This window comes from Podarcis vaucheri (genome assembly GCF_965113315.1).
Source record: "Podarcis vaucheri genome assembly, chromosome: 3".
NCBI classification, from domain to species: Eukaryota; Metazoa; Chordata; class Lepidosauria; order Squamata; family Lacertidae; genus Podarcis; species Podarcis vaucheri.
This window is the reverse complement of record NC_138761.1, coordinates 32378281-32450369: the sequence shown is the minus strand read 5'-3', so window position 1 is coordinate 32450369 and position 72089 is coordinate 32378281. Positions and strand designations below refer to the sequence as shown.

The 72089-nt window shown below is 43.3% G+C and overlaps 2 protein-coding genes across 2 annotated transcripts in view; one reads left to right on the top strand and one right to left on the bottom strand.

The window, feature by feature from the left end:
- The window catches only part of LOC309529418 (calpain-2 catalytic subunit), a 37394-nt gene extending 25613 nt beyond the window's left edge, over positions 1–11781 (bottom strand). Inside the window, exons 1-3 of the mRNA XM_082217553.1 lie at positions 11286–11781; positions 5850–5919; positions 663–781 (exon numbers count right to left, since the gene is read on the bottom strand). Of these exons, the coding sequence (XP_082073679.1) occupies positions 663–781; positions 5850–5919; positions 11286–11522 (426 nt within the window). The 5' untranslated portion in view covers positions 11523–11781. The remainder of the gene's footprint in view (positions 1–662; positions 782–5849; positions 5920–11285) is intronic.
- Positions 11782–27800: 16019 nt separating this feature from the next.
- Positions 27801–69155, top strand: LOC309529234 (calpain-8-like). Its single transcript, XM_082217033.1, has 21 exons — positions 27801–28111; positions 33559–33628; positions 34560–34678; positions 35058–35191; positions 37216–37384; positions 38215–38298; positions 39600–39685; positions 42584–42658; positions 43681–43841; positions 46408–46583; positions 47359–47370; positions 50463–50674; positions 51992–52028; positions 52436–52501; positions 54080–54137; positions 54806–54870; positions 59370–59438; positions 60689–60767; positions 64143–64259; positions 65326–65384; positions 68965–69155. Exons 1-21 carry the CDS (start codon positions 27875–27877, stop codon positions 68986–68988), a joined length of 2109 nt encoding a protein of 702 aa, XP_082073159.1. The 5' UTR covers positions 27801–27874; the 3' UTR covers positions 68989–69155.
- The last annotated feature ends 2934 nt before the right edge of the window (positions 69156–72089 follow it).

Genomic DNA, 72089 nt, shown 5'->3' with positions numbered 1-72089 from the left:
GGTGATGGCAGCTAAGTTATGGGATGCCTCTGCAGAGTGTACTGCCTGGTGCCAGCTCGCTTCACCAAACATTTCACTTAAGTTTTGAGAAAGAGCTTTTTGAAGCTCTAAAAGCTTGCCACCTTATCTGCAGTGTAAGAGCAGGTTAAGTATCTTCTAACAAAATATATAACCAATACCAGCCCCTTTCCTCAACCTGGTGCATTCCAGATCTTGTTGGACTATAACTCCCATCATCCATGATCACTGGCCAAGTTTGCTGGGGAGTCAGACCCCAACATTAACCTGAGGGCACTGGGCTGAGGAAGGGTGACTGATACCACTATTCATCCCAGAAAAATCCCTATAGCTCAGGTGTACAAAAAGGTACTTGCATCAGGAGAGCATTACCTCCAGACAAGCATGCAGCTTTAAAGTTGTTTTAGGCAAAAGAATCAATCACTGCCTTGAGCAACATCCAAAGGGTAATTGTACAATGTGCACATTCTTCCGGGAGGGGTGGATCAGGTCGGTTCACACCTGATTCTGCAGAAACCAAATTCCTGAAGCTTCCCTACCCTCCACTGCATGCATACCAGGGTATCAGTTGATCAGGCAAATACAGTGCTAATAAAGCAGCGTAACCCTTCCAGGCAAAAGGCAGAAATCAGTATCTGTGGTACCTGGAAGTGGAATATTCCTGCATATCGGTCTTTGAAGCTTTGATCGCTGGGCACAACTCTAGCCAAAACCTCTTCATTCAATGTGAGAGAAGCAATGGCTGCCAGGAGCCAACAGTCTCCTGTGAAAGCAAAACAAAAGTTATTTCCCATTAGTCTCCATGCTCTTAAATAAATAAAGAGGGGTGGGGGGAGAAGAAGAAATAAGGCACTTTAAGTCCTATTGTTCTTACCAGGAGAGATTAACATAAGAGCAGGACAGAGTACTGTACTTCTATACTCTAATTATGGTGGCGGGGGGGGGGGGGAGCCTGTATTGTGCTGCTGTGGTAATGTGAGGAGGGCAATTTTTAATTACCTGCTCCCCTTAAAATCAACTGGGGAGTTGATCTGCAACAGCTCCAGCTGTCAAGTTGCACCACCAACAGAGACATGGGCATGGTCTTGGAAGACACAGCCGAAGTGTGTTCTTTCCTGTGCTGTCCTATCCTGCTCAAAACTACATCTCATTCTAGCAATTCTGCTGGCACATCTTTGGTGGTGTTGCGCCAGCATATCTGGGGTGTTCCATTAGGGTATCTGCCATGGCAGTAGGTAATCTGCCATTCTGCCATCCCATTCTGCCCTGCAAGTCACCTAATGAGACCTGCGGGTATAAGGCGGTATGCAAATTTTAATAATAATAATAATAATAATAATAATAATAATAATAATAATAGTAATAGTAATAATAATCCACAAAAATTGGGCTGAATTACACCCAGTGATATTTGGCATAGAATAGTTGGGAAGCCTTCCTTAAAAAAATGGGAACAGTAATAAGCTTTTCCCAAGACGGATGAATACAGAATTACCAGCATGTTTGGACTTTCACATGTTTTTAAAAAGCTGATTTCAGTCTCTGCAGAATCTTGCTTTGAGAATTCTGGATTAATCTGATCCATCTAAATGATATTAACAAACAAGGTCCTCCCCAACATGTGTGGAAATTCACTGATGCCCTTCTGTTCCAGCAGACTTTTCCATCTTTCATAGTTTTGCCACCTGTGAGTCAGAGAAGCTCTGTAGACTGGCTCTGCCTTCCAGAATCGGATGGTTAGCTGCTAACCAGTGCTGCTGGATGAGAGCCAATGTACACTCGCCTCCTCACCTTTGGTGCCTCCAGCAGCACTGCAGTTTACCAAACACACAAACAAAACACAAATTACTGAATAAAGAAGTCAATGGCGGGGAGGGGGGAAATAACTTCAGCATTTTCAAACTGAATAAACAGAACTCTACTGTCAAGATCAACTGTCTGTGATGACTGTTCAATGCTAATGAACTCCACTGGTGCATCAAAACACCTTGAGATCTCTTATCATCCAAAGGCTAGACAGGTCCTAAGAATCTGAAGTAGCAGCTCACAAGAAAATTCCAACGTTTGTCCACCATTACCAAGAAGCAAGTACGAAAAGTAAGGACTCCCTGGACACCAATGTTGAGCAGTAACTAAATAGCAAAGTATCAGTTAAACTCACATAGCAGAGGTACTGCACCTATGTCCATAGTAGTACGCATTGCCATGAGCCAATAAAGATCTTGGTTTTGCAACTGTAGAGTGGCTGTGCTTGCATCATGCACTCCTTCTCTTTAGTAACTGATCATCAACAGTGATGCTTGGCAAATAAAAAGGTAAAGGTAAAGTACCCCTGGATGGTTAGGTCCAGTCAAAGGCGACTATGGGGTTGCGGCGCTCATCTCACTTTCAGGCCAAGGGAGCTGGCGTTTGTCCATAGACAGCTTTGCGGGTCATGCGGCCAGCATGACTAAACCGCTTCTGGCACAATGGAACACCGTGACAAAAGCCAGAACACATGGAAATGCCGTTTACCTTCCTGCCACAGCAGTACCTATTTATCTACTTGCACTGGCGTTCTTTCAAACTGCTAGGCTGGCAGGAGCTGGGACAGAGCAATGGGAGCTCACTCCGTTGTGGTGATTCAAACCGTCAACCTTCCGATCAGCAAGCCCAAGAGACTCAGTGGTTTAGACCACAGCACCACCCATGTCCCTGCTTGGGCAAGTACTTAGCAGCAGACATACAGAAAATGACAATTACAAAAACAGGCTGAGATCCTTTGAACAAAGAGGCGCCTCTCATGGAAACCCAAGATAGTTACCCAGAAAGAGTTGCAACTTCTATTTAAGGCTCATTCTTGTGGCATTTTTGGATTCCCCATAATACTACATGGTGGGAAAGTGCTTCATTTTTAACAAAGCTGATATGGATCCCAAACAAGAGGTGAACCAGACATACCAGAAACCAGAATGAACTGATAGATACAGATCTGAACCGAATCTTGTGGAAAGTGCTTTAATTAGCGCACAGATTCTGACAAGTGTGTCCCCCTATATAAGCTATTGTATCTTCTTTAAAAAGTTGATGGTTTTGCCTCTGTTCTCCTGCATGCTGCTTTGGCACAAGAATTTCCTTCCCTTCTATAGTGGTTTCACTTACTGTGAGATTTCCAGAAGAGAATCTTCTGGTTACGGTAAAAAAAAAAAGTAGATACATGAGAAATGGGCAGCAGAAGATGCACTTGAAAAAGAATACATAATCAGCAGAAGCAATTGGGAAAGCTCAACTGCTTCAATCTGTGCACATATTAAACTGTTCCACCTCAAAGCCCACAGCAGGATAGGGTGAACATGAATATATGTATTGCAAGCAGTGATGATGGTGCTGTCAACAGCACCTCCCCCGCTGAAAATATTAGAACTGTACACCACCCTAGTGAGTAAAATGGGAGATCCTCACAGCACAACAACACAGTATTGTAGAAAAATGCATACATGAATTTTTACAATGTAAATGTGGTTTTAATTTCTGGGGAAGATATATCTGCTACTGAAATCAGAGGGGAAACACTAGCCTATTTATAGGTCATTGCTGTGATACTATAGCAACATCCTTTGAAAAAAAAACCCAACCCCATAAATATTGAGCATGCTTCCTCTATGCAAAAACCATTCTGCTAAAATGACTCACTGTGCGCAGCGAGCTTTGCAGTAATATGCAACTATGAAACAATACAAGATACACATAAACATAAAAAATACTAGAACCTGAGAAAACTCATCTAAAAATTCTTAAGAGATTCATTAATTAATTCAAAGGAAGGGCTTTTTTAAACCCACAAAGCTTTATAAATTTTACAGTGCAGTAAGTTTGCTAGAGTCTGTAATGTTCAGTGGCCCAATTTCCACATCACATTAAGTCACAGTTAAAAACAAACTATTGTTTTATGTGTAAGCAAACCACGCTGGTGTATGCTGCTGAAAACCTTTCACTCTGCTCCAGCTATGCCACTGGGTAACATGTCTGGCTTGTTGTGACATCCAAATCTGGACTCGTGAATCTTTTCCTGTGTATGGATGTCACGACAAACTGCACTTTCTTGCTTTTTGGCAGCACACATATAGCAGTAATGTGCATACTGCAAACTCAGACTAAACCACACAGTTTGCTTCAAACTAAGGTTTAATGTTTGCTTTAAACTATGGTTTAATGTGATGTGCAAACCAGGCCATTATGCTACATTCTTCTTAGAGCCAGTGTGGTGTAGTGGTTAAGAGCGGTAGTCACATAATCTGGGAAACCGGGTTTGCTTCCCCTCTCCTCCACATGCAGCTGCTGGGTGACCTTGGGCCAGTCACACTTCTCTGAAGTCTCTCAGCCCCACTCACCTCACAGAGTGTTTGTTGTGGGGGAGGAAGGGAAAGGAGAATGTTAGCCGCTTTGAGACTCCTGAAGGGGAGTGAAAGGCGGGATATCAAATCCAAACTCTTCTTCTTCTTAGTTAAAAAAAGCTTCATTTTTAGAAGGGGGAAAGGTATTCTAAGTGTTAAATGACTGATTGCTACACCTAACTTTCTCTCCATGTCACAATGCCAGAGTGCCTTCCATCAGCTTGGCTGGTGGCCCAGCTACGCCCCTATCTAGACAGGGATAGCCTAACTATTGTTGTCTATGCTCTGGTAACTTCAAGGTTAGATTACTGTAATGTGTTATACATTGGGCTGCCTCTGAAGACGGTTCGGAAACTTCAGCTGGTGCAGAATTCAGTGGCCAGGTTGCTCACCGGAGCAAGACGGTTTGTGCATATTACACCAATCCTGGTCCGACTGCACTGGCTACCAGTTAGTTTCCGGGTCCAATTCAAAGTGCTGGCTTTGACCTATAAAGCCTTAAGCAGCTCAGAATTCGCCAACCAGTGCCAAGTGTACACTACTTTGATAATGGAAGGTTAGAGGACTGTTGCAGACTGGTGAATGACACAGTTTCTTCACACGAATCTGCTTAATCCCTGAAGTTTCTAAGTGGTGTACATAAAAATTACAAAAAGTGGATAAAATCAATTAAAGTTAATAATAATAGAGACAGAAAACTTCCTTAAAATGCTTGTTGGAATAGTAAGGTCTCGCTGTGACTACTTGAGGTGCGTGACAACATGAAATCCAGAACAAAGGTGCAGTATGGCTCTGCGTCCAAGAAAAATGCAACATTAAATAGGGTTTAATGTGTAGTTTGTGACACCGCAAGGGCAAAAAGAAAGGCAACCTTACAAAAGAACATCGTAGTTTGCAGCTATGAAGTAAGGCCAATGTCATGGTTTTATTTGTTCCTGGATGCAGCCTGTTGAAATCAATGCATACCTGCCCTGAAGCACAAACAACATTCTTTTCTTGGAATGAAGTGCAATTTGCATGAAGGATGAAAAAAAGGAGTCTCTTATCTGGAAGTTAAAGTCAAATGCCACAAGCCAGCGTTATCTCATGGATATGGAGCGCACACAACACTCTGGAGGGAAATTGATTCAGGAAGAGGCAAAACTGTGTTGGAACTGAAGGGTGCTAAAATCAGAATTCTGATGCAATGATAAAAGAACCCAAGGTGGAGTAAGATGATGTGGTAGTCTGATCTTTGTCTAATCACACGACAAAGAGAAAATATGATGATTTACATGGTTGAGAGGAAGCTACATTTCCCTCCAAAAGGTGAAGAGAAAAATAGCCTGGTTTAGTTTGAGGCCGACATGATGATAAGCAGGTTTATACATTTTTAAAATAAAGTAAATAGATCTAAAACAAGGCAGACATCATGTTAAGAGTGCTTCAGCAGGAAGTTAAGCATGGTCTCCATCTTACCTAAAGCTCCTTGGCAGATATCAGTTCTGGTAGCACCTCCAACAATAAACTGAGGATTGGAACACAACTCCTGGCAAAGCAAGTAGTAAGAAGAAACATGTAAGAAAATAAATTTATTTAAAGTTATGGACATTCCAGGCTGATCTCCAATGGCAACCCTGGTATCTGTACATGAATGTGTGGAGTGTTGGGATTATGTTTCCCACCAGCTGCAATTCTGCACATGGTTAGGCTGGCTAAATCTCTTTGAAGTCACTGGGGTCTAAGCAGACCAGCTATGTACATGACTATAATCCAAAAGAGGCACTAAGTCAGCAAAGGCTGGGTCTTAATGAAAAGCCAAAACTTCTAAAATATTTGATGTGGGCCGCCCAATTATGCTAAAAAAATGGGTAAACTTATGGAATGTAAATTTGAAATTTACAGCCAGCTATAATATCAGAGAGAACATGATGAAAATGGCTCATCGGTGGTACCTTACTCCTTCCAGATTATCAAGAATGTATAAAAATTTGGCAAATGCTTGAAAAATATTTACTTTCATTATTATCATTTCGTGTGCGGGTGTGGGTATGTGGGTGAGTGTTTTTGTATGCAATGTTTGGGAGGAAATAAGATGGCAAATAACAAACAACAAACTAAATATTTATGTATGTAATTTTTATTTCTTAATTATATTTAGTGGTAGTATGGGTGTATTGTTTTTTGTAACATAAAATCATTCAATAAAAATTATTAAAAAAAATAAAAAATAAAATATTTGTTCTAGACAATGTTCTATCCACTTCAGAATCTCGGAGGCAGGCATCCAAAAAGAAGTTCTTAGTGGCAATTTGTGCTATAACCCTAACCCATGGTCTCCCAAACTTGGGTCTCTGTCTGTTTTGAACTACAACTCCCATCATCCGTAGCTAGCAGGACCAATGGTCAGGGATGATGGAAACTGTAGTCCAAAAACAGCCGGAGACCCAAGTTTGGGAAAACCTGCCCTAACCCATTTCTCTAGTTCAAAATTGTGGGCAACTTTTGATGCACTCAGAGACAGAAACAGCACAGGAGATATTTCTTACTTTTTGATCTGATAACTGCTGGGAGCCAAAGTGGGGCGAGTAAGTTCACATTGGGACTTGCTTTGGAGTAAAAACCTATAGGGTTGTGCTGTGCTGATACTTTCTGTGGTTTCCCTCTCTACATGGATGTTAATATATTCCTTACTTCTGGTTTAATATGACTGATGCTATTTTTCTGTCAATTTTGTTAACGGTTAAACTCAAGGAGATTTTCTTCTGGATTTACCAAGCTGAAATCTGAGATTTTCTGCCCTTATGCAAAGCATGCAGCCATGGAAACGTCATCCTTGAATATACAGAGGCCTCCACTTTCCTCAGCTGACTTCTCCTTCTTCAAAGAGCATAATGCTAAGACTTATGAAGGTCTGGTTGGCTCTTACCCTCAAGGAAAAATATTTATTTTCATGTGTTCCTGGTGCTGCTTAAAAGCTGCTGGACATGTTGAGCAAGAAAATCCCCTTTATTCAAAAGAAAACCACATAGCCTCTGAAACACAGAGGGGTCTTTCTTCACAGTACGTTTTGGTACAGAGCAGTTTGCAACTATACACACCTTCACCAGATGACATTACCTAAAGCAGGGTTTCCTAAACTTGAGTCTCCAGCTGTTGTGAGACTACAACTCCCACCATCCCCAAGCTAGCAGGACCTGTGGTCAGGGATGATGGGATTTGTACTCCAAAAACAGCTGGAGACCCAAGTTTGGGAAAGCGGCAGCTAATATCCATTTGTTCATACACACAGATGGGCATGTTTTCAAATTAGTGCTGAATGGTGTTCTCTGTTCCCCTCCCCTCAATTAGTGCTTCCACAGACCCTAGTCTTTTTTAAAAATAAAAAACCCTAGTTTTCCAAAAGGGAGGGGATGGAGACTGGTGTGTTGATATACTGATATACAGAGGATATACTGAAATACAGAGAATATATATCAGTATATAGAGGTGGCTACTGCACCACTTCCAATTTTACCTACTTCATCCATAAATAAGTTAAACATGGTGATGGGGAGTGGCACACCCCTGCAACGTCGCTAGACCTGCCCCAATAGAAGATGACCTGAGAAAAAAACGCTCTCAGCATAAAAAAGGTGTTGTGCCAAGAATGCGCTTGAGAAGTACATTCTTGGCACAAAACAGATTGTAACTGTTCCAGCAGAATGTACTTTAGACTGCCAAGTAGTGTGGGGCAGGGATGAAACAGAGTGATGCCATGTGTACAGCAACCCCCCAAAAGAGCCTGAATGCACATCATCACGCAGTGTGCGCGCGCCACATATTACAAGCAAAATTTGCTCTTTCAGCATTGTAAATAAAGGATGCAAGCATGTAAATAATTGCATCCAAATCGGACTCTGAAAAGTACAGGCAAGTCAGATGCATCAATAAATGCATCTATGGAAGTGAGTGGCTGCCAAGATAAGAAGAGGACAGGCAAGGAAATGAAGGGTAGAGAGGTGACTTAAACACAGAGTTGGAAGCCATTAAACCCAGCCTCTTGCTGCAAATCCACTCATGCAGCATCCCTGATCAGTGGGCATCCAGGTACTGCTTACAAACTTTTAATGAAGGACTATCCTCCACCTTTTGAAGCCTAGTATATGACCTATAAAAGGAAAGCAGGAGGAAGTGAAACAACAGGTGAGGGCACACCATCTATTGTCCCTCCTGAAAACATAAAACAGGAATATTTCACAATGTAGGGGTAGGGTGTGGTGCACAGGGTGGGTACAGTGCATGAATAGGACTGCTGAATGAGCATAAGAACGTAAGTAGAGCCTGCTGGATCAGGCCAAAGGCCCATCAAGGCTAGCATCCCGTTCCCACAGTAGCCAACTAGATGCCTGCAAGAAACCTGCAAGCAGGAAATGAACACAAAAGTACTCTCCCCTCCTGCAGTTTCCAGCACCTGGTATTCAGAAGCATTGCTTGCCATCACGGCTAGTTGACAATGTAAACCTACTTCGCAAGGTTACTGCTAAATGAGAATCCAGGATTTGCGTACACTTGGGATGTTCACCAAAAGCAGCCTCCCCAGTCAGTGGTTGTCTCTGCTTCAGCCATAACATTTAGAAGACCTCATCACAATGATCAATACCATGGGTAGGCAAACTAAGGCCCGGATCAGGCCAAATCGCCTTCTAAATCCGGCGTGTTTTTACATGAGTAGAATGCGTGCTTTTATTTAAAGTGCATCTCTGGGTTATTTGTGGGGAGTAGGAATTCATTATTATTTTTTTCCAAAATATAGTCCGGTCCCCCACAAGGTCTGAGGGACAGTGGACCGGCCCCCTGCTGAAAAAGTTTGCTGACCCCTATACTATTGATGAGTCTGACCAAACTGCGGGAGGCAGTGGAAGACAGGAGTGCCTGGCGTGCTCTGGTCCATGAGGTCACGAAGAGTCGGACACGACTAAACGACTAAACAACAAATACTATGGATAATGACTGCATACAGGCATCCTATGGAGCTGCAGAGACTCTCAACATGAACAATGTGGCATCCCCATGGCAAGTGAAAGATGTACGGTATTTTGGCCTTATGAACAGGAGTATGATTATGAGTGTGGTTCATGAAGCATAGGGCGAAAAAGGTAAGCATGAAAGCATGCATGATTTGAGTAAAGATGGAACTTTGGTGTTCTAACTACTATTTATCCATTTCACCTCAGTGCCTTGGTATTTTCAGACTTGGCATACTTTCTAAATGCCTACAACCTTTCTAGCCCACATGAGATATAGGGCTCATGGCCTGCTTGGAGGTGTTATTCCCATAGGCAACTGGTTGGTCACTGTAACCACAGGATACTGGATTAGCTGGGCCTTTGGTCTGATCCAGGAGGGCTCTTACGTTCACACGAAACAAAGATAGTGAGTGAGCTTAAACAATCAAAACTAGATTTTTTAATCCTCCATATTAGTCTCTCAGAAATCCTCTTATTTATCACTGTGTTTGGATTGATGGGCGCTTCCTCTTACAAAATATGGGAACTTCTTTCCCTGTAGAAAGCGACAAGTGCATTTTGATATTGCCTCTGTGCCTTAAACACACTAGCTGCAGTGTGTAGATGAATCCCCATGGAAGAAAGTGGTACTTACTTCTGAGTAAACATGCCTAGCATTCCACTAGCTTACAGGAAATTATATTGTATCTGAAGAAGTGTGCATGCACACGAAAGCTTATACCCAGAATAAACTTAGTTGGTCTCTAAGGTGCTACTGGACAATTTCTAATTTTTTTTTGACTGTGTCAGATCAACACGGCTATCTACCTGAATCAGGAAATTATATATTAGCTCTGTAACATCCTACGGGAACTAGTATTCCTATCAGGCATTAGTTTGTATAGAAGCAAACGGACATGCTGCCAATCTCAGTCCCACCCTACTCTGCCTTCCTATACAAAGGAAACATTTTTTCTAACTTACTCATAACTTCTGCTGCATACACAACAAGCACACCATCCTACGCTGCGTCAACTAAACCACAATGATCACCACCTCCCATGCTCCCTACAACCAACCCAAATTAGAATCCCTACTTCTAGTATAAAAAATGCATTGAAATGATAAGCACAAGCAAACCCTGTTGGCACTCTAGTAAATACCCTAACTGGATGCTTACCCGATTGGCAAAAGGATGATTACGAGATTTGGAGTGATCCTGAGTATCAGAAGTTTATCTTTTCTTTTCCTCTCTTCCACTGTGATGGGCCACAGCCACAGCCAAGAAAGCCAGATTCCCCACAATTCAGGCAGGGGTGGGCTGATTCCAAGAGTACAGTGGTACCTCGGGTTAAGTACTTAATTCGTTCCGGAGGTCTGTTCTTAACTTGAAACTGTTCTTAACCCGAAGTACCACTTTAGCTAATGGGGCCTCCTGCTGCCGCCGCGCTGCCAGAGCCCGATTTCTGTTCTTATCCTGAAGCAAAGTTCTTAACCTGAAGCACTATTTCTGGCTTAGTAGAGTGTGTAACCTGAAGTGTATGTAACCTGAAGCTTATGTAACCCGAGGTACCACTGTATTTGCAATGCAAGGGATCCCATAGGATCTTTAATTTAGGAATCCAGGCCTTCTGAAGAGAAAGTTCCACCCCCAGTCCCAGTTGCTAGTTACACTCAAACTCCCAAAGAACTAAATTCAGGTTCAATTCCCCGCCCCCGTTTCCACCTCTCTTATTCTCTCTCCCCAAACCGAATGGAGAATCCCGTTCTCAAAACCGCCTCGTAACGACTACCCTCTTTAAGTCTTTGTTATGGACTGAGTTGAATGGGATCCAAAATGCAGCAGTCTGATTGGTCCTAGACCAACACTTCGCCCTCATCCCACCACGGGTCCCGCGTGAACACGCGAGCACGTCTGAACGCCTACCGTCGGCCTCTTCCACACGATGCCCCTTGTTTTGTAGGAGTTCGGCCCCAGCTCCTTGTAGCCCAGGGAAGAGGCGGCCGCGGGGAAGGAGGGGTCCTGGAAGAGCTTCCCCGCCTCGAGGCACTCGTCGCGCAGCGCATGGAAGTCCTGGTTTAAGTACTTCACGGCCTTGGCATTGGAGCCTAAGCCTCGGGCGACCTCCCTGTCTTTTGCTAATTTAGCTGCGAGGCCAGACATGATGGCTGTTCCCTTTTGTTGCCGCCGCCGCCGCCGCCGCCGCCAACTCCGGAGCTGGACATAAAAATGCGAATCTCCTCCACGCCAATGACGGCGGCGAAGCGGGCTGCCGATGATTCATGCAACGAGAGGAAAACTCTCATCACTGCGCTCGGGGTGTGGCCGGGTCGGCCTTCGAGATCCAGGCGGTGCAAGCGGGCCTGTCGCCCACCAGTTCTCGCTCCAGCTCGGCCGAGGGCCGCTGTAGGCGAAAGGGGCAGCATTTCCCGCGCTTTTTTATTACTATTGCAAAGAGAAGAGCAAATGTCCTGCCCGGGGGGGGGGGAGGGGACTGACGCCTTTCCACACACAAAGCTGTTTTGCCAAATTGTCACACGCGCCGTTATAAAGGCACGCGCCTTATGGACTTTTAGCATTTCACCGATGAATATGGAAAGACTCTCACAGCAGCCTTATTCTCACATTCTCCCCATCTCTTTGAGGCTGCGCGCCTCGAGAGGAAACGAATGCCAAGCAAGCAAGCAACGCCTCCCGCCCCGCAACTTCCCTCTGCCTCTCCTACCCTCGCCAATTGCTGGATCCTTGCGAAAATTACTATGACTGAATAATTGCCTAGGAAATCCTGAAACCTGAAGCGTGCTTGCTTGACAGTTAGGTCCATTGGGGAAGGCAAAGCAAGTAGTTCTGACTTCAACAGAGAGAGAAAGTTTGGAATGGAATTCTTCTCATTCTGAAGTTTTAACTCATGGGACCAAGTTTGCCCTTCAGGCGGAAATCCAGTTTTCCCCTTCTGTGTTCATACAGAAACATGATGTGCTGCCACTGGTCTTTAATTATTTATTTCCCCAGTATTTGGCACGCCAGATTTCAGGACTGAGACCTCCCAAGACAACTCACAGAAACAAGACAATTCCACTGCGATTACAATTTAAAAAAACACAAACAATTTAAAAACTGTGTAGAACAGCTTCACCATTCCACTCTATTTCTTTGTTAATTTATCTTAACACTGCAAACCTATCAGAAGTAAATCCCACTAGGAGGATTTGCTGAAACAAATTTGGAAATTGGGATGCAGAAAGGGGAGGTATGGGGAAGTCGGTGAAGTAAGGTTTAAGAAAAAAGGATTTGAAATTATACATGTTTGTTTATGTGTTTGTTTGTCTGTATTGTGCATTGTTTGTGTTTATATAAATTGTGAAAAACCAATAAAAATTTTATTAAAAAAAAACAGAAGTAAATCCCACTAAGTTCAATGGGACTTACTCCCACTATGTGGCGAGTACAAACAAGAGCCTCATAACGCCTCCAGAGGGCTATTGAGGTCAACATGGCACTGGATATTTACTGGGTATTTACTGGATAATGCAGAAGACTCTTGTTTAAAGAGGGTTATCAAATCTTACTGGACCTCTGGATCCAGGATTCTTGGGCAGGAATGATATACAGTACTTTAAATGCATGGTGTTTATGCGGGCTCAGTCTTTGAAGAGGGACTTCATCAAAAGGTTTTTAGAAGTTCAAGGATCCCAAGGGATGGTTTGAAGGCACACAAGGACATCACCTTGTTGAAGCTAAGCAGATCTGCTTAGTACAAGCCTGGTGACTGCCTAGGAACCACATATATGCACGATAAAAGAAATATGGGACATAAATGTAAATAAATAAATAAATACTGAAATTAGTAGCAGATCAACCCCATTTGGTCACTCTCAGATGACTCCGAAGTGTTGGTGAGGCAAGGCCTCCTCAGCAAGATTTGTTCATTCTGTGTTTAATAATTATTGCTTTAATTATGCTTTCCAGCGAGGCAATTGCAAAAGCATTTGTGACCCCCTCTCCCCACTTCCTATTATTATTATTTATTAAATTTATATACCACAATTCACCTGAAGATCACAGGGTGGGCTACAATATAAAAACACAAAAATTCATAACATAGTAACAAAAACAATATCCCCACCCCACAGTTTAAAAGGCCATAGATTGTTTAATTAGCCAAAGGCCTGGGAGAAGAGGCATGTTTTTGCCTGGCGCCTAAAGATATGTAATGAAGGTGCCAGGCGAGCCTCTCCGGGGACAGCATTCTACATTAAAAAAACCCAAAAACTCCATATTTTAAAAATTCAAATAAGTATCTACATAACAACTGCTGTGGTAGCCTCCTATGAGAGGTCTGTACCACCTCTGCTTAGCCGGCTAATGTCTGAACTGGTTTAAAATATTAAAATTGGGAGTTTCAGGAAAGGGCTGGAGGGTAGGGAAGCTTTAAAACAATCTACCCTATCCTCTTCCCCATCACTTTTCTGAGTGACATCCACTTTTCCCTGCATAAAAACTGTCATGCACAGGCCCAGTTTTGAAGCAGGGAATGTCAGCTAATTACTGGCTAACTTAATATAACACATCAGAATGTCAAACCTTGTAAATAAAAAAGCATAACTAAACAAACAAAATGTAAAATATTTTCTAAAACCAGGAATGTAGGAAATTGCCTGAGAGCATACCTACCATTTACTTTTTCTCAGACACACAAATTCCCACCAAGACTAATTATTTTGTTTTGTTTTCTTTCTTCTCACTTCCTTTGATTTCAGCTGTTCCAAGTGTCCCTGCATACCAGCAAAAATCCCTATGTTAATCACCGTCCCAGTGCTGTCCCATGGAGATGTTAGGGTTATCTTGTTAATGGTTTGTTGTTGTGAGTTGCTGGAGCTGTCATTCTGCAGGTTTCCGCCTGCTCCCTCAGATCTCTAAAGGTTAAATATTTGAGACTGCAATCCTAGGCCCCATGGGTAGCAGATATGGTGTCCTCCATGGTCTCCTTTGCTGGACTCTCATTCTCTTAACTCCTGACAATTGGTCGTGCTGCCTGGGGCTGATGGGAGCTGCAGTTCAAGCACACCTGGAGAGGGCCACATTAACTAGCTCGGCTATACCTGGTAGTAAGCGTTCCTGAACTCAATATGGGGCATATTTCTGTGTGGACATGTACAGGATTTCACTATGGGTGAGTGCATGGGGAGTGTCATCATATGCCTCAGTCATTACGTTGCACTGGACCGAGTTGCATCTGGGTGGGGTCAGAAACTTCCTTTTGCTGTTTTGTTCTTAAGGAGAACAATAACATTATTGTCTAGCTTCCTGACTGGAATACCCTCTAAGTCTAAGCAACCTGAGGGCAATCTGTGGCCTGCATGCAGCCCTCAAAAGCTTTTTGTGTGTCTCACACAGGTGCCCATCGCCCTCTACTGACAAATCCCACCCCTGCCAATTCTTGCTGTCTCCCCAACTGCTTCCCCATCCTTCCCATGTGAAGTCTGCTGCTCCAGCCTTGCCCAAAAGCTGTTTTACAGACTAGGAGGAATGAAACTGTGATGGGGAGGATGATGTATGGGGAGCAGTTAGCCAACCACGTGCATGCATGAATACCCCCAACTCACCACCAGCTTCAACCACACTCAGTGGGCACACAGCACCCAACTGTCTGCCCACCCACAGTGACATGTGGTCTAAGAGGGCAAAAAGATTGCCTACCCCTACTTTGAGCTTTGGAGGCTGAGTATATTGTGACTCTATAATGCATGTGTGCAAATCCACCTTTTGCAGACACTAATGTTCCATGGGATTCGCCACCTGCCATTTCATAAACTGCAGAAGGTGAGGTTTGTCTATTTTTTAAAGCCTTCTAAGTTGGTGGCCATCACTGCCTCTTGTGGGAGTGAGTTCCCTAGATGAACAGCACTGCATGAAGGAGTACTTTCTTATATCTGTCCTGAGTTTTCCAACATTCAGCTTCATAGGATGTCTATGAGTTCTAATGTTATGAGAAAGAGTGCCATACATAATTTTATGGATTTCTAGTGTGTCACCGCTTGCTTGCCTTTTCTCTAAACTAAAAAACCTCAAACGCTGCAATCTTTCCCCACAGAGGAGTGGCTCCATCACCACAATCATTTTGGTTGCCCTTTCCCAAACCCTTTTCTACTCTACAATATCCTTTTTGAGGTGAGGCAACCAGAACTGAACAAAGTATTCTAAGTGCAGTCACTGCATAGATTTTTATAATGGCATTATGATATCAGCAGTTTTACTTTAGTTTCCAAATGTGTTTTATTTTCAATCCCTTTCCAAATCATTGGTCCATCTACCTCAGTTCTATCTGGGTGTCCTCCATGTTTTTGGACCACAACCATTCCTGATTATTGGTTATTCTGGCTGGAGCTGATGGGAGTTGTAGTCCAATGGCCTGTGAAGGGGACCGCTTCTTCTCACTCCCACCAGAATCTTCCACTACAGACACTTCCATATAATGTTTAAGGAAGTTTTCCATAGGAAGGTTGTACAGGCCAGGTTGTTTGTTTGTTTGTTTGTTTTGCATCTAAATCCTGTGCAGCTTTCCTAGACTAGAGCCTTTTCTGACATTAGAAAGAAGGCAGAAGTGTTTGTGCAGGAAAGTGACAGTGCTTGTTTGTAATGTCCAAAGCTTTTCTATGACTTGGCCCAGCTAGCCTCTTCCTCTCAGTTGCAGAATTAGAACCTCTCAAACCAGCAATTCCAAAGGAAATACAGAGTTATGATGCTGGGCTTTTATTTGATGACAACTCACTCTGTGAAGCCATGAGAATCAGACCTCTTTTTCATTATTCCAGCCCCCTCTCTCGAAATCCCCCCTCTCCTCTTCATAAAAACTGCAGTTTCTCATCTGCCTGTAGTGCTATTCTGCAGCTTTTAGCTGCTCTGGAACAGCCAGGCCCACTGTTTGGGTAAAACCTGGCAGCTGAAATTGCCAGGAATGTTGCAATCACATGGAAAAAATGACTTGGAAGAACCTCATGAGCACAAAAAATAACACTGGAATTCTGTGACCCCTCCCGTCTCTCCCACTGCACCGAGTTTGGCTCAAACCGCCAGAGGGTGTGGGCAACACTTATGGGTTTGCTCTTCCACAGCTGCGGGGTTCAGTCTTGTTAGTAAAGCTGCAAAGCAGTTCTGCAAACACATTAAGAGAATCGGGCAAGCACTACAAACAGAGCGCTCTCTCTCTCTCGCGTGCTCGCTCTCTCTCTCTCTCTCTCTCTCTCTGTAAAACCTGGTATTACTATCAGTGATGAATTTCAAATCCCTCCAGACCTTCTCCCCCAAATCTAACAGAAGCGGATCCGAAAAGTCACTGCTGGATGATTTATTTCTTTCCATTTATGAATCACTCCCTGTGAAACACCTCAAAGTTATTTAACAATAACAACATCGACAATGAAAACAATGTCATATATAATGAATACAATTTCATATATGAAAATAATTTCAAACTCTTGGAATTGTAGCTCTGTGAGGGGAGAAGGGGTCTTCTAACAACTCTCAGCATCCTTTACAAATGACAGTTCCCAGGATTCAGGGGAGGGGGGAGAAGCCATGATTGTTTTAAACAGTAAAATAGTGCTTTAACCAGTGCTTTTTTCTGGGGGGGAATCAGGGCTACGCATACCCCTAAACATTTTGTGAATCTTTGTGTTTTTGTCCATTTACTGTATTTATTTTTCCTCATTTGAACTATAAAATGGTGATTTTCTTGAGTCAAAATGAGAGTACCCCCCAAACATTTTTTTAAGGGGAAAAAGCACTGGCTTTGACTATGGTAAAGGTAAAGGTAAAGGTACCCCTGACTGTTAGGTCATCGCGGACGACTCTAGGGTTGTGGTGCTCATCGGCTTTACTGGCCGAAGGAGCCGGCGTTTGTCTGCAGACAGCTTTCGGGTCATGTGGCCAGCATGACTAAGCCACATCTGGCGAACCAGAGCACACGGAAACACCGTTTACCTTCCCGCTGGAGTGGTACCTATTTATCTACTCACAATTTGATGTGCTTTCAAACAGCTAGGTTGGAAGGAGCTGGGACTGAACAACAGGAGCTCACCCCGTTGCGGGGATTCAAACCGCCGACCTTCCGATCGGCAAGCCCTAGGCTCAGTGGTTTAGACCACAGCGCCACCCGCATCCCTATTAACTGTATGGTAGGGAGGACTAAAGCATAATTTGCCGATACAGCCAGCCCTACTATGTGCAGGGTAAGGTGACTTGTTTTAGGTGGTACCATGAGGAGAGCAGGAGAACATAAATGTAGGAAATGGTTGTTGGCATCCGTCTGTCTCTAGAGACAATGGGGTACACCTCCTGGGGTGAAGTCAAACCTCCAGAGAATCACAGCACCTGCTGTGGCTGCAGAGCCCAGTAACTCATAACTGCCACTTCCCACAGTGTTTTTGCTATGTTGTTGTTTAGTTGTTTAGTCGTGTCCGACTCTTCATGACCCCATGGACCAGAGCACGCCAGGCACTTCTGTCTTCCACTGCCTCCCGCAGTTTGGTCAAACTCATGCTGGTAGCTTCAAGAATACTATCCAACCATCTCATCCTCTGTTGTCCCCCTCTCCTTGTCCAGGGAGTCTTTTCTTCTCATGAGGTGGCCAAAGTATTGGAGCCTCAGCTTCTCGATCTGTCCTTCCAGTGAGCACTCAGGGCTAATTTCCTTAAGAATGGATAGGTTTGATCTTCTTGCAGTCCATGGGACTCTCAAGAGTCTCCTCCAGCACCATAATTCAAAAGCATCAATTCTTCGGCGATCAGCCTTCTTTATGGTCCAGCTCTCACTTCCATACATCACTACTGGGGAAACCATGGCTTTAACTATACGGACCTTTGTTGGCAAGGTGATGTCTCTACTTTTTAAGATGCTGTCTAGATTTGTCATTGCTTTTCTCCCAAGAAGCAGGTGTCACCATCTGCAGTTAGCAGCACCAAATTGCCTCTCTGCTGTGCAAGTCTGGGCAGTGTGTATGGAGGTCCTGAGCTGACCAGACAAGTTCATCCTCACTAATATGGTCGAAAGGACAGCAGAGCAATGCATTTGGCATGAGATTGGCTGCAGGAGTTTCTGGAAGGAGGCATACAAGATGCCATCCAATCATCTATTTGTGTAGTGTTTCCTTCTTAGCCTTCTCTTCTCCTGAAAATGTCCCACAAGGCAGCGGGCACAGTTTTTTCCTCAGGGTTTACTCCTGAAGCCTTTCTCATGAATGAGTATATAATGCATTCAAAAATACATACACTGGGGAAACATTTGCATGAAAATGTTGATATTACTGAAAATAACATACAAAAATGTATTAGGAAAAATTTCCTACGAGCGTGTATAATAAGAGAGGTTTGCATTAAAATGCTGACAAATTTTCAATAGGACTTAAAAAAAATATGCTATCAGGTATATGCGGGTGGGGGGTGGGAGAGATATGCAACACAATGAAACAAAACAACTAGAATATAATTAAATGAAATAACAGAAATACCCAAGGTCAAAGAGAGAGAGTTACAAAATACCTTTCCTGTAATAGCCCTTTACTATCCATTATGCAAGTACTTTTTTTGATTTACAATTTGCTTTGGGCTGAGAATGAATACATAAAACTGGTGTTCGTGATTGCAATGAAACATGTACAGGCAACTCCCAATTTACGCGATTGTACTTGCATGCATGGTGCAGAACCCAGAAGTGGTCAGAAAATGTCAATAAAATGTCACTAAAAGGGCGGAATGGGGCAGAATGCTTTACATAGGCCTCACTGAAGCACATAGGCCTACGCAACATATCGTAACTCCCGCACAAAATGAGGATTGCCTGTATAGCTGCTCTAAGTTAAGATTTGCATCTTCGTTGGTTTCCCATAACCCCTCATCCTTCTACTTTTCACCATTCCTCGTGTTTATCCATTGAAACCAAAAGGAAGCAGTTGATTTGAATTCAAGCCAGATTTCAGCCAGGCCTATTTTCTCCCGTATACAATGCCTCATGTTTTTGCAAAACTCTTTCCTTATTTTGATCATTTCCTAAAGCATCGTTTCTGTCCGCTCTTGTCATGTTGCACAGCCAGACTTCTGAGTGCTGCAAGCAAAGTGCAGAAGAGATGCTCTTGAAGCCTGGACATGCTAATCCGTTTGCTCCAGTCCCCTTTGTTCATCCTTAAACCGCAAGCTGCTAATTTGCTGCCATCTCGCTTCTCAGTGTGCCTGCTCTGCTGAAGACACTTCCTTCAGCTCTGTGATGTTCTGCTCCCAGAAACTGCTGAAGCACAACTGCTGCCAATTTAATATTATGTTGCACTGACAGGAAATTTAAACCAATTGTTTGCATAGTTGTTGCTGAGTCGGGAAGTCCTTGGAGCCAACCTTGGCTCCTTCTCCTGCACAGAGTGCTTTTGAATATTCCATGCTGCATAAACAAATGTTTAAGAGCCATCTGTCCTTCATTTATACAGGGTGTGCCCATATGGATCAGTCTGATATCAGCAGTGTGCTGGTGAATAGCTGCCCCCACCTAGCCAACCATACTGTTGTGCAATTGGTTATCCACTGTCTTCTAGGGAAGGGGTAGAGAATCTGTGGCACTCCAGAGGTTGTTGGACTCCAGCTCCCATCAGCCTCAGCTATCACAGCCAATTATTGGGAATGATGGGATTTGTAGTTCAACAACTTCTAGAGCAGCCTTTCTCAACTTTGGTTCCCCAGATCTTATTGAACTACAACACCCATCATCTCTAGATAGCAGGACCAGTGATAATAGATAATGGGGGTTCTAGTCTAACAACATATGGGGACCCAAAGCTGAGAAAGACTGTTTTCTACCGGGTCACAGGTTTGCCACTCCTGTCCTAGGGGGTATAGCTGAAGCACTGCATGTGGATCTCATATAGCTTTGAATCGCATTGCACAAAAGGCCTATCAAGTGCTACTATTATAAATCAAAATTCTTGTTTAGAAAGGCCCTGGGAAGAAAAGAATCAGGAGGCTCACTCCCAGTCCAGTGCTGCTGTGGATTACCCTGTTGGGTTATACTAAAGGCAGGGGTACTGCCCTCTCTTCTTCTTCTTCTTTGTCTTTATTGTGAGGGGGAAGAATTATTGTGGGTGCTCCTGGGTGATAGCAGGAAACTCCAGGAGTAGGGAGCATGTCATTTTGCCCCATCTTTATCGCGAATCTCAGATGAGATACTCACACAATGGAAGTTGCTCCCAGTACAGTCACAACATGGAAGCAGAGAAAGGTTCGGGTAGTTTACTGCTGCAGAAGATAAGGCTCAGTAAAACAGTTCTGGGCATAGATATTTACAGCTTGTAGACTTTTGCAGATACAGCTACATACAAGTACAAAGTACCACTGTTGCTCTAAATAAGTTTAGCAACTCAAGACATAGCACTGGGCAAGTAACACTGATGGGCTAACCCACTAACCAACAGACAGACAAACTACAGACTCACAGACACTACTGAGATGACATGCATTAATCACAGATACAGTCGGGTCACTGGGCTGTTACCATAGCAACTGGCTTGGCTGACGATACACCTGTGATTAGCTCATCCATGGGGTGATTTACGCTCATGAAGGAAATTATCCCCTTATCATGCCCAGTTATTCCAACAACCTTTTACTGCTATCTTCAATGGGGGAGGGCCAACAGCAGAAGTGAAAGTGCTGCTGCTACCTAGAAATACAGCGAACATGACTGTTTTTGCTGTATTTCTGTATTTTGGATCTGCTAGTAGTTATTATGGTTCTCATATACTACTTGTTTCATTTATATTATCTAATTGTTTTCTGCTGCTTTAAAATGTTAATTTTTTATGTGTGTATGTTTATGTTACAAACTGCTCAGATATTTCTTATAAATATGGAGCAGTTTTTAAGTTACTTAAATAAAGAAAATCATTTAAAAAAGGGTGGTATTATTACAGTGGTGCCCCGCAAGACGAATGCCTTGCAAGACGAAAAACTCGCTAGATGAAAGGGTTTTTCGGTTTTGCGTTGCTTCGCTAGACGAATTTCCCTATGGGCTTGCTTCACAAGACAAAAACGTCTTGCGCTTTTTTCTTAAAGCCGCTTGAAGAGGCGCAGTTGCGACGGACCGTGCTTCGCAAGACGAAAAACATCGCAAGCCGAAAAGACTCACGGAACGAATTATTTTCGTCTTGCGAGGCACCACTGTATTATTAAAAATGTTGTTGTTTTAAATTTTCGGTCCTGTCCTTTCTTCTAAAAACAGTGGCAGATAGCAAAACGGTAAAAATGCAATTAAAATAAAATACAGTGGTACCTCACAAGACGAATGCCTCGCAAGTCGAAAAACGCGCAAGACGAAAGAGTTTTCTTTTTTTTGAGCCGTTCCACAAGACAAATTTCCCTATGGGCTTGCTTCGCAAGACGAAACGAGTTCTTTTTTCTTAAAGCCGCTAAGCCGTTAATAGCCGCTAAGCCGCTAATAGCCGTGCTTCGCAAGACGAAAAAACCGCAAGACGAAGAGACTCGCGGAACGGATTAATTTCGTCTTGCGAGGCACCACTGTAAAAGGGTGGCATTCAACTAAGATTTGCTTAGAGTAGACGATTGACATTAATGGCATGTTCATTAATTTCAGTGCATCCATTCTGAGTAAAATGTAGTTGAATTCCACCCAAAATGTCTAAACAGAGTCCCACACCCTGTCAGTTAATAACATCAAGGCTGAACTAGAGCCCAGATTAAAACTGAGCTGAAGGTTCAGTCCATACACATTTAAGCCTTTGCCATGGGAGGAGTTACAGCTCATAGCTCTGGCTGGCAATTAGTTTTGATAGCAAGTCAGCTTGAGTAGGATGCTGCAGGATTGGCCAAGCTCTCCCCAAATTGTATTCTGGCAAATTCAACCAGTACTCTCATCCCCCTCTTCCTCATTTTCCTCTCTGCCTTCTGCACTGCTTGGAGTGCTTTCGGGGGGAGCGAGGAGACAGGAAGATGCAAGCAGGTGATGGAGGGAGCCTGACCCACCTCATGACTTGAAAGGTTAAACTTGACAGTCATTAACTGAGCCTTAATTCCCCTGACAGCTCTTAATGAACATGAAAATTTCAATCCCTTGTCACAGATATATGACCAAGCAGATCATCCACCCTTGATTGGGAATTAATTATCTCTTTCAAGCACTCCCTGTTGCCTCTAGGTGGTGCTTGTGCATCAATTTTCGCTTTTAATTGTTACTATTAGCAACAGTCCTTGGGAATACAGGTCAGAAGCAGCGAAGCTAAGGATCACGTCACATATGAACATTGGGCTTGCACACAGATAAAACTCCATGTATGGGAAATTGTGTACACCACCACTTGTGAATAGAATTTTAAGTATATAACTTGCTACAAATAATGGCTAGGAGGCCACTGTGTGCATTTGAGAAGCATTGTGCCTTTAGAGGCCTTCCAAATAACAGCTTTCTTTCTCAAAATGAAATAACACAAAGAGAAAATTCAGTTAAAGACTCTTTTCTGAATGTATTGATCTAGGCAGGATGTTCTGACCTGTGTCTTTGGAAAGCAGGGCGAAATGAAAGCAAGGACTTAAACGAGAGCCTAGAGGAAAGTAAACACTGAGTGCCGGACTATGACTTGGATTCAAATCCCCACTCAGACATAAAGCTTTCTGGGTAATCTTGGATGATTCACTCTCTCAAGATGGGCCAGCCCAAGACATTTTGGCACCTGAGGTAAACCGCAAAGCGGCATCCCCACACACTATGGAAGAAGGAATGAGTGAAGATCGACACCAGGAACAAGCGTGGAACAAAGATCCACATCAGGAACAAGTATGGGTGGATTGAAGTGGAAATAAAAGACTGTTGTAGGGCAGAAAGGGGCCTGCTCTGAAACATGCTGAGAAGGTGCAGAGCCCAGAAGACCCCAGAGGGCAGCACCCGCCATTTCCTCCCTAGGGCTGGGAGGAGACCAGCAGTGCCTCCTATTTGCCAAGAGGCCACTGTAGAGGCAGCATTGTGGGCGCTGCTTGAAGAAGCAGCAACTTCTGGCCTCCAGGGAACTCACCACAGCTGTTGTAGCCACCGTTGTAGCCCTGTGAATTCTGCTGCCTGAGGTGCTTGCCTCACCTTGCCTCACAGGTGGGCCAGGTGCTCTCAAACTAACACCACAGGGTGGTTGTAAGGAGAAGGATGGAGGACCTTTGGCCCTCCAGATATTGTGGTTGGACTACAGTTCCCATCCTCTGGAGCGGATAGAAGTTGACGTCCAACAACGTACGGAGGGCCACAGTTTCCTCATCTCTGCTGCAATGTTAATCTTGGGTGGAGGGTATAGAGAGGAAACCTTGCACAATGCCCCAAGTTCCTTGGAAGACAGGCATGAAATAAATGACAAGGAAGGAGAGTAGGGGCATATAGGATGTAAACGGGATGTGCTTTTGTAGACAAGATTCTATCTTCTTCATCTGAAGCCTGAAACAAACTGAAAAGACAGCTGGTTAAGACATGTTGAGAGGTACCTTGGCTGATAAAGTATGTTGAAAAGATAAGATCTCTGCCATTCCAACCCACATGGAGGTGAAAAATGCCCCTCTTTCAGAAGCCTTTTTCTTTGGAAAGCAGCGCCTTGATGCAGTATTTACACTTCTTTACAGCCTCCGTTCTTACAGCCTGCTTAAACTTCATTGGAAATGACAAATCTCCCTGCTTTCCACCAGTAACAGGCCTGTGATTTGCAGAGGATTTGATCACTGTGCTCATGTTTTGAGCCTGTAGGTGTGGGGAGAGAAAATGAGCTTTTAATGGTGGGAAACTTCCCCATGAGATAAGAAAACACGACAAAATCCAATAAAGCTCACAGAGACTATAAAAGCAATATAAACAGCAAGGAGTGGGCGTATGGTTTGGAGTGGGTAGTCCGCTTAGGCAGTGCTCAGAGTAATAATGTCTTTGTGCTCATAATGACAGAAACCATAACAAATTGGGATTATTAGGACCCCTTCAGAGGTTATGGGAAACACATGGGGGGGGGGGGCAAACCAGCACTCAGTGCTCCTGGTTGCTGGTTATGCTCTGAGGAAACCTCTAATGCTGCAGTCCTACACCTCATGGATGTTGTTGAACTCCAGCTTCTGTTTGTTAGGATATTTCCATTCCACCTTAAAAGGGAGCAGGCTGTGAGTCACAGAGTCTGCGTATTTCCTGTTCACAGGATGTTTATGTTTTCTATTGCTTTTGTTTTCTCTCAGTGTCTGGAGACACTGACGCAGGCAGTCATGTCTTTCTTTGTTCTGATCAACGCTGAATAAAGCTTGTAAATAGTGCTCTCCTGAGTGCGACTTTTGCTGTGCATTATCTGCTGATAAGAGTGTGCATGAGCTCTGGAATGTGGCAAGATATTTTCTAGAAACTCATGTCACTAATTGCTGATACTGCGTGCCTACGGGAGATCGATAGATCGTCCGGCAGACGGCTTGGGGCCATGATGGACTTTTATCTCCCTGGCAGTATCCCAACACTGTTATCCTCAACCATTGGCCATGCTGCCTGGAGCTTATGGGAGCTAGGATTCCTCCAAACTGGTGTTTCATTTTTGCAGGTGCATTTAGTGGTGGTTTTATACTGGACTGTCCATTCACCACCATTTTATTAGTTGTTCTGCAATGCTTCCCCAATGTTACCACGTTATTACAAGGTGGGGGGGTATGTTTGTGGTAGAGTGCATCAAAAGCACAATATGTGTGCGCGCACGCACACACAAACACACAACATTTGTATTATGGAAAGTTACAGGATTTAAGCAGCAAACTACAGGTTATGCACTGATTGAAAATGAAGCAGCCTGTCTGCCCTGAAACTTTTACAGGCACAAACAGCATTGCAAGCTGGATTGTGTATACCATTGTGAGCACAAATCAGCATGCATGCACAATAAAAAGGATATCTGGAGGGGTCCTTGTTGTCCAACATTGGGTGGGTCACAGGTGTCCCATCTCTGCTGTACTCACCTTTGAGTAAGTCCCATTGAACTCAATGGAGTTAGCAGGCATGTATGGAATTAAGTAACTAAGATCCTTCCCCCAACCACCACCATCAACAAGGCCACCACAACATCTCCTTCTTGCAACTGCCACTTTCATCAGTTTCTGGGCTGCTCAAAGGGAGAGCAGGCTTTTCCCAGAAGGCTGCTTTGTCTACTGAAGGCCCCATGCATGCTTTTAAAGAAATCTGAACTTTTTTTTTTTTTAAAGGTAAAGGTCCATTTGCAATTGAGTGCCCATACCAAAGACCTTGTTTTGAGAGCACTTCCTTTGAAAACTGAGGTATGGGGCTTTGATAGTTCTATTGTTCTGCATGTTGTATAACTGGCAACGGTAGCAATTCAACAAATTGCAGGAAAACGCTAATTGTGTGAATCATTTCTCAAGAGCATTATAGGATCATAATGCCAAGGTTGACTGTCTGAGAATTCAATTTCACAGACTTATTTCCTGCTTTTAACTTCAATCGTTAAGTGTGTTTTCCGCACAACACAGGATTTAGTTGAAGGTGAGTCTGAACAAGGTACATTTGGGTGTTTCGACAAGAGACTCAATCACTGCAGGTTATTTGCTTCTCTCTGAGATGCAGTCCTGGAGATAAATACCCCAAATCTTTAGGAGTGGGAGAGATTGTTTCTGTGTCCATAAGGGCCAGGTGGAAAACTTCGACCAGGGTAGCCAACGTGGTGTCATCCAGATGCAGCTAGTCTTCAACTCCCAGCAGCTGTAGATCACAGATCTAAAAGGTGCTATGTTGACTATCCCTTAGATCTTCTCCTTTAGACAATGATCATCTAAAACCCGTAATGGTTTAGGTTATCCAAAGGACAGCCTTTATCCATGCCAGCCTACCAATATTTTGAGTTCAGCTCTGGTTGTGTACTGCCCACTAGTGTGATCAATTAGGTTGGCAAGTATGAATGACAGGGCCTTCTTAGCAGTGGCTCCACACGTGTAGAATTCTGTTCCAATTGAGGTATATGCAGCCTCATCACCACAGGCCTTCAGAGAGACTCTAAATACACATCTGTTTAGAACCACTTTTTTTTTAAAAAAAGAAGTTATTGTGTTGCTGATCTGAATTGGCGCTAAAATAGTTTTAACTATCTGATTTTATTCTACTATTTCGGATTCCCTGAATGGGTGGACAAACTACCCCAAAGGAGCATGATATGTCCCCCACCAGAGCTACTACCTCTCCCCTAACACCCCTAATGCCCCAAGGATGTGTCAGACGTGACTAAACCAGGTGAGGGTAGCCGATGGGACTCAAACGCTTGGAGGGTTAGGGACTTCCCCTGCATGCAAAGACAGGCTCTGGCGGATGAAGCCAGTGGTGGGCTGAATGGTAAAGAAGGTGGTTTCTGCACGTGCTGTAGAGGGAAGAAGAAGAAGAAGAAGAAGAAGAAGAGTTTGGATTTGATATCCCGCCTTTCACTCCCCTTCAGGAGTCTCAAAGCGGCCAACATTCTCCTTTCCCTTCCTCCCCCACAACAAACACTCTGTGAGGTGAGTGGGGCTGAGAGACTTCAGAGAAGTGTGACTAGCCCAAGGTCACCCAGCAGCTGCATGTGGAGGAGCGGGGAATCGAACCTGGTTCACCAGATTACGAGACTACTGCTCTTAACCACTACACCACACTGGCTCTCTAAGTGAGGGGCAGGTGGGGCTCATCAGCCTGGGAAGGTAGCCCATGATCTAGGAGAAGGAAAACTCTGATCCTAAACCTCTGCTGCTTTGCAGGATATTTTTGGGAGAATAGAAGGCTAAGGAGTAAACCCGACACAAATCCGGCATGGAGTCCCTAAGATGGTTGAATGGTGTCTTGTACGCCTCCTTCTAGCAACTCCTGGAGCTAAACTGGTGTGAAACATATTGCTCTGCTTTCTTTTGGACCACATCAGCAAGGCAGATGGGGGCAAGTCTTGTCATTTGGGCAGCCCATACACACTGCCCAGGCTTGCACCTTATTCTCCATGAATTGGTCTGATCTTCTTCTAAAACCATCCAGGTTTGCCGCCATAACTCCTTCGTTGAGTGAGAACATTCCATAGTTTAACTATGTACTTTGTGAAGGAGCACTTTCTATGGGCTGTCCTGAATCGTCCAGCAAACTTTACTCCCCTTCACCTTGTCTGGTTTGTTCCCCTACCTGCAAAAGTCTCGGTTCTCCTATACACATCTTACAATTCAACAGCTGACTAGAAAGCTAGTATCTGCTCCTCATACAATTGGAGGATACTGAATAAATGCTACAGCCACTGGAATATTCTCTTTCTCTGCCTTTCGCTTCCATCGTCCTGACCCTTTCCCTCTTACGTTGTGTACATATTTACCTTTGAATGTTTCCTCCTTCTTCGAGGGTGTTGCACGGCGTAATGTGCTTGCTCATTCCACCCTCACCTGGCCACACTTTCCACCTTGCATTTAGGCTTTAAGACCTGCTGTGTCCTTCTGCCTTGCACGGAGCCCAGAGCTATGGCAAATGTGGCGATTAAATTGGCCAGGGAGAAGGAAGCCCTGAAAGGTCTGGGATCCAACCAGAATGCCGTGAAATACTTGAAACAGGATTTTGAAGCTCTGAAGAGGCAGTGCTTACAGTCTGGCACTCTCTTCAAAGACGAGGAATTCCCCGCCTGCCCTTCTGTTCTTGGCTACAAGGATCTGGGGCCTTATTCAGCCAAAACTCAGGGCATTATCTGGAAACGACCTCCGGTAAGATTTTTACATTGTGTTCATAATCAATCCGGTTCAGATAACATTCCATTCATCCAAGTGTCCTCTTCAGACTCACAAGGATTGTAATAGTATGCAAAAAAGCAAAGGTACTGGCCTGTAAGAAGAAATCCAAATTATTAAATAGTAATTTTACTTTGAACCCTAGATAGAGTTTGTTTTAATGTTTCTCTAGTGGCCATCACCTTGATCTTGCAGATTTAAACAAGAATAGAAATGCTGAAGCTTCTTCTCCAATGGTTTGTCCTTTCGGGACTGATAAGGTTGTCAACCAGAGCATCTAAAATCAGGGATGCTTTTGGAGTGGCAATATCTGGATTAAGGGACATTTAACATATTGCATGGAAATATAGTGTGTGAAAATTAGAGCCATTTATTATGTTCTTGAGGTTGTGGTGGTCTGGAATAAGGGACATCTGGCAACATTCAGTGTTGAGAATGCCTGGAAATATATTCTTTGGGGATTTCCTTCTGCCAATTTCTGAGGTTTAAATAAGCTTAAACTTCACTGTGCTATTAGAGATACTGTTTCAAAGGCACATTGATGGCACATTAATTGTCAAAACGAAGAGGGAAAACCTTTCTGTGTCTGTATCATTTTTGCAGGTTTTTAGATGTAATTCCATCCTGCTCTGTTTCTGCATTAGTCTTCAAATCCTCTGAAAATACTGTTTAAATATGTATTTAATGCATTTTCCCCTCTTAAATTAGTATTTTCTCTCGAAATATTTATCCCCATTTTCTTTCAAAACATGTATTTAGACTGCAATCCTTTACCTATTTTATTGAGAGTAAGTCCCATTGAACTCAGTGAGGCATCTTTCTGAGTGGGCTTATCATCTTGTCCCGCTGATTTCTCCCACGCCATACATTAGCACTCAGAGCAAATGACAACCGGGGTTTTTTGTGTGGATTGCCATTTGTTAAAGAGCTGGTTTTCCCTGGGAAAGGAGTGGTGCGAGGGGGGAACAGCTCAGACCCGAACTTTCTAGGCACGGGACAAGCTTAAGTGTGGACATGCCCTGTATCACAACTGCTGAGAACTCCACCCCAACATTGGGAGGAATGCAAAATCTGGTGGACAGCAAAGTTCTGATCCCATTAGTCCACGAGCTGCAGATCAGGCCATTTTGTTTGTGCATTTGCAAGACCGCATACTATTCCTATTTCAAAGCCAAATTGCAAAATAAATGAAAGTAGCTTACAAAACCAAACTCTCTTTAATAATACCACAGTGGCTAAAGCTTAGCCTAGGGCTTGCCGATCGAAAGGTCGGCGGTTCGAATCCCCGCGGCGGGGTGCGCTCCCGCTGCTCGGTCCCAGCGCCTGCCCACCTAGCAGTTCGAAAGCACCCCCGGGGGCAAGTAGATAAATAGGTACCGCTTACCAGCGGGAAGGTAAACGGCGTTCCGTGTGCGGCTCTGGCTCGCCAGAGCAGCGTTGTCACGCTGGCCACGTGACCCGGAAGTGTCTCCGGACAGCGCTGGCCCCCGGCCAATAGATGTGAGATGGGCGCACAAACCCCAGAGTCTGTCAAGACTGGCCCGTTCGGGCAGGGGTACCTTTACCTTTACCTTTACCTCGGGTTACATATGCTTCAGGTTACATACACTTCAGGTTACATATGCTTCAGGTTACAGACTCCGCTAACGCAGAAATAGTGCTTCAGGTTAAGAACTTTGCTTCAGGATGAGAACAGAAATCGTGCTCTAGCGGCATGGCAGCAGCAGGAGGCCCCATTAGCTAAAGTGGTGCTTCAGGTTAAGAACAGTTTCAGGTTAAGTACAGACCTCCGGAACGAATTAAGTACTTAACCTGAAGTACCACTGTAGTTACTTTTTTTTTTTTTGCCAAGTACATCCCCCCCCAATGTTCTTTTCAATTGCTTTCCTTTGACTTCAATTTCATTGTCTTTTCCTTCTCTTGACTCTCTTGCACAGTTTCATAGATCACATAAACAAAGGAAGCTGCCTTTTACTGAGTCAGACCATTGGTCCATCTCGCTCAGTATATACTAACTGGCAGTACTACATTTCAGATGAAGGAGAGTCACTGTTCTTCCTGGACCAATGCTGAGAATTGGGCCTGGGAACTTTTGCATGCAAAGCCATTCCTAAACTTCTCTTTCGTTTTGGAAGCATTTTCAGATAGTGCAGAGGTCTCTTGTCAACAGCAGGGTGGATGGAATGGGTCTTCAGTTGCCTTCATAAAGTTTACTGTTCAGTGAAATTGCATATGCAGTTTTTACTACATTTTTTAATGAAACAATCAAGGAACAAACACCTCCTTAGAAAGGCTTTTATTCTCCAGGCACTTAAGAAAGATTTGAATGCAATGTGAACGAAGAACAGAACAATAAAAACATGTGACTGTTTCTCAGGAAAGCAGTTGCAGCTTATTTTCAGTATGGTTGTGTGCCTCCCCAATCTCTGAGCTGTATGGGGTTCCAAGCATTTATCCAGGCTTCGTGATTCTTTCTGGAAATGAGGCACAGTGGAAATGAGGGCATCTTTGTGATACATAGGCTATTTACACGTATATACAACCTGAGCCTACGACTGAGGGGTTCATGACATGAACACTCTAAGATGGTCTTGTTTTTCTCATGGCTGCAGCCTTGCAGATGATGCTGACCACTGGGCTGTTATCAGCATAATCAGTATTCTAATGCTGGTTCTTACTGTGTTATGTTGTATTTTAACTACTGTTGTTCTTAACTGCTTTGTTCTTACTACTTTGTATTTTATAACGATGTTGGTATTTTTTATTAAATTGCAAGCTGCCTTGAATCCCAACTTGGGATATAAATACATTAAAAGAAACGGGAAAAAATTGTAAAAACAATTAAAGATATCTCAAAGCAGCTACAGATTTTTTTTTTTTTTAAACCCACATTCTTTCACCCAGCAATCTTGGGTACCATATGAATAGTATAAAGCAATGCTGATATTTTAACAATTCTGGGTGGTATTATGATTATTATTACTGTATTGGCCCAAATATAAGCCGCACCCACAAATAAGCCACACCTTTAAAATTTGGCGGCTTGGGGGAGGCTTGGGAGCCGCAGATGGGATTGCCCCACAATTCTGGGTTGCTCTTTGGGGCAGGGGAGCCGCACCGCTTTGCCAGTGGCCTCCCTCCCCTTTACCCCTTTGTTCTGGCTGCTTGGGGGAGATTTGGGAGCAGTGGGTGGGCTGGGCGTCGTTGCCCCGTGCTTCCGGGCTGCTTCCTGGGGGTAGGGAGCCGCACCGCTTTGCCGGTGGCGTAAGGTCACGAATATAAGCCACACTTTAACTTTTCATGATTTGAATTTGGAAAAAAGAACTGCAGCTTATATTCGGGCCAATACAGTGGTACCTCAGGTTTCATACGCTTCAGGTTACAGACGCTTCAGGTTACAGACTCCGCTAACCCAGAAATATTACCTCAGGTTAAGAACTTTACCTCAGGATGAGAACAGAAATTGCGGCATGGCGGCAGCGGGAGACCCCATTAGCTAAAGTGGTGCTTCAGTTTAAGAACAGTTTCAGGTCTTAACCGTTCTTAAACGGACCTTCGGAACAAATTAAGTTCTTAACCCGAAGCACCACTGTACAGTATTATTAAATTTTATGTACCACCCTTCATCCGAAGATCACAGGCTGATTTACAGCATAAAGATACAAAATGAAAACACAAAATACCTCTCATAATAACAGCAACTCATCTCAAGATCTGATAGTGTGACTCAGAGAGTCTTCCAGTTACAGCTACATGGGAAATGAAAACTTCTCTCTCAAAAGCTGTGACACCTTGGCTTCTCCCCATTCCCAGAACAATCTACCACCTGCCGTCTTTCACCTACATTTAGAACAGCATGCCATATGCCTGGATCAAGAGCAGGATTCTTTCTTTTCCTTTTAACAAACTCCTTTGGAGTGTCTGTGTGGATTTGACAGGAACTTCAACAGGCTGTTTGTGTTTGATTTTAGACCTGCTGCTTTATATCCGCTCCTAAACATTTAGGTTTTTATGCAGCTTTTAGTGGTGCTGTTGGTAGTTTGTTCAGTGGATTGCATTTTTATCGATTGTTTTGTGTTTTTAATTTTGTACATTGCTTCAAACTATTCCAGAAAAGAGAATACAGTGGTACCTTGGGTTAAGTACTTAATTCGTTCTGGAGGTCCGTTCTTAACATGAAACTGTTCTTAACCTGAAGCACCACTTTAGCTAATGGGGCCTCCTGCTGTTGCCATGCCACAATTTCTGTTCTCATCCTGAAGCAAAGTTCTTAACCCGAGGTACTATTTCTGGGTTAGCGGAGTCTGTAACCTGAAGCGTCTGTACCCTGAAGCGTCTGTAACCCGAAGTACCACTGTAGTGCTGGTGACAGTCTTGGGAGCAAGGACCTTCAGAATTGTAGTGCAGAGAAATAGTTCAATTTGGATATCATTCTTAGAAAGAAATATGTTCATGAGCCCTTTGTTTCTTAGAAAGTAAAATAATGAGAACTTACGCACCTGCCTACAATTATGTGAACCATTATGCTAAATAGACAAAGAATGCAAGCTTATGCATGTTTCCTCAAATGTAATACCCACTGTGTACAGTGGAGCTGACTCCTAGGTAAGTATGCATAGAATTGCAATTTTAAAAATGTGTGCTGACTATTTTTTTTAACCTCAGCAAATCAACCAGAGCTTAATTTTTCAATTATCTTGATGTTTTAAGCGGTGTCATCAATGATGCTCTGGTCTTTTTGTTAGAGTGGCTCAGCTGATTTCCTGATCTAGAACTTACGTAGCAATAAATGAGCTTTCCACCCCAATAATGAATCTGAAAGCATTACTGCGGAACAGTCTTAAAACTAGTTACAATTAAATATTACAAAGTAACAAAGTAACACATTGCACTCAAGTAGCAATCAATGCAGTTCAGTCTAAGAACTTCTGTCTTTGAATCCAGATTCCATTAGGTTGGAAGCTCCTTCTCCCAACCAACATGCTATAGAAGCCAACCTCTAGGGGCTGTGGGGATTTCAGCACCCACAATAAAACATTTGAGGGGGCCAGGCCCCCACAAAGTTGATGTGCATTCCCATTCAAATAGTGTGTGTGTCATGTGATCGCTTATGCAGGGCGGGGCTTACCAGGGACCCCACAATATTTTATTCCAGTTGGTACCCCTGCAACACGCTGATTAGGTAGGTTCACATTTAAATGCAAAACCGGAATTGAATTTCTCCCCCAATCTTAGCAGAGGTTATTGCGATAATCATTTAGTGCATTTGAGCAGCACTGAATTTATAGGAAGAGCTCAGTTTTAGTGGAAATCTGCAGGTGACGAAGATGCTAAAACATCACAGGTTAGGAATCATCTTTGATACAGGATTTTGAGAAATGGTATGCATGCAAATGTAATATTTAATTCATTTTTGTTTTCAGGAGCTAGTCCCCAACCCTCAGTTCATTGTGGGAGGAGCCACTCGTACAGATATTTGTCAAGGGGAACTGGGTAAGTTAACTGAATAGCACTCCCTCTCGCGGTCGTCTGGGGTGTTTGGGGAAGGAGGGAACCATCACAAACACCAAACCATACATGTTTTAATTAGATGTACAAAGGTGAGTGCAAAGAAGAAACTCTAGATAAGTTAAGCAAATAAATATTAAAGAAACAATATGAATCCAGGATGTAAAACATGTCACTTGAACCCGAACTTTATTGCTTGTTTTGCACATGCCCCCCCCCCCAATGACTAGTCTAGGAAGCTGAGGCAGGTTTCACCCTCATTTTCATCTTCTGTGTCAGGTTTCTTTTTTCATTCATTTAAAACTAGCACGCCCTGTCTAATTTAGAGGAATAAGAGACAGGCTGTCTCTAAGGGTTTCTTTCATTAAACTTTGTCTCTTTGTCAATAACAAAAATTAGTGGAAATATCAGCCTGGCAAGTCTCAAGAGAACTTGAAAGACTCAGGATGCTTTCCATATATTGTACAAACAACCTGCTTTTTATTATAATAATAATAATAAAAAGCAGAACACACAAGGAAAAGAAAAGCTTAGCCTTAAAAGCTTTGCCTTAAATGCAGAATCACATCCATAATCTTTCAGGATAACATGGTTTAAAGTGGATCTTCAAAGGCTGTTTGCCTCTGTACACATAGGTTAATACTCCTGCTAAAGCTTTCAGATGACAAGGGCCCTTTTAAAAAACATTTTTTACAGCGCATGGCATTTAAAATAAGTTTAAATTTCTATATCCTTGCCACATGTACTTGTTGAATGCCTTAAAGTGTAACAAATCAGCAAGCCCATTTGAAACGCAGGGCAAGTTCCTTATGGCGGTGACAGAAATGAGACGTTTCCATAATTTGACAGCAATGAAAACATTAATAGGTTCATATGCTACAATGTCCAATTCCCCCATTGAATCTGATTCTTCCAGGAGACTGCTGGCTTTTGGCAGCTATTGCATCTCTCACATTGGATCAAGAAATTTTAAGCCGAGTTGTTCCCAAAGACCAGAGCTTCCAAAAGAACTACGCTGGGATTTTTCACTTCCAGGTATCTCTTCCATATTATTTATAGAGTAGGAGGCACTTAAGCAAAAGTAGTCAACAATGTCAAACCAGGATCATGTCCTGGAAAAGGCAGAAGGACTTATCCCATCATGTGTTTGCATACTTTTCTGTGTGTATAGTATAGGCAAGATATAAACCAAGCAGAAACTGTTTCTTCTCTCCAACCTCAGCCAGATATTCCAGCTCTCTATATGACTTCACTCAGCAAACTTAAAAGTTATTTGTACATGAAAAGATAAAGCATTGTGTAAAAAATGGTTAGCTATGCCTCATGATTTTATATGTTGAATCCAACTTGAAGTGCCTTTGATGGCCTGATATTCAATACGTGAGCTTTCCCTCTCCCCCCCCTTTTTTGTCAGTTCTGGCAGTACGGAGAGTGGGTGGACGTTGTTGTGGATGACCGGCTCCCCACCAAAAATGGGCAGCTCCTTTTCCTGCACTCTGAAGAAGGCAGTGAGTTCTGGAGTGCCCTGTTGGAGAAGGCCTATGCCAAGTAAGCAAATGATTCTTAGATTTTGCTCAATGGAGGCAGCTGTCGTGAGGCCTATCAGTCAAAGTCTACCTTCTGCACAGTGCCTAATGCTACCAGTGAATATAGGGCTGTAGCCAACAGTGTTGTTTAGTTGATGGTAAGGTTTTCATTACTTGAATGTCATTTGTCATTTTGCATTTCTTAGTGCAGAAAGTATTTGATGTGTAGAGATCTTTCCTATTCTAATTAATTCAAGATGGTTCCGGAAGCTTCTCTGTGTGAAAGGAACTAGCAGAAAGGTTAATGATGTTTGGGTTACCATTATACCTTCAGAGAAGCTGAGTACAGCTGGCTTAAACTGCTTCTGTTATCTCTTCTGGCTAGGTCATGCTGACTATAATAAAAGGCCAGAGGAGTCTGGGTTTCACTTTCACTTGCTATCTCTCTTCCTTCTGGTGTGGTGTTCTGTACATAGCGTTAAGGTTTAGTCTTATTATAAGTTATTGTAAGTTTAAATTAAGTCTGCTGGAACTGGATTTCTTTTTTTAAAAAAATAATATTTATTAAAAGTTTCAGAATTACAGAAAAGAAGAAAAAATAGAAAACAACACTACAATACATAAAAAACAAAAAACAAAAACCCACAAAGCATAAAAACCAATACAACAATACAGCAAAAAGAAGAAAAAAACAACCACAAATCCCATATTACGTATCTTTAACTTCCATTTGCTTGTTTCATTGACCTCCTCACACCTCCCTTTTTGTAATCTAGTTTAATTAGTTATTTCAGCAAATTCTTTCCATCTTTCTCAATTTTTATTGAATAATTTATCTTAACAATTTAACCTATTAACTCAACAAATCCTTTCCATCTTTCCCCATATTCTGTTATTCAAATTGCCTTGATTTATTTAACCTTATCTTACCGTAAAATACCTTAGAGCTTAAAACTTAATACTCAATTATACATGACTCCTTATATCATTTCTACTAAAACCATATAGTTTCATTCCAACATTTTCCCTAATATTCATTAATTTTAGGCTAATTCCCTAAATAAAAAATTTTCTTTATAAATTTTCTTCCAATCTTCATCCAACGTCTCTTCTTCCTGGTCTCGGGTCATGTCAGTCCTTACTGTCCATTCCATCTAGTCCATCAACCTGGTAATCTTATGTCCGAGGCTCTTAAGTCTCTTCCATGTCCCTTCTTCTTCTTCTTGTTTTTACCTGCACTTTTCCTTGTCTTTTGTTGGTCTCTGGAACTGGATTTCTTATGGACAGTGCCAATCCTGAACGTGTTGGATTTGTGACCATTATGCTCATTTGCCTTCAGTAGCTCTGCTGGATGAAATACAACTGCCTCTGGTCTATTTTTGGGGTGTCCTGCAAAATGTTTAAGCTTTTACTCTGCTAACTATACATTGGAACCTGCTCTGGATCAATATTGAGTAGAATTCCACGACATTGTATAGGTAGGGAAGCTATTTCTATTCCCCATCCCTCTGCAATCCCTGTGTCCCTTCACTCCCTGCGGCAGATTTAGGGAGTGTGGTGGGAGGCAGAGAAATTGTCTTATTTAATCTGTATGATGTGTGCATGTGTGGAGATTGCCCTCATGCTTTTTTCTGCACTGTAGGCTAGTAATTGACAAGGCTGATAGTTTTGGCTTCTTTTAGGTTCTCATTCTTCCAGTCCTTAATGCAGTTTGCAGTTTGCTTCATTTCCACATACATTGCAAGTTTGTTGCTGTTGTTTTTGACCCAGTTTGCATGAAAATTTCCAAACACATTTCTCCTAATATACACAAAATTTGCCTAGGATATGGGTTTTTGCAATGAATGTTCATCTAATAGAATTCATTTTTGCGTGGTTATCTCCTTTCATGTACACATTTTTTTTGCACATTTCCCCACTAATATGCACATTCTTGAACACATATTTTTATTGGAGAGCCGCATTTCAAAATTTAGAGAAGTGCAAAGTTTCAAAAACACTTAGAGAAGTGTGGATAGACAAATTTCTTCACCATCCATACTGCAGGCTGAATGGCTCGTATGAGGCTCTTGCTGGAGGATCTACTGTAGAAGGTTTTGAAGATTTCACTGGTGGCATCTCTGAATCATATGATCTGAGAAAAGCTCCATCCGACCTGTATCAAATCATCCAGAAGGCCCTGCAAGCCGGTTCACTGCTGGGTTGCTCCATTGATGTGAGTTACTGGCATCATCATCATCATTGTTTTTCTGTGCTCCAACCTATGCTGTAATGAAACGACAGAACGCTAGCAGCAGATATTTGTGTTAGGAAGATCTGCATGAACTTGAACAGCAATTGTCCCACTTTAGGGAAGCAGCATCGAGTCCTACAGCTAGAAAAATGCACTTGGTGTTTTGACAAAGGTTGCATCCACACTTGGTCTTTAGTCAGGGGTTTGGAAAACAAGTCTCATGAGGAGAGAATGTTTAGCATGCAGATGACTGATGGGTTCACATAGAAGAGGACAAAGACTTGTTCTCACTGTTCCTGGGGCTGGTGAGGGGGCAGCAGTCAGGACTAGAGCTAAAGAGTTTAAGTTATAGGATGGTAGAGCCTGGCTGAATATGAGAAGAAATCTATTGATGGAAATAGAAGTTATCTAAAGGGGCAGTGGGTTTTCCCTCGCTGGAGGCATTCAAGCAAAGGCCAGACAGGCATCTGTTGTAGATGCTCCAGCATGTACATTTGATTTCCTGCACTGAGCAGGAAGTGGGACTAGATAGCCTACAAGCCCCCTTACAACTCTATGATTCAGAAGGAGCTCCAGGTGGCGTCAGTGTGCTAGCTTCCTGGCTGGTATTGCTTACTGGGAAAGGCAAATGCACTAGTGGGGGCAGGTGTGTTTGCACTGTGCAAACTTCCACAGCTCCTTGCCCCTCCTGGTAAGCATAAGACAACCACCTCCTGGGAAGTTAGCAAAGTAGCTCTGCCCCACCCTAGCGAATCACTTCTAGGATTTTAAAGCAATGTGTTGTGTTTTTACAATAATTTTATACGCCCTAGATAACCAGTGCAGCTGAAACAGAAGCAATCACCAGTCTGAAGCTGGTCAAAGGTCATGCTTACTCTGTTACTGGAGCGGAAGAGGTAAAAATATAGTGTCTGTATGCGTGTCTGGCTCTGTGTGTGAGCTTTAACAAACTGAACTGCCATGAAATTAATACTGTTGCACAGCTCCCCAAGTGTCTGAGCAGTGCAAGGTTCCAGGGTATTTGTTTCCTTTTGGAAAATGAGGCACAGTGGAGACTGAGGTATTTTTATGATATATGGTTTATTTACACATATATACAACCTGAGTCTGTGATGAAGGAGTTCACTCCAAGAGGTCTTGCTCCTTCCACAGATCCAAACAGACACCAGCTATGGCTCTCTGCCTGCCTGCAGCTTTTCTCCATCTTCTGGCTCATATAACTCCTCACTCTAACCTCTCTAAGCTCTGGGCTTATCTTCTAACTAACTCTGAGTGGAGTCTTAATTGCTCCATCCCCCAGGCTATAACCTCATGAGGAATTTAGCTTTGCTTAATTAGCTTTCAACACTTGTTGATTCCAGGGGATTAGCATTGTCTAGCACACAGCTGAAGCCACACACAGATTGGGCTTAATCTGGCACCCAAATCTTAACATTCCAATAACTGATTAATTCTAACCTTTTGTTGATCTGGAGGTTATAGTGGTCTGGCCCTCACAAACTCCTAACAACACTAAATGGCACAAGTAGTTTGTGAAAGTGCACTCCTTTTAACCCTCTCTCTAAAAACTTACAGCACACTTTAAGACTGAAGTTTGCAAAGCGGTTTCAAAAACAGAACATAACAATAAAACCCATAACTTATCAGTAGAAATGCAATGAAGGAGAAAAACCAGCATTTTAGAGCTGATGTTTTGGACAAAAGTTCCGTCCACCCATTGGATGAGCTGGTTACATTTAAGAACAGCCGGTTAATGGAACAGGTTTCTGGGGACTGTGTGGAAGTCCCTGGAGGTTTTTCAGAAAATTTGTGTTCGGGGAAAACTTGCTGTTTCAGGGATTGTACAACGTGTCCCATAAAATCCAATTCACGAGCCCTTGAGTTTTGTGGTAGCACTAAGAAACTTGCCATAGGCTGCGGCTTTTGCTCACATTGCTTTTGTTCTTAATGAATTTATTTATTTATTATATTTATATACCACATAGTTTTCCTCCCCCTTCCAATTTTATCCTAACAACCCTGTGTGAGGTAGGTGAGGCAGAGACATGGTGACTGGCCCAAGGTCCCCTGTGAGCTTCATGGCTGAGTGGGGATTTTAACCTTTGTCTCTAAGGTCCGACACTCTAACCATTACACCACACTGGCTCTCCCAGGGGATTATAAAGTCCTGATGTTCTGTTTGTGGTGCTTCCCACAGGTTAACTACCGCAGCCGTCCGGTGAAATTAGTCAGGTTGAGAAATCCATGGGGCGAAGTGGAGTGGACTGGGGCCTGGAGTGATAAGTATGTTATTATCAGTATATATCAGTATTCACTGTTGCTATCAGTACGCAAATGATATGCAGTTGATTCTGTTTCCCCCATTTGCATTATGCATCCTTTGCAATGAATGGGGTAAAATAATGTAAATACAATGTTACTTGTCTAATTTTGCCACAGCGGACAGTGAGATGAATAATGTATTTTGGGGCAGAAGATGAACTGCAGCAGAATGGAAACAGCGCCGGTTGAGACAAACACAGGATGGGTTGGAAAGCAATGCTTTCTTACATCCTTAGGCCTGGGTCATGTTCAGATTGTCACACCCCCACCCCACACCCAGTGCTTGTATAGTAACTCCTGAAATGCCATTTATTCATCTGCATTAGTGATGGGGAATCTGTGGCTGTCCAGATCTTGTTGGATTCAAACCCCCATCAGTCCCAGAAATCATGGCTAGTTCTCCTAGATGATAGGAGTTTGGGTCTGGTGTGCCACAAGTTCCCTATCCTTTATTTATTTATTTTTTTGAATATGTATCCCACCCTTCTCCAAGGAGTTCAGGAGATTATCCTATGTTAGTTCCATAGCAGCTCCATGAGGTAAATTAGAATGAGATATGGTGGTTGATCCAAAGTCACTGAGAGGGCTTCAAGGCAGGGATTTGAACCCAAGTCTCCTTAGCAAAATTACCACACACTAGCTGAATTCTGCCTTCCACCTGTAAGATTCACACATTCTATAAGCATTTGTAGTATGGGCATCTGACTGGGAAGATGTTCGTGTTGATTTTTTGAACGTTGCCCTGGAAATGAGATGGAAAAAAAGGAGCCATCAATCTCTTTTACATTGTCACTGGCTCTGCCGTATAACATATGAAGTTCCTCTAAAATTACATCTGGCAAAGTTAATATATCAAATGATAGCCGAAAGGAAGAAAGTAATATTAATAAGTTAGGAGGGCTATCTATTAACTCACACCCATGGCTTTTCATGCCTGGATAGTAGAGCAGAAACATATAGGAAAAAGAGTATTTCTAAGAGGATTCTTAAGCCCGGCTGAACATGGGGCTGAGCTAGACACAATGGCTAACTGCACCTTTGCATTTTACGCACATACTGAAATAAATGTAAGCACCAGGTAAAGGGTGGGAGCTGATAATTATCAGGATTATTGGAAGAGTTTAACCCTTGCAGTGATCCCAATGAAATTGCTCCCCTGGAGCCACTTGTGTTGAGAGGTCACCCTATTTTGTATTCTAAAAAATCTGCACATTAAATGCAGTTCTATACATGTGCAATTATATATATGTATACTCAGAAGTTAGCCCCATTGAATTCAATAGGGCTTTCTTCCTGGTAGGCATATACAGTATAGGATTGCACTCTTAACACCACATGCTTATTTATTTGAATGACTGATTGATTGATTTGTATACTGCTCTTTCTCCCATCATCCATCGTTACAAAATATTTCATACCACTATTAAAAATCTAAACACAAATTTCCATCTGTTGGGTCCCTGGGGACTTAACTCCCAAAGGCCTGGGCAGATCAATAGGTCTTTAACTGGCATCTAAATGCCAGCAGTGAGCAGGAGAAGACTTATTTCCTCAGGGAGAGAGTTCCAGAGGTCAGCTCACCTGGCAAAGAAACAGTTTCTACTCTGAAACAGAATTAACTGTACGTTAAACCATCTCTGGAAGTTTATTTTTATTATTTACAGAAATTTAAAATGTTTTCATTTGAGAGGCATGTGATCAGGATCTCCCTAGAGCAGTGGAGATTCCAAGAATATTTCTTTTCAGCAGAGCGTTCCTTGTATCCCCAGAGTAAATAAGGAATTGTTTCTGCTTTATCCCCAACTCCAGATTTAATTTACTACTGTATCTCATGAATAATGCCATATCAGTAGATAAATAATCATATAAAAAACAGCCAAACAGCAGGCACATAAACAAGGATTAGATTTCAGGTATTAAACTCACATCAAAAAGGGCTCAGTTTTAAAAATAAATCGTACAATAAAAATGATTTAAGTTGGAAATTATAAAACGTTTAACACTTCTTTTTTATCACTTTATGTGACTTTTAATCCAGCAGCGTGGAACCTGTGGTTCTCTAGATGTTGTGAGATTCTAACTCCCATCAGCTCCAGCCAGCATGGTCGATGGCGAGGACAGATTGGAGTTGTAGCCAGTACTTTTTTCCTGGCAGTCTTCTTTCTTCTTTGGCGATCACTCGTAGCCGAGTAAGATTGTCTTCCGTAAACACGGTTTTAACAGTGAGTCTGTAAGTAACTGTGAAGGCCGATTCTGCATCCATACGTGCTTCCACAGTGGGGACATAGGTTTCCGGGCAGGAGTTGATCACGGTGAGGGTTTGCCAAACATGCCTTCCTCTTAGCATGTTTCTCCCTTTCGTCCTGAGTTCGAGTGCCTTCAAAGCCCATGACACCTTTGGTAAAAGCTGTTCTCCACTTGGAGCGCTCTCAGGCCAGTGTTTCCCAGTTGTCGGTATTTATACTACATTTTATTTAGATTTGCCTTGAGAGAGTCTTTAAACCTCTTTTGTTGACCACCAGCATTACACTCTCCATTTTCTGGAAGTACTCACTGGTACGCAGTACTGGCACCCCCCCCGCAGCTGTGAAGGGCCCCATCCAGCCTTCCCATGGCTACAACGGACCCTGTCAGCCTTCTCGCAGCCGTGGCAGCCCTCCCAGCCTCCTCTGGTTGTGTGACATCATGCGTACGCACCCCTGTCTCCGAGTAGGGCAGAACCCAGCGCCTGTAGTGGTGGCACCCTTGAGGTCCTTCAGGGCTCAGAGATAGGACTGCGTTCATACACATATGCAACTATTTCATGCTTAATTTGTAGTGGCAAAATGTTTGGTTTGTAATGCTCTCCTATTCCTGCAGTGCTCCACAATGGAATTATATTGACCCGAAGCAGAAAGCAGCTCTGGATAAGCAGGCAGATGATGGTGAATTTTGGTAAGAACCTTTCAATCAATAGCAGAATGTAGATAAACATGCTGCAGTGCGAGGGTGACACTAGATGTGATGTTAAATGCATCACTTGTGCTGTGTCATTTGCCTTCTAATTGCTAACAGCAGATGAAGGAAGGCCAGATTTTTGTCAGGACTGTGGCACATAAGGAGAGAGGTTTTCATGTTTCCCCTCCTCACATGGTCCTGATGAAAATCTCCCCCTTGCAATAATAATTTATAATAATAATAATAATTTATTATTTATACCCTGCCCATCTGGCTGGGCTTCCCCAGCCACTCTGGGCGGCTTCCAACAAAATATTAAAATACCGTAATACATCAATGATGCCTTGTGGCGACAATTGGCTAATAGCAGTTGTGGTGGTGAAGATTTTTGTTGGACTTGCATCGGGGGGGGGGGGGGGAAATGGGATGAACACCCACAACACACTCCTGGCAAACAACCTCATAGGAGCATAAGAAGCTGAGTCAGACAACTGCAGCTTAGTGGTAAGATAAAAACACTCTGCATGTGTTCAGAGACTGCTATGCAACATCTTCCTTCACTGGCAGCAGAAATATATGTGTGGAGTAGACCAGGCTATTAGGCTGCTGTTCTTTACAGTCATTTTGCAGTGCAGTTGGCTCTTCTCTGTCATGACAACTGTTGGTAAGAGAGGGATTTTTATCATTTATTGCCCTGAGATCCCCAGCAACTTGGACCTGGCCCTTGAAATGTAATGTGGGAAGCAGTTCCCAGTGTTGGAATGGCAAGTCCTAGACTCTAATTTGGTATGAGCTAAGGATAGCATGACTGACTGGACACAAGAAGACTAATCACTGAGAATTTGTAGGCCTTCCATTATTGATGGGGATTCCTAGAAGTTTCAGAGCTTTGTAACGCCAAATAATTCCCTTGTGCTATTGCTGCCTGCTGTCTCGGTAGAAGATAAATCAATGGCAAGTGGATAATGGCTTTGTTCCAGACTCACTAAGCACTCTCGTATGCTCTGCTCCTATGGCAGGATGTCCTTCTCAGATTTTCAAAGGAACTTCACAAGGCTTGAGATATGCAACTTGACTCCTGACACCCTGACAAGCAACCATGTTCACAAATGGGGTATGACTTTGTTCAACGGAAACTGGAGACGGGGCTCCACAGCCGGTGGGTGCCAAAATTACCCAGGTAATGTCACCATGGAGAAGCCAATCACTAGCCATAGCTATTGTTGACAGGGGAAGCTTTTGTACTGGAGGACTGCCTGTAAAATATTTCAGTGGTCTCACTATTTGAGCCAATGGGGGCAATTGTAGATCAGGCTCTTTCCCAAGTGCCTGTTGGGAAAACTCGTTCAGTTTGCAACTTAAGAGTTATTTCTGTTGTCAGTGAGTCAGCTAACCGAGGTGACGGTGGTGGTGGAGGTGTCACGTAGCAACCAGGCAGATTGGCATGATCTCTAGTGAGGTAGCACCTGCTGTGTAGTTCTGAGGGAGTTTTCCTCTGTATGTTTAGTTGTATGTCTCCCTGCTATGTTCAAGGCCTGATGGGAGAAAGACAAAAGCTCTCTGATCTTGTCTTCTCAAATTATACACTGTTTTCATTCAGTTTCCCTCAGCAAAATGCTATCAGGGTTTCTTGCATTGTGGCGGATATTGGTTAGATTCAAACCGAGCTGTGATGCATGATGCGCACATTTCCATCTGGTCAAAGTACAAGATGTGGGACATTGCTGTTGTGCTGTCCTACATCCTGTGGCAGTGCTGCTGTTTGTGAAGATTGGGATGGAGCATGGCAGAGCATCTGCAAGGGTGGGGGCTGCACCCAGGTGGAGGCAGGCACACCTATACCTGCCACTGCTGACTTGCTGCTCCCCATTGCTCACTGCTGCTCTGCTCCACTCCATCCTAGTCCTGCTGAGAACAAATATTGCTGCTGCTGTGAAAACAGCACGGCAGGAACATCAAAATTCAAGTGTTAAACTCTACTTTGCAGTGTTCATGTTAGTATTTTTATTGCTTTTCATTTTTGTTTTCATACATTACTGGTGTGTGTGTGTGTGTTTAAGTTCTAGTTATACATCTCATTCATTTTTCAGTATGGCACTGAAACTATGATAAAAAGGACCAAACTGCAGTGTTTACCATAAAATTGCATATATTAATAGTCTAGAAATAACTGTTTTGTTTTTATGTGTCGAATGCTAAATTAATTCCTAAACCCATTGCTGTTTGGGGCTCCAGCCTGAATATGTAATTAAAACGAATAGCAATATGGCGTGCGTTAATTAAGCATTTAAAAAAATGTCTTCAAGTGGGAAAACATTTTTCTGCAGAATTAAAAAAACACATGATTTTACTTGTAAGAGCCATTCCTTGGTAGGTTCAGTGCTGTAATCTGGGTATAATAATGAAAGCATTCAAACTCAAACATTACAGATCACGAACAGTTGTTTGAATAGAAGCGATGCCACAGTTCACTGTGGGCTAGTGTCAGTGGAATGCCGCTTTGAAATGGTTTGGGAAAGAGCTGAAGAGAAGAGAAAAATATCAGTATGTTATAAAATCTCTTTTAACTGGGAAATTAATGGCTTCAGACGTAGTCAGACACCAACCATAACACAAACATGCCATAGTGGGCCTTAGGATCACCTCTCCCCCTCTTCACATTATTTTGAAGCTGCTTTTTCTCCTTTCTTTTTTGGTAACAAAACACCTTTTTCTGTTTTGTCTAAATGCAGGGAATGATTTGTGCAGACCATAGTTAAGAAACTGGGATACCCTGGTTTGATACCCTGTTTCGTTACCTAACAATGGTTTGCACAAACCACAATCTTCTCCATGTGGACAAGACAGGAAACAGGTTTGTTTTAAATTGTGAGTGAAGGTTTCACCTTTCTTCCCCTCCTATGTGAAGAAGGGAAGGCTGAATAATCCCAAGCCCCACCATAATGTGTTTTCTTATCACAACAAGGTTATGGTTTGCTGTTATGTCTGAATGCAGCCTGTTCTCATTATATCACAGGGTATGTGTCATTCCGAGTTTTTGGGTCACCAATCAAACCCAGTCATTTCTCAGTCTCAATTATTTCTAGAGACGCTGAGGTTTTAGAGAAGAAAGTGAGAAAGAAAGATGGCCACCTTAAAAAGTGGGAGTGAAAGAAACCCAGGATGCAATTTTGGGATATTTTTATTGATAGGATACATCTTCCTTAACATTTTAGTCTAAGATATGGGGAAGGGCATAACTCATTAGAATTAAGCTTAGTACCTTTTAAGTCATTGTATACTTAAAAGTAGTGTGGGACCATGCAGAAGCGGCAATGTAAGGGCCTGAATATACTTGCAATTGAATAACTCATAACTGGGTTTTTAAATTTTAAAATATTCATTTTCAAGCCAAACCTGAGAGTTGTATCTTATATGAAATGGCCCAGTAACAGTCTCCTGAGGATAAATGACGGGTTTGTGTTAATGACTGCAGTCTCTTTGAGCTGGTCACCGCTCCCCCGAGGGAATGTCTCTTAGTAGCTTGATTCATTATAACTGCAATAAATATATAGCATACTTGGGCAGGGGTGGCGAAGGAAGCATAGAATATATAAATATAATGGGAAAACCAGGCTGGAAGCCAAAGTACAGTTCATTCTTAAGGACAATTCCCTGCAGCTCAACCTGGCTGCATTAGCAGCAAAGAAACCCCTCTCTCGTTTCTCTGGTGATTCTTACATATATTTCTACCTTTGCCTTTACAGCAACATACTGGACCAACCCCCAGTTTAAAATTAGGCTGGATGAGCCAGATGACGACCACACAGGAAGTGGGAGTGAACCATGTTGCAGCATCCTGGTGGGCTTGATGCAGAAGAACCGAAGGAGGCAGAAGAGGATGGGGGAAGGGCTGCTCAGTATTGGCTACTCCCTTTATCAGGTATATTACTCATTGCTCCTTGATACTTTCTGCCCCGCTCCACTTCCATCAACCTCAGACAGCATGGCCTGTGACTAGGTGAATGGGAGATGGAGTCCATCAACAGCTGGTGTGCGATCAGTTCTCCACACCTGCCTGAGTACCTATCAATAACAGCATTGCTTCTCTCTGTGCATTTATTCTGTGGTGCCATAAAATAGTGGAGGAACACATGCTGTGCTCAGACAAGGTTCCAGATTCAACCCACAGTAGCTGGTTGGAAATACTGCTCCTGCTCTGAATAAATAGCATTCAGCTACCTGGATAGATGCCTTGCCTTGCCATAAAGTAGCTTTCTGCATTCAGCAAGATTCTTCAGAATTCCGTCCTGAAAGCTCAGCTGTGAAATACCTTGAAAAGGCTCAAATCTTGTGAATGCAAAGCCAAGGCAGGCTGATGTACATGAATCCATCCCTGGTGGGGGAGACTAGTGCAGTGCACAACCAGATTGTATAACAAAAATTCTCTTAAGATGCTCTTTCATTGGCATTGTCCTCGGATTACCAAACCAGGCAAAAATGACTGAATGTTTAAGTTGGAGCAGAGATATTGCTGAGAAAAGTTCATCTTTGACTGAGTGTGCAGGAAAGGGTGGTCACCAGGCATAACAGACCAGCTGTTCAAATCCATCAAATATTCTTTTGGTTGAGTTTTCATCCAGCTGCTTGTGAAAAATATAGAGCCACCATCTTCCATCAGGCCTTTATGTCTCTTCCCTTTTATATGTCTCTTGCAGGTGCCAAAAGAGGTACATAAACTGTGCAGGAAATATGCATCCTCCAAAATAAAAAGATCATCTACTGCTTCTTGAAGGCTGATGTGCCCCAAACTGACAATTGCCCTGCTGACATATGAGGGACATTTGGTTTCTAAGGGTGTATGCTGACTATTTTTGGAAGGAAGGAAAGAAAACTTTTAACTTAAGGGCTTATTTGCGGGGAAAGTTCAGATGGCAGTTCAGAGGTGTTTAATGTGCTTTTCATCTCCCATTACATTGCTTCTTTGAAAGGAGGCTTTCCTGAATGTCAGATTTGTTGGTTCAGCACAGCACACCTCAAGCATGTGTGGACTGACCACGGGGGAGGGTTATATGTAACCCAAATAATTGCTCATAAATTATTGATTTATTTAAGTTTGCTGGGCGTGGGGCAGGGGTAGAAAAGAACACTAAAGTTTAAAAACAAATAAATCGTGTGGTACAGAAATGGGGATTGGGAGAGAATTTCCACATTTTATCAGAATATTAGAAGCCAAGGTCGCCCAATTAAAGTGACTTGTCCTAGATTCAGGATGGATAAAAGAAGTACTTCCCACAACACACTTATGATGCTTAACTGCTACAAGTGATGGCTATGAGTTTAGACCAGGCATAGGCAAACTCGGCCCTCCAGATGTTTTGGGACTACAAATACCACCATCCCTGACCACTGGTCCTGTTAGCTAGGGATGATGGGAGTTGTAGACCCAAAACATCTGGAGGGCAGAGTTTGCCTATGCCTGTTTTAGACAGCTTTCAAACAACAGAAAACATTGATAGGAGGCCTATCAGTGGCTATTAGCCATAGTGGTTGAATAGGACCTCCCCCCCCCCCACCATTTTCCCTAAGTCAGTATACCTCCAGATACCAGTGGCTGGAGGAAACCCGCCCCCCCCCCGAAGGCTATTGATTTTATTTTCTGTGCTTGTGGGCTTCTTGAAGGTATCTGGTTGGCCACTGTCAGAAACAAGATGGTAGACTAGGTAGACATTTGGTCTGGTCCAGCAAGGAACTTCTTTCGGAGTGGTGGTTGCATGTCACGCTGCTGCTGCTGCTGCTGCTGCTGCTGTCTCTCTCTGTGTGTGTGTGTGTGTGTGTGTGTGTGTTGTGTGTGTATGTGTTTAGAAGTGGTAGTGCTTCCCCACACTTCCAGTTTGCTACTGTATTGCACAAACCACATTGCAGGAAGAGAAGCTTAGAGTCAAGTGAGCAAGTTAAGGGAAAGGTGACAGCCTCCTGCTGGAACCCAGATGCTCTAAACAAATTAAGCTGTTGCTTTCCACAACAATGCCTAATAATCACAGCAATGCATATTGTAAAGATATTCTAGGCTATAATTCTGCATCAGACCAACATGGGAAGTTGCACCTGATTCCAGTTGCTAATGTATGAGTGTGTTTGCTGTTTGACATTTCTAGTTAAGAGATATATGCTATCAGTAGACAATGGAGTACACCCTGTTTCAAACAAACTCCACCTTGCCTTAATGAGTCATATTTTGAAATGCAAGCTCACGCTGCAAAGGCACTGTTTAAACATTTATTGTTTTGCTTTTGTGCTTTTGTTCAATTTAAGGCACCCAATTTCCTCTTATAGCTCATGCAGAGCTTTGGAACAGATTTGTATTATCAGTTATACTATAAAGGTGCTTGTGTGTTGCAAGCTTGGATAGTAGATTAGCATTTGGTGGAAGGTGCAGAAGAAAATGAGCTGTGGAAAAGCTGCTTTCTTGAGATTTATACAGGCTGAAGGTACGTCTACACTCTGTGGAAAGCACCTCATGTTTTTGATAAACTTAATATGCTAACTCATCAGTTTGTAGGGAAAATGTAGGAAGAAGATTATGGGGATGGCAGGGGGATGGCAAGAGACTGGTGAAGCAGAGATTAAATCTCATTTAGAGAGCAACTGTGTGCCACATGCTAGTTATGGCTGTCTCAAAACAGCAGACCCAGTTATTTGAAACACTTAACTTAGGCTGTGTGCACACCATAAATGAAAAGTGTATTTAAAGCACATAGCTTCCTTCAAAGAATCCCGGGTGTAGTTTAACCCTCATAGAGCTACAATTCCCCGCACCCTCAACAAACAACAGTTCCCGGGATTATTTGGGGAAAGCCACATGCTGTATAGGGACGCGGGTGGCGCTGTGGGTTAAACCACAGGGCCTAGGACTTGCCGATCGGAAGGTCAGTGGTTCGAATCCCCGTGACGGGGTGAGCTCCCGTTGCTCGGTCCCTGCTCCTGTCAACCTAGCAGTTCAAAAGCACGTCAGAGTGCAAGTAGATAAATAGGTACCACTCCAGCGGGAAGGTAAACGGCGTTTCTGTGTGCTGCTCTGGTTCACCAGAAGCGGCTTAGTCATGCTGGCAACATGACCCGGAAGCTGTACGCCAGCTCCCTTGGCCAATAAAGTGAGATGAGCGCCGCAACCCCAGAGTTGGCCATGACTGGACCTAATGGTCAGGGGTCCCTTTACCTTTACATGCTGTAAATGCCCTGCTGGATCACATCAGAGACTTATCTAGTTCAGTATCCTGTTCTCACAATGGCCAGCCAGATGCCTTGGGAAGCCCATAAGCAGGACATGAACACAGCAGCAGCATCTTCCTTGTGTTCCCTGGTAACTGGCATTATGAGCCCTAAATGCCTCTAGAACTGGAGGCAATATATAGTCATCCCAGTTAGTGGCCATTGATAGACTTCTCCTCCACTAATTTGTCTAATTTATTGGTTTGATTTAGTGTTTGTTTTATGCATTTTGTGTTCTCATTTAGTATTTTTATGTTGCAAACCACCCTGTGATTTTCGGATGAAGGGCGATATACAAATTGAATAAATAACATAAACAAATAATAAATGAATAATCCCCTTTTGCTGTTGGCGGCCATCACAACATCCTAGCAGGTGAACCTTGGTGTCCAGCAAGGAATATGTGGAGGACAAAGTTGAGAGGAGACCCAGTATGTTGACTGGGGAAAGGTTACCTGGTTTATGCTCCCACTTGGATGGAATTGTTTCTTGTGTCCTATGTCTTGCTAGCTGTTTTAACCTGATTTTTCATTCTCACTGTTCTCACTAGCTGGGAAATCAAACTGATGTTCATCTAAGCAGAGATTTCTTCTTGACGAATCCACCTGTCGCTCGCACCGACACATACGTCAACTTGCGTGAAGTCTCAAACCGCTTCCACCTAGCTCAGGGAGAATACCTCATTGTACCTTCTACATTTGAGCCTTTCAAAGATGGAGACTTCTGCCTTAGAGTCTTCACAGAGAAACAGGCTAAAGCTCAGTATGTATCTTTTACCCTGATGTGCCAAAAGGCATTGTCCCTTTGCACTCAGTGCATCAAAGCTGTGGCTTGATCAGGTGTCTAATCAGGCTTATAGCTCATGGACCCCCCCCTCCTTTTTTTGCTCTCTAAGTTCTCATTAGGGAGTAGTGACTATTCATCCCTGTTTCATTGTGCCTCTGCTGGCATAGTGACTGAAGTGATATAATAAAAGACGAATGAAAAGATAGTTGGGGTGGATCTTGGAGTTTGGTGAAGAAAACTTTTAACTTATATGCATAGACATTTTGCTTGCTTGTTTGTTTGTTTGCTGCCCTTGACCATAAGGTCCAGGGTGGATTACAGCATTAAACACCACGTTAAAAATAGTTTAAAACAACTTGCAATCATAACAACAAACAGGTTACAAGAAAAGTGGTGATGGTGAGAACACCTCCACTCACCGATTTCCTCTTTCCTTTTTAAATCCCCTTTCCTTCACCAGAACCTATTTAGCATGTTTTTCTTTGGACGACAATCAAATCTTCAATTAGTTTGAAAATGTTCCTTTTTAGGACCAGGGTGGACGTTAAGTCCATGTCAGATGGAAACAGCAAAAGCAAGTGTACATAATTTGGTTCTGGAGTATTAAGGTGAATGAACCATTTTGTCCATAGTAGGTAAATGATCTTGCGTGGTTACCTTAAGGCTGGGATAGCCAATGCGGTCCCCTTCATATATTACTAGAATTCCATGAGTCTGTGTCTAATGATAATGGGTGATGGGAGTTGTAGTCCAGCGATGTCTGGAGGGTGCTACGTGGGCTAGCCCTCATCTGCTCCCATACAGACAATCTCAGGCTTTAAGGTCTGCCTCAGGTCCACCACTCTCTATACCTTCATCTTGGATCATCAGGCTAGTAAGCATGAGTGTCAGGGCCTTCTCAGTGGTGGTACTGCACCTCTGGAGTAACCTTCCACTGGAGATGCATCTGAATATATCTTTACTGTCTTTTCAGAGAGACACCAAAAACATTTCTGTTTCAACAGGGATTTAATGTTTGATCGTGTTACTGTTTTAAACTGTTCTTAAAAAAAAAACAAAAACTATTGTAAGATTGTTATCATTTTAAGTTCCAGCATTTTTAAACTTAAATCTTTGTAGTTTGATTTCACTTAATTGTATTGGGTTGCAATTTATTTTAATGGGCCCACTCTAAGCATGACTAAACCAAGATTCAGCACATTGCAATTTTTGATGTAAGCTATTTCTGAGTGTTTCTATGATAAGAAGAACAGGACATTTAATTATATTCTTCTTCTTATTTTTTCCTCACAGGGAAATGGGTGATACTGTGGCTGCAAATCCATATGAGGTAAGCAAATCAAGTGGGGTCAAATTCACAGATTCAGCTTTGGGATACAGTGCCTTATTACTGCAAAAGCTGAGGACCTCTTTGTTGTAGCCCAGAAAGTGTTGTACGCTAAAGAAAATAGTGCTTTCTTTGCATCCATAAGGCTTAATTCACTGACGTCTTTGCACAACTCGTTTCTGGAGAAGCAAAACTCTGCACCATAAAGCCCAAGATCAATCACAATGTTTGACAAACGTAGCAGAGATGACAGGCTTCCGCTTAGCAAAAGCAACCTTTTAAGTTTCTGTGCTTACTGAGCCAGCTTCTCAGGTTTCTGTTCCTTTCAGAGCTTATTTTGACTCAGGAGCCCTTTGGAGGAAGCCCCAGACCTTGGTGTAAAATGTAACATTATTCATGATTTCTTTTAGCCTCATGTTGCAGGCAAGGACATAGACAGCGAGTTCAAGAGCCTGTTTCAAAAACTTTCTGGGGAGGTAAGAGGGTTTCTGTGCTATGACAAATATTCAGAATTAGGCAAATGCTTCAAAGATTTCCCAGTGCATTGGCTGCTTCTTTTTACTAACACAATTGGCAGAAGACTCCTGGAAAGCCGCTTTTCTTCTTCTCAGTCTTTTTTATTCCTGCACCATGTTCCCCATCACTTGATGGGGGAACTGACAGAGAGGAAACTGGTCCTTTAAGCTCACCTCTCCCCAGGAACGAGGTGGAGCCTGAGAGAGGTGTTCTGGGCTGAGAAGCACAAAAGGCCTTTAGACATCATTGGACCAAATTGTCCACTTGGAGCTCTCTCAGGTCCTGAAGTCTGATCTTATCTGTCCCCTGGCAACTTAATATGCTCCTGCTCAAGAACAGGACAATGAAGGAACAGCGCCTTGTAGACCCCAATTGCCTTCTTTTTAACCTATCCCACATATCAATGTGCCACAGAGGAAAATTGGGATGCGGGTCTTCTAGGGCCGTGCTCCTGCATGAGTCATGTGATTCATGGAAGAATGTGACCTTCCCAAAAAAGCCCACATGTCTTTCAGAGCCGTGCTCTTGTGGCACCCAGGTGACATTCGCGATAGCACAGTCCCCCCCAAAAGGAATCTTTTGGGGCTGCGCTCTTTCAGGAGCCAAAACAGGACATCTTGGAATCCAGGCAAAAGGCAGAGGGCCTTTTTGGTAGTGGCACCTGCCCTGTGGAATGTCCTCCCAACAAATGTCAAGGAAATAAACAACTATTTGACTTTTAGAAGACATCTGAAGGCAGCCCTGTTTAGGGAAGTTTTTAATGTTTAATGTTTTATTGTGTTTTTAATATCCAGTTGAAAGTCGCCCCGAGTGGCTGGGGATGCCCGGGGTATAAGTAATAAATAATAATAATAATAATAATAATAATAATAATAATAATTATTATTATTATTATTATTATTATTAAAGGATGTCCCGCTTAAAGTAGGACAGTTGATAGACATGATTCTAAACACTGCCCTCCGAATCCAGTAGCTGTAACGTGCACATAGAACATCACTGTGGATACCAATCTACAGTAAGCCAGGGCCTTGTCCCATTTACTTCTATGGGAGAGAGAGCCCTTCCCTGGAATGGGAGTGTGCTTATGGAGCTATTCTGACATTTGAAGAGAATAGGGTTACCAGCCCTATATACAAGGGATGCAGAACTTGTGGTCCTCCAGATGTTGCTAGATTCTGACCCCCATCAGCCCCAGACAGCATGGTCACTGGCCAAAGATGATGGGATTTATAGTCCAGCAACATTTGGAGTGCCGCAAGTTCACCATCTCTACTATATACTATGCACCAGCTTCATTGTGTAGTTACATTCCTTATCAACATTCCTTTGTCCCTGGCCTTTTATCATTAACTCACACACTCAACAGCTATCATCCACTAAAAATAAATTTAAATTGAATTTGGAGAGCTGGGGCAGAGAAGTCTCTCTTGGGTTTTTGTTTGACATTAGATCTAGGATAGAGGCTAGGTTTAGCCAGAAGGTAAGGGTTTGGTTGCCACGGTTGTTAAATCTTGGATTTGACTCCTTTTCTGCAGAACAGTGAAATGACTGCTGATGAACTTCAGACTGTTCTGAACAGAGTTGTGTCAAAGAGTAAGTTGCAGTCACTGCTTCATAATTGTGGGGGGAGACTCAAATACACACCCAAATACTTATATTCAGAATTATATTCAAAACCAGTCTGAATAATACCTTAACCGTAGCTGCCATTATGCTTTTCTTAAATTGCTTGTTATTGTTGCAACTGATTGCTATACAACTTTCAGAATGATAGCTATGTTATTTTGCCTAATAAAGTCAGAAATACAAAAAAAAAGCATATTTCTGCAGTTCCTCAGAGAATGCATGAGAATTTTGCAATGGTCACATTTATTTAAGTTCATTTCTACTATGAATTGCAGGGTTGTAGAGTGGGTAAAAGTTTAGGTGAAGCATTGATCCAGCTTAGATTAGTTTGTGCATGTTTATATTTTCTTTTTGAAAATGTTTAAAATAAAGTTGTTTTTTTGGGGGGGCACCACAAAGAGAACTGATTTGCCACAGAATCAGCTCTTGCCTTGTAATCACATCTTTCTGCTGATGTTGTTGTGAATTAGCACTAGAAACTTCCCTCTGTGAGATGTTCAGCTTTCTTCAAAATGATCTAGCATATTTTTCCTTAACTGCAAAGGCTAACCATGCACAAAGATAACTCCCTAGTGTTTCCAGGGAATGCAGATAAATATTTGTCTAACATATTTTTTGCCTTTTTCATTGTATAGGAAGAGACATTAACAGTGATGGATTCAGCATAAACACCTGCAGGGAGATGATCAGCCTCTTAGATGTATCCTTTAAATGTCACTCTTCTCTACTGGATTTCCCTTGTGAACCTTTTGACTAGATAAGGCAGGGCTTAACGTGTCTCATTTTCCTGGCACATCTGTCTTCACTTGCTGTAGGCATAAAGTGCAGAGTGTCGATCTAAACAGCTTAGTGTAGCAAGGTTATTAACCCTTTGTTTCTAGTTGCGTTCTTGGTTTCCCTTTGTATTGTGTTCAAGTTCTGCTGGGATGTATGAGAATTTGTCAACGATCCCTGCCTGGATTTAGCCGTGGTTGTGTTATTATGAACCACCTGGCTGCGATTCTAGTCCTATCATCAGATCATAGGTTGCTCTCCTTTTATACACAAGGAAGGTGTACAATGAGATTTGGAGAGCTGTGGGGAGAGTGGGCCAAATGGTTAAACCGGCCCCTCCTATCCACATGGCTCGGCAAATATGGAGGAAATAAAAGCGGGAGGAACTGCCAATCTTCACAGCATGCCCTTTTCTCATAGGAGAGTAATTAACAATGCAAATGATTTAACACGCTAGGATGAATTTAATATAGCTGTGTAGCCAGGTGGCTGGCAGAGAGCCACAGGGAGGGCTGGTAGAGAAGACAAGCTGTAATCTAGAGGGATGAACTGTGCTGCTTCAGCAGAAAGTCTGCATATGGAAAAATAATGGTCGAACTGGACTCAGGTGTACCCCTAGGGCCTTCAGAACCGTGCACTTAGAAAGAAGCCTTTGGTATCTCAGTCTCCACACCTACATGATGGCTGAACTCCTCTGTTCTATTTTATTTGTTCTTCTTCTCTGCTGGTCTACACATGCAGTTGAATGTGGGGAAAGGGAGTAAAGACAGGAGAATAGACTCAGCCCACTTCAGATGGGAGAAAAGCAGTGCTCCTTTCCTTCCTCAAAACAAACGAACAAATGCCAGAGAAACCCCCAAAGTAGGAAACTGGCACGGCAGAGAGAGGGGCCTGTTCTATTCCATGTGGCAGCCTCTGCAATGCAGGGGTTCTGACCCAAGACAAAAGTTAAGGTTTCAGCAACAGAACAAGGTAAGCCAAAGTGGGGTAAGGTCTAGGTCAGGCAGTGCAGTGAAATTTTTCATAGGGGAGTAGTTAGGGCCAGATGTGCCAGCTTGCAAGGGCACACGGGGGTGAAAGCTGCCACCGGGATTTCCTGATGTTGCATGCGTGAGCATCGCGCCTCCCTCCCTAAGCTGTACAGAAGCTTCCTGGGCTTTGGAAAGAAGGCACTAGAGTTTAATACTTTAATACTCTTAATTTACTGGGAAAATTTAGGGGACTAGCCTAGTTCCTCAAGTCCACTGACTGCACACCGCTGAGGTCAGGTGTGGTGAACCACTAGCCTTCCAGATGTTTCTGAACCACAAAGTTTCCCACACCTGGTTTAGATTTTGGTGACGCAAGATGAGGCCAGAATTTAGTGGTGCCATATCAGGCTGGAGAGTCCATAAGATTAGAACTTGAATGTTGTTGCCTATTTAAGGCTCAAAATGAGGTTTAAAGAGGAGCTGCTGCTCTAGCTCCACCTTCAGTGAAAGGAGCCTCCTCACTTAAGGGGCGCAGCCTATTTTACAGTCATCACTTTCATAGAGTGAGGGGCAAATTGAGCTTCTGAGTGTGAGTTCTCAGAGTCAGAGGTGGGCAGTGTGACCTTCTTCAGCCAGAGAGCCAGTGTGGTGTAGTGGTTCAGAGCGGTGGGCTTGTAATCTGGTGAACCGGGTTCGCGTCTCTGCTCCTCCACATGCAGCTGCTGGGTGACCTTGGGCTAGTCACACTTCTTTGAAGTCTCTCAGCCCCACTCACCTCACAGAGTGTTTGTTGTGGGGGAGGAAGGGAAAGGAGAATGTTAGCCGCTTTGAGACTCCTTCGGGTAGTGATAAAGCGATATATCAAATCCAAACTCTTCTTCTCTTCTACCATGGAATCTTCTTGTGTTAGGCCTTCCAGGTTGGTATAAGCATCAGGCTCTGACTCTGAAGGCAGTTCCCTCCCCTACTCTGAATCCCTAGCTTGACCCTCCAAAGATGAGGATTCTTGCCTTAGCATTACGATAGGGTCACCAAGGGGTCCCTAATGTGCTCCTCCCCCAGGGAGTTTTCTCATTCAGAAATAGGTAACCTCCACCTACAAGTGGTATGGTTTATTCTGCACTAGGGCGTCTACTACATCAGTCAACGCCTGTGTCTCCCTTCCCCTCCTCAATCCCTTCTCACTCCTTACACTCTGCACAAACAGCCTATTGTCTTCTCCTTCATATTTTTCTCTGGCCTTCATTTCATTCTGTTCTGCCTGCATATCTCCCACTGTCTGTTCATCTAGCCATGAACCCTCTCCACTTTCAAATCTCTCTTTAAATTTCTTTCATGCCAGAGACAGAGAGTGGATTTTAATAACTACTGAAAGTGGTTAAGATGGTGGGGGACCTTTTGCCCTCTGGTTTGAAAACACATTTCTTTGTTGCTCGTGGTCTTCACTGGAACAACACAAGTACCTCTCATTAGACCAAATAATGGGGTGACTGTACACACCAAAGTCAAACATGCTTTTCTTGTACATTTTCTCTACATTTGGAAACAGTAATTCAAGAAGCAAATAAAGTATTTCCTCAGGCACCTTGGCCTCACTTTACCTGCTCTTCCACTGTCTCTGACTCCCCCCTCCATATATCTGTTTGATGTACATTATAACCCTCTGGGCAGAGATCAGATCATGCCCCTAGCAGAACTGCCTTGTGGGTAAGAAGGACCATGGGCAGTTGTATGGATACCTCATCTCTAAACAGAGACAACTAGCTTTATGGCTAGGTTGTGAGAATGAGCATGAGGACCACAAAGTTCTTTGCACAATTAAAGAGCTGTAGACTTAAGAAACATTTCTCTGGAGTAATGGAGTGCTTCGTCACTCACCTCTGCTGCCAGCTTCCCTTCACTCATTGTTAAGTGAGGCAGAAGCCTGCTTCTAGAAGATGGCTGTGAGGTCAATTCTTTGCTCTAATGATGGTTCTAAGAGGCTATGGGTCATTTGCTGGCTTATGTGATGCCAGAACTGGACACAATGTTTTGCTTATTATGCCAGATTGTTCAACGCAATTTCTTTCAGCAACAAAGGAAAAGAGAGATGATGTGCTTGGTCACAGATACCGGATGCAACTCAGCTTTGCTGTAATCACTGGGGTCTGGATTGTACCTATGTAGGCTGTTCCTGTGCAAGATGACTCATAAATAAGCATGCATGCAGAACTGGCACCTTTTTACAAGTGCCATATCATGTTCATTTTGTACTTACAAGGAATGGATCTCTCAGTGTCATAGCACAAAAGCTCTGGAACTTCCTGCACATTAATATTAGGCAGGTCGCTATATTGTTTTCAGCACCTGCAAAACTTTTTTTTATTTAGGCAAGTCTGATGTGCAATTTTGACAGGCATTTTAACGTGCAGTTTTGTTTTATTATGTGTTTCGGGGTGGAGAAGGTATGGCCCATCGGATATAGTTGGTCTCCAGCTCCCATCAGCCCCAGCAAAACATAATTAGGCAGGATGAGAGTTGGGAGTTGAACAGCATTTGAAGGGCCACAGCTTCCTCATCTCTGGTTTTACTTACATTTTGATTTTTGATTTTTTTTACGTTGATTTAATCAGTATTTTAAATGTCTATTTTATACAAACCACTTGGAGGTCTTGACGATTAAGTGGCATACAAATATCCTGTTAAATATAAATAAATAAATAAATGTCTTACTCACGGGTAAGTGTGCATATAATCACAGCCTAACAGTGGAGGACTTGGACTTTAAAATTTCAGCAGCGCCTTGCGTGGTGCCAAAATTTGGTGTCCAACCCCACCTTCAGTTGTTCATCATTGTTGCGGTACCCCCTGCGGCGCCCTCTCGGCTGAACCAGTCCCACTCCCCATAATCCGCCTCTGAGCCCAATTTGCATTTCAGCAATTAATGTCCCAGTAAATATTCTGGAAGCACCTGATATTGTGGCAATGTTAAAGTTAAGAAGGTGTGGTCCTTATCTGTGCTTTGATGGGATAACGGGAGGAGTTGCTGATAAGTCATTGTGTTCTTTCTAAAGGAAGAAAGCAGCAGAATTGTAGCAGATGGAACTTGGGCTGCTTGAAATGTGTGCAGGTTTTTAAAACAAAAGTATTTCCTAAAAAGGACTTCAAGCAGGTGGCTACTTCTTGTAGTCCAAAGCATGATCTATGTGGCCCTACGAAAATATAATAAATCACTCTGCAAAAGAGAGCGCAGGAATCTTCATCACACCCTTATCTAAGCAAACTGAAAACAGCAGGTGTGCCTCCTCTGGGTGGGTTGAAAGTGCAGGTTCATGCATCAGGTAAAGTGGCACATTTTAATGAGTCATTCATTTTTATCTAGGCCAGAAGTCCTTACCGGCTAAGAGGGAGGGGAGGGGAGGGGAGGGGGGAAAGAGTTATTTGCTCCTACAGATTAGACCTTAACTTTCTAAAGAACCATGGAACTGGTACATTGGATCTTTTGGAATTCAGGATTCTTTGGATGAAGATTCAGAAATATCTGGTAAAGCAGCTCTTTTCTAAATGTATTCTTTCTTTTTGATCCATAAACGAATGAGAAATAGAGCCCTGAATGCCAGAAATATGTGGTTTTTTGTGGGGGTATGGAATGTACATGTAAGGGTTCCAAGGGTAGGAAATAGTCTTATATCCCACTGACATGCTCATATTTTTAAATGCCTCTTCCCTAATTAAGCTACTAGCATGGGCATCCACTGGCATTTTTATGGGTGTGTTTATGTGAAAAATGAAAAACACTGAAAACATGGAGCAGGCTAGTTTTTTTGTAAAGAGTGAGAAGAATTGGCTCTGTACATTTTGCCTCGTACCTCAGGTTCCACAAATGTTAAAAAGCTAAAGGTCACATCCGCACTATACATTTAAAACATGACTAAGGATTCATGGGGTATCTTGGGAATTGTAGTTTGTTTAAGAGGCTGGGAATTGTAGCTGTGTGAGGTTAGGACCCTTAATGAACTACAGTCATGTGCCCTGATTTCTTTTTTTTCCCATGGAAGCTGGGAGTCATGGGAATAATAATAATATTAATAATTTTATTTGTACCCTGCCCATCTGACTGAGTTGTCCCAGCCGCTTTGAGCAGCTTCCAACATATATAAAACATAATAAAAACCTCTCTATACAGGGCCGCCTTCAAGTGTCTTCTAAAGGCTGCATAGCTACATATCTCCTTGATGTCTTCCCACTGTTAGTTTGGCACCTGTCACACACATGAAAATGACATGAAAATTATGCTACTTATATGCAACTATATTTCTTATCGGGCCCTCGGTACTCAACATTTTGATTACTTTTGCAGTAGTGGATGAAAGTGTGAAAGAACAACTGTGGCAGAACTTCCTACTGAGTTACAGGCCAGAATAGCTTCTAATTACACAGCTAGTGCTGGATAAGAAGCCATTTGGCAGCGAGAACTGTCTGTTGTTCTTTTAAAGTATTAATCTCAATAGAGTTTTATATTACAGCCTTTGCCAGAGGAAGGGGGTTATTTCTCAAAGGCCCGTTTGCCATGTGGGTGGGCAGGTTGCCAGCCCTGTGGGAGCCATTTCCCAGGGCACACAGCTTGCCATTAGTTAATTGAATTCCTCCCTCTCCTTCAGTCATTAACGCTTTCAGAGAGAGGAGGCTCCCTTGCCAGGCATGAGCAGCAGTGAATATCCTAGCCAAACTGATAGGTCTTCTAAAATTAGCCTAAAATGACAACCAACAGCCTTCCCTATTTCTTTGGCTTAGGAAATCTATAAGAAAGTGGATACTGACTTCTCCGGGACCATAGATGCACATGAAATGAGAAATGCTCTCACGGAAGCAGGTCAGTATCCAGAAATCCAACTTCTTTTTGAATTGAAACGAGAAGCCACCTAATCTGCATTTCTTGAATCAATATATGGTGCAGAAAACAGTTCTCCTTTGAACTTCGCACTTCTCTGAATTTTGCAATGCAGTTGTCCAACCAATCACTGGATACAAAATGCATATTTTCAGGGAAAGTGTGCATAAATATGCACACCTTACTGAAAACAACATAGAAAGGTGTATTATATTAGGGGAAATTGCTTGCAAAAACATGTATATTAGTCAAAACTATGTACAAGTGTCAGAGCTGCCCGAGGTCCCAGCTCACAAAGGACCAACGCCGGTTCGTTGTTATATACAAAAGTCTTTATTGAAGTTCAGTTTTTGCTTTCACAGCCGCAGCGCGCAGCTCTACGTCTGAGACTCTAGACCGCTGAAGCTCCGTCTGAGTCTCCTCCCCCCAGACACCAGTTTAAGACTCTAGCCTTGCTCCACCTCTTCCTCTGCTCTTTCCTCCTCTGGGTCCGCCTGTCAGTTGGGGTCTCGCTCTTTCTAGACTCTTCTGACGCTGAGTCCCCTGAGTCTTCCCCCTGCCTCCGGCGGGCTTTAGGACCTGGTTCCCGATCTGGGCTTTCTGCTGTCCCGCGCGCCTGTACATTTGAACTTGGCGCACGCGCCCAGCCGGCAACCTTCCTCCTGACCGTTACACTGCTCCTGTCACTGCTTCCCCCACTCTCCGCTGGAGGTGTGGTCAGTCTCGACTCATCTTCTCTCCCTGCTGGAGGAGACGCTGGCCCTGACACCTGGGACTCCTCTCCCCCACTACGCTCTGGTGGGGAAGCTGGCCCTGATCTCCAGCTGCTGCTTTGGGAGTCCCTGCTGGCCCCCCTTGCCCTGACCATCGGCGCCTCCTTCTGGGAATCTTCTGATTCACTGGAGAAGCTCATGGAATCTCTCGGGTCACTGCCATACTCCCCTACGCTGCCCTCAGATCCTTCCCCTTCGCTCTCCATCTCCTCTCTTCCCTGTGCCTCTGTCCCTGAGCCCCTGACAACAAGAATGCAGCGGCATCCAGGGCGGGGCAAGTTTTCCACCCCCTGGTGGGCTGGGCAGCTGAGGTGTGGGTGCACCTCAGCCTCCTTGCCCATTGCCCCCATCTACCTGTCCACTAGTCCAACCCACCTGCCGCTGTTCCTCAGCTGCTAGAGCACTGTGTGTGTCGTGGGGCCCCCTGATTGCTCTCCCTCAAAAATGTGTGCCTGAGGCCACCCTCCTGCCCCCCAAGCTATGACTCTGCAAGTAGGTGTATGTGTAGAAATTTGCATTAACATGCATTTCCATGAGGGTTTTTTTTTTTTAAAGACTCAAATAGGGGAATTTGGAGAAATAAATTTAAGATGGGAAAGACAGAAAAATTGAAACTGACAGATTTTTCCATCCCTACTGTGTGCCAGTGGTCTTTTGTGTGACCTATAGGGTACCCAATCCTCCATGTCAAGGAATCTTTTACATCTGTCACACAGCTCAAGTGTATTGCAAATGATTCTGGGATAATGTTCTTGGATGCCCATTCATATGAGGTACATACTGGGCTTGTTGGGCCTCATAATTACCCTGCTTGAATTGAGAATATGACTCAGAACATCCCCAGCAGCAGTCTCCTGCAGCTGTGCTTCGACAGAGATGGTGGACAGCATGCTGGTGATGGGGAGTCTATATTACAGGGAAACTTTCAGGAATTAGGGCCTTGCAACAAAATGTTGCTGCATGGAATGCTTCTGTTTGGCACTCCTGACACTCTATTCCACCCCCATCCTCTTCCTTGATTCTCTCTCCAGCCATTGGTCACCTTTCTATGCACCCTGCACATTCTCAGCCCTCATTGGACCCCACTTGGGATATTTCCCCTCCATTTCTGGGTTTTTGGAAGGGGGAGTAGACATGCAGGTGCCAATCCCAGCTACATTAAAATTTTTCTCTATTGATCTCTATGGGCATCTCTCATTTAAGTCCCTAAGGACATATGAAAATGTGAACCATTGTGTGGCCTATCTAAACAGTGGCATAGCTGTACCTTTTTTATGTCCAGCTGTTTCTTCCTCCATCCTCTTTTCCCAGCTATGACATTGCCAGCGCAAAGACTGCAGTGGTTTCTGCAGGGGTGAGAAGGAGGCATCAGATCACCCTCTCCAAGGTTGTACTTCTCCCTGTGCCCTTGGAAAGGAACATTCCATGGTTCATGTGACCACTGGGGCATCCTCCCAGGGCCCATAGTGGGACCAGTGTCTCTTCTCATGCAGGTCATATGCATCAGCTTCACTTGGCTCCAATCCTCCCTTCTCCCCTCACAATACCCTCTGCAAACTGAGGATAATATTTCAAGCATTTGATGAAGTGGACTGTAGTCTACAAAAGCTTATGCTACAAAGCATCTATTAATCTTTAAAGTGCCACAAGGATCTTTGTTGTTTCTATAGGGGGTGGATGGGGATAATCTGGTCTGGGGGGGGGGCAGATTATTGCTACAATATGGGGAATTGCTGACTTTCCAGCAAATGTGTTCCTCCATTCAGGCCAGCAAACTGTGGCTTCAGCCTCGGCTTAAATGAAGCTTTAAGAAATGGATAGGAAGTATATCTTGCGCATGAAACTGACTCCTTGCAATGGATTTCGTTTGGCTGGAGCCCCAGGAGTGCATTAAGGCTTCACTAATTAGGTGCTTCTCTTCTGAATATAGGTCAAGGGAATTCCCATGAATTGGCATTAAAATGTGTCATTTTAGAAAACATTATGAAGGGAGTGTCAGTTCTGTTACCTCTTGAGAACAATGGGGACTGGGAAGGAGAACATAATAGACCAACAAACCTGCCAGGATGGAATAGCTAATAAGACTTCATCACTGTCTGTCTGCAGCAGTTTTGTTGTTGTTGTTGTTGTTCATTTCATTTCTATACTGCTTTATATTTTAAAGAAAAAGATCTCAAAGCGGTTTACAACACATCAAAACATTGTATAAAACAATCCAGAATGAAACAAATGCAAGCTTCAAGGAAAATATTTCAATTCCTTCTCCAAGTGACATTTTGCTTTTGCCACATTTATTTACCTACTTAATTTATATAGCTGCCCCATAGCAGAAGTACTACAAACCGCACAAAACAGGTGCAATGAAACAGAACGATGTGGATCAACCAGTGGCGTAGCGTGGGTTGTCAGCACCCGGGGCAAGGCAAGTAATTTGCGCCCCCTAACCCATGGATTTGCGCCCCCTAACCCTAACCCCCAGATGTTGCGCCCGGTGTGGCCGGCCCCCCCTGCACCCCCCACGCTACGCTACTGGGATCAACACCAAACATTGTGTTACTCATGCCTGGCTTTCCTTTCCATATAGGCTTCACTCTTAACAACAAAATCCAGCACAGTATAGCTCTCCGCTATGCTGGCAGCAAGATGACCATTGACTTTGATGGCTTCGTGGCCTGCATGATTCGCCTAGAGACTCTCTTCAGTAAGTCTTCCTGAAGTAAAAGGAGGTAGAATGACAGAAAATACTCTGGAGTGTCTCCCTTACCACCACCCCGGCTTTTCTCTAACAAGCAAAAGAACTATCCCTATTTTTAACCTGAGCACAAACAACTGTGTGTCAAGGAAAAAGGGACCAAAATGTCTGTAATTTGCCAAATTAGATAAGTAACCAACTACTCCCAAGCTAGTGTAAGATCCCAAAGCTTGTCAGACTCTGCTTTTGACAAAACAAATACAGAAACTCAGATGCAGAAGACATTCTATCCCCCACAAGGTCTAATAGGATCTGCCAAAGGGATTGATTTGCAAACCTCACCCAGTGTGTGACTGCCATCTTGCTATGCAGAGAATAGTGTAGCTGCCCAAATGTCCCAGTTTAGGTGCTTTCCAGACAAGGATTGCACAAGAATATACAATGATCAGATCATCTTAATTGCATTCTTCCCCATGCCCCATCTAGTGTCTCTGCTACAGTGAAACCACTTTTCCAATCTCATTTTCATTCAAGATAGTGCAGGTGCTCCATTGTGAATGGAATAGGCAATGTGACTGTGAGAATCCATAGGCATCTGCAGGATGCTATCTGTGACATCTCCAGTGACCAGCAGCTCAATTCTTCCAACTTTCATGCCTTCGCTGCTTTGCCATTTTATAAGTATTAACAATACTTTTTTTAAAAAAACACAAAAACCAGTATTTGGAAGTTGAACAGTCTGGAAGTACTAAGTCAACCCTAAGTTACCAACACCATAGGAAGATGTCTCGTACCAGACCACTGGCCCATCTAGCTTAGCGTTGTCTACACTGACTGGCAGTGGACCTCCAGGGTTTCAGGTGGGACATTTTCTCAGCCATACCTGAGGATAGTAGAGATTCAGTCTGGGATCTGGGACAAAGCAAACCCTTTGTCTCACAGCTGATAAAACTGAAGTAACCTGATTTGAAGAAGCCAGGTTCTCGGAATTGTGCCCCATGCCCAGGTTTTGTATTTCTCATGTACCAAATGCTACTGTTTAACTATAACACCTGCTCTTTTTTTTGCCACTCAGAAATGTTTCAGATGCTAGACAAGGATAAGCATGGAGTTGTCCAGCTCTCTCTGGCTGAGGTAATGATGATTGAATTAAGCTTCTGCACAGTTGCATTATGACAGATTGGTGGTAATTAGATGCCCAAATAAAATCACCACTGCTTTTAAATCACACCTATTTATTATTATTTCTAGTAGTATTGATGCAGCTAGGATACCTGTTAAAACCACAGCTCGGCGTATTAAGATGGAGAGCACATCTTAGTGGATAAGCTCACACATTATAATTCACTGACTGGAATATATTTGGATGCATGAGGTAGAACCTGGGTAGTCTTTAGCCCCAGTAGATATTAAGATCAAGGTGGCAATAAAGAGCCAAGTTCTAGCCCTTTTAACCATGCATTCATCTTCTTTCTGCTTTGGGAGCAATGTGTGCTCTCATTGCCACTCAACTGACAGGCACTAGCAGCACACATTCAGATGCTTTGTACTAATGAAGCAAGCCTCATTGAAGGGACGCTTCCACCACCAGCCAGCTGATTGGAGCTGGGAGTGCACCTTCAGTGGAGGTCATTGTAACAACCCACCAGCTGATTGGCAGTCACACCAATCCCTTTGAAATTTGATGGGATACATGACGTCAGGTGATTGACAGGGGGTCTGTCCCACCCACCTGGGAAACTTGGGCTGCACTGGTTGGCTCCATCTGCTAGCTCAAAGATAGGGAATCTTCTTCTGTATTCCCTTGGGGATAATTTGCCAGGGCTTCATGTAACTGGTGGGCAGGCCCCAAACCATAAATGGACAGAACAACTATTTTCTTCCGTTTTTTTGTCTCTCCCTTTTCCTTTCCACCCAACGGGTTGCCAGAGTCGGGACATCCTTGCCAGAGGCCAGAACTGATTGTTTGCAAGAGTTTTCTCCTCTTATCCTTCCATTGCTTGATCTGTTCCAGCTTCTCCATCTCCTGTGCTCCTTTCTCTCTCCAGTTCCCTCTTTCCTGGCTTGAAATGAGGTCAAAGGCTGCAGGTTGCCCACACCTGTACTGGCCTAGGACCCTCGTACCTACGGGACTGCCTCTCCCGGTATGCCCCACGGAGAGCCTCAAGGTCCATAAATAGCAACACCCTAGATGTCCCGGGCCCTAAGGAAGTTAGATTAGCTTCAACCAGAGCCAGGGCCTTTTCAACTCTGGCTCCGGCCTGGTGGAACGCTCTGCCTCATGAGACCAGGGCCCTGCAGGATCTGATTTCTTTCCGCAGGGCCTGTAAGACAGAGTTGTTCCGCCTGGCCTTTGGCTTGGAGCCAATTTGATTCCCTTCCCCTCTTTCTTTTTCCCTTTCTCTTCCTGTGAAGAAGCTGCATTTTAATGTTTTAATGTTGTAATTTAATCTTGTTTTTAAAGTTGTATTTTAATCAACTTGTTTTTATTATTGGTTGTTAGCCCCCCTTGGCTGGGGAAGACGGGGTATAAATAAATTATTATTATTATTATTATTATTATTAGTAGTAGTAGTAGTAGTAGTAGTAGTAGTAGTAGTAAACAAGCCAGGTGTTGTAAACAAGAATGAGTAGGTGAGCGATGGTTGCAGCAACAGCGATGAGAGTCTGGAATGGAATTCTCTGGCTTCAGCAGCTGACAAAACCCAAAACTGGAGGCCTTCATAAGCTTCAGCATGAATTTCTGCTTTCTTCTGAGCAAAAATGGCTAGAATTGGGCTCTGAGTTTTTAAAGCCAAAAACAATAATGCTGTCAGAGCTAGTATTGTCAAATTCATCAGGAAAACGTAGGCTATATATGGACAGCAATTCATTTTGTCACATAGGGAGCAGGATATAAATATATTTCTGTTATGACCACTCTGTGTTCATCTTTGTTATCCACCTTCAAAGGGAATGAGACAAAACAACTGAAAACGTGCATGAGGGAAGCAGTTCTTGCCCAGAATGAGGTGAAAATAAGTGACCTGATAGGTCTTAGCAATGATCTAGATGTTATGAGTGATGATTCTTTTTTTCCTTATTTTGGCTAGAATACAAAAGATGTCAGGGCCTGCTGTAGTCAGAGAAAGGAACCTTGCTGTGAAACTATAATGAAAGCCACATCCATCAGAGATGTTAGGAGCATTCAGTTTTATTTAATGGCATTTGGGAAGCGGACTCTGACCTACCTTTTCTTCTGTCAGCCAGCAAGAAATTTGATGTGTTTTCATGCGATATGTCTCCTACCCAGCTCCCAATCTAGTGGGATTATTCACCCTAGGTGAAATGCCAACAACTGTCACTGTTCTGTAGCTCGGAAATTTCCAGGCTTGCTAATCTATTTTGGACCCTCACTGCCACTGCCACTGCCACCCTGTTCCTGTAATTTCCTGGGTCTGCGGGTGTGCAGAAGGTTGATTCTGGCCAGAAAAATGTAGAATGAGGCTTTGGGTGATCCTTCCAGGAGCCACGCATCTGGTGTGGCAGGGCATGTGCACCATGCACTTCAAGTGAGTAACATGAAGCTTGGGGGAATTGTGGAAAAGATCTAAGCTACACTGGCAGGAGGTTGAATCACATGGGTCTCTAGGTACCAATGAGTCCTGTTACATGCCTCCCAATATGGACTCAACTGCTCAGAAGTTCCCATATATCAAACCAGACCTGTTCCATCTAGCTCAGTATTGTCTGCATTGACTGGTGGCAGTTTCCCCAGGGCTTTGGACAGAGGAATTTACCTGCCCTACCTGGAGATCCTAGGGATTGAGCTTGGGCCCTTCTGTATGCAAAGCATTCTGTTCTAATGGAGGCTGATTCATTGGGGCAAACGGGGAAATGCCCCCCCCCTACCTCAGTTTGCCTGTAGCCAGCCCACACCTGCCTGCCTTCTTACTTAAAACCAGTCTAGGGCAGGGCTGGATTTAGGTTTGATGAGGCCCTAAGCTACTGAAGGCAATGGGGCCCTTTATATGTCCAGCTGCCCTTTGTCAACAACAAATTGCTGTTGTTTTTTGTGTTGAATATATGCTATATGGTAATTTTGGGGAGCAGGCTAGCAGGCAGGGCCCATTACTTACATCATAGAAGCCTACACAACACAAAACACTGCTGTTTTGTGTAGGTTTTATTTTATTTGTTTTTTATTTTATATTTTGAAAAAAATAATCCAGGTTTTTCCCCTTTAAATTTTCTTGGGCCCCCCCAAGAGAGTGGGGCCCTAAGCAATAGCTTGTTTAGCTTATACGTAAATCTGGCACTGGTCTAGGGGCTGGCACTGGGTGTCAGCTTCTTCTTCCTTAGTCTGAGTTTTGCCATTACAGAACTCAGTAGGGAGGAAGATGGGGTGAAAACCAGAATTAGTTGGCTGTGCTTGTCATTTGCTCTTACTCCACCTGCTGTTGTCTCCCTGCCTTACACATCACCACCAGTCTCGATGGCCACCAGTGAGTATTCATCTGCTGAGCGATGACCTTTCCACGGATTAAGTGGTACAGCCAAAATGGTTCCCTTCAGAATCAGGACTACTGACGCTTGTTTGCAGGCTCTTAGATCCCATGAAGCAGCAGCAGCTCTACCAAGATGGAACCATAGAAAACTTTGGTGAAGCTTTGAACATGTCCAAACAGATGCCCTAAGTAAGTTCTAACAGTTATGTTCTCTCTTTCTCTCCCAGTGGCTGTGCTGCACATTGGTTTAAGACGGCGTTTTGCAAGTCATTTAAGAGCTCCACAACTAGCACTTCTACAGATAAGCTCCTACAAAGCAGTTGAAAGATATGAAGAAGGAAATCAATTTCTGCGCCTGGCAATACTTTTTAACGTAAACAGGTCATTCAGAAAAATAAACACATCTATTTGGAAACAATGAACTGCTATCATTCCCTCTGTTTCTGATGTTCAGATTGTGGGTGCTGTTGCTTAGGTAGCCAAAATGGCTGCACTCTCACACAAGAGGGAGTTAGCCTAATGAACAGAAGGACTGACTTACTATAAGTAACTGAATACATGCACATGACCCATTTAAGGAACCCCTATCATAAGACCCGAGTCTGAAATTACCTTACTTTCCCCACAGCTTGGGAAAACCCCAAAGTTTGTAGAATTAGAAAGAATCTTTTGGGGATAAGCTCTAATCCCCCCCCCCTAAAAAAACCACACATCTCAATAAGGATTGAGTATATGCAACACACCAGGCTGCAACTTTTGGGCTGCAGGCCCCACTTGAAATGAAAGTATCATCATATTGTAGGATTCTCAAGCTTCAAAACAGTGATTTGATTCCAAATACATAGTGTTAAGTTCTGGGTGAACATATCAGACGACACAGCAATTCTTCAAACAGCTCTTCTTTATTCAGATGCCAGAACAGAACTGAACTGAAGGGTTCAGTCAGCCTGCTTATATAGAGCTCCAGTACCTTGTTACTGTAACAACTTTCTAAAACTATCCAATCACTGAATGTCACTTTCGATCCTTCATTTGCATACAAACTATCCAATCACTGAACGTCACTTTCGATCCTTCGTTTGCATAACTATCTACAGTATCCCCCTGCTGGCCCAGGGTGAGAACTTCAGTACATAACACCTAGCATGGAAGGAAGTAAACAAATGTGAGTTCAGTCAAGCTCCTTTCTTTCTGTCAGAACAGTCAGAAACTTGCATCTTGAAAGGCTCTTCTTTACAGTTCATGCATACCATACTTTTGTTTGTAGGTTCTGATATTACGACTGACCCCTTTTTGAGACATGACTCTACATGTTTTCAAAAGGTGAAAAAATGCAGCATCGATATCAAGCAGCTCTGAGACAGGCCATAGAGACAAAGGCAGAAAGCAAATTGGGGCAGTGAGAGATGAACTTGCAGTTCATGCAAGACAGGAGATGGCTGGAGAAAAACTTTGCAAACCCCCCCCCAGACATTCAGGAGGGATTGACAGACAATGGCCAGATGGTGGTCTGCTTCTTGGCACCAGCACCCTCAGAAGCAACAGACACCAAGTCTTGGAGCTTTGAACAGCCAACAAACTCCGGACAAGTGTGTGGTCTCCAGCTCCATACAGCAAAATCATTTTGCTTCCTAGAGTGCCCTCTAGCCTGTTAGTCCAGTAGAGGGACTGGGATGGACCAGCTTGACCTCATATTGGGGTCTTCTGCAATCCTGGCCAGAATCAAGGAACAGATCCATCCTATGCACCACTTATGGATAGCTCCTTTTAGAACAGGAAATTAAAAGTTATATACAGTGGTGCCCCGCAAGACGAATGCCTTGCAAGACGGAAAACCTGCTAGATGAAAGGGTTTTCCGTTTTTGAGCTGCTTCGCAAGGCGATTTTCCCTATGGGCTTGCTTTGCAAGACGAAAACGTCTTGCGAGTGTTCCGATTTTCCCCCGCTCCCCCCTTTTTCTAAGCCGCTAAGCCGCTAATAGCCTTTTAGCCGCTAATCTGCTAAGCCTTTAATAGCCGCTAAGCCTTTAATAGCCGCTAAACCGCTAATAGCGCTAATCCGCTAAGCCGCTAATAGGGTTGCTTCGCAAGACGAAAAACTTGCTAGACGAAGAGACTCGCGGAACGGATTAATTTCGTCTTGCGAGGCACCACTGTATGGAAGTGTTGCACTGTAGGAAGGATGCATGACTTGGCGCTCCCAGCTTCACTTCTCCTTCTCGGTTGATTAAAAAACTGCTACAACTTCACATTGTTTGTTTCCTTCATTTGTTAAGGAATGAGGACATTGTCATGCCTCCTTTCATCATAAATATTTCAGAGCACTATGCACATCAAATTTCCTTAACAACATAAAGTGCAATAAAATACAATCAGCACAAAAGCATCAATCACAGGGAAATAATAAAACTGATACACCATTTGGATCAGATTCTCAAGCTTTCGTTTAGTTATTGGACTTTGGTTCAACGTTATTGCTAACCCATTAAACAGCCTGGTGCGCTCTGTTTTACTTACATATTCACAATCTTACATTCTCAATCATCCCTTTGCTCCCTTGTCACCTTCCATCTTAAAAATAAATATGACTGAAAAACCCAATCAGGATGCGGTGGATCTTCCTCAAAGGGACTGTGCAATCAGCTTGTTTGATTTGTGGCTGTTGTATTTGGGTAAGGATGACGTAACGGGAAAGATGATAAAATGTGACAGCAAATCTGCAAGCGAATATGGGCTGGTGCAATCTAATCAAAATAAACGAGAACTTGTTCAATGCGAATCTGATAATTAAATGCTGAGGAGGAGGTGCAAGAACAAGCATAGGCAGTTTAATCATACATCAACATTGCTGACAGGTCAGGACGGTGCTCCTGAGAGTGACAAAGCTAGCTTAGAAGGCCAAGCTATGCAGAACAAACAACTCTGTCCTCCACACCTTACCCACACCCCCAGCACCTGCCTCCTGGTGCAGCCGCCTCACTTTGCCTAATGCACACAGGGTACACTATAAGTGGTGATGTCAGAAGGAAATGAAACAAATGGACTACATGGAACTGGCAGAAATGACTGGCAGAATCCGAGACCAGGGAGAAGAGTTGGTGGAAGAAGATTGGAAAAAGTTTAAAGACTATTTACAGAAACACTGTAAAATTAATGAATGTTAGAATGATGGTGGATAGAAATTAAGTGGTCTTTTGCTGTAATGCTATAAGGGAATATGAGAAAATGGTTATTAATAGGTAAAAAAAAATTAATGTTATAATATTTAAAAATTGAAGATTAAGATGAGTGAAGAGGGGAGGGATTTGCTGAATTAACAATTGGAACTGGAATACAGAAAAGGAAGGTGTGAG

Bases quoted from the DNA above. Each gene is read 5' to 3' on its own strand.
- LOC309529234 (XM_082217033.1), top strand. From the start codon at position 27,875: ATGGCAAATGTGGCGATTAAATTGGCCAGGGAGAAGGAAGCCCTGAAA. The intron at 52,502-54,079 runs GTAAGAGGGTTT...CCTTTTCTGCAG, and splicing joins TTCAAAAACTTTCTGGGGAG to AACAGTGAAATGACTGCTGA. The intron at 60,768-64,142 runs GTCAGTATCCAG...CTTTCCATATAG, and splicing joins AAATGCTCTCACGGAAGCAG to GCTTCACTCTTAACAACAAA.